Source organism: Diabrotica virgifera, chromosome 5, assembly GCF_917563875.1.
Source record: "Diabrotica virgifera virgifera chromosome 5, PGI_DIABVI_V3a".
Classification (NCBI taxonomy): domain Eukaryota; kingdom Metazoa; phylum Arthropoda; class Insecta; order Coleoptera; family Chrysomelidae; genus Diabrotica; species Diabrotica virgifera.
Window position 1 is genome coordinate 190673466 of NC_065447.1, and position 72089 is coordinate 190745554.

A 72089-nucleotide genomic window follows, 5' to 3' on the forward strand; every position below is an offset into this window, starting at 1 on the left:
CTGTTGCTCGATATCTTGTGCAAATAGATACCAATCAGCTAATTGTTCTAGATAGAACAAAGGAATCTTCCTCGGACACAGGAAAATTTTACTTCTCAACCGGTCAACAATTTTGTTTCAACTTTATTATGCTCGCAAAGGCTGATTTCACCACTTTACACTAACTTCTCACTTTTAAAAAACTGGACTGCTCTCTGCCGATATTCATCACACAGTCTCTATCTTTTCTCTCCGAAATTCCGACTCCACATTCTCATCCCTTCCATCGATCTTTCTCTACCAATCAAAAACAACCTCTCTACCCAAAACATCTACACTTTCATTTCCTAAGAAAACCAACTTAATTTGTATCCAACTTTCCATTTTGTCAAAATTCTAAGAGACATTAAATTACTATCGTTTTTTCAAAAAACTAAACAAAGGCCTTACATTCTAAACTCAATAAAATTTGTTTATCGTTTAAACCTTCTACGAATTATTTACAAAAATCCTATTGATGTTCACAAAACGAAATAGCTTGCACTTTCCAATATTTTCGAACCATTGTCTGTAAATCCTTTCAAAAAACCCATTAACGAAAACCACATTAACGATTTCACCTTCCCCGAAAAAGCACTGTTTATTAACTAAATTAGACTCAATTTTTGGTCATATACAGGGTGAAGAAAATCTACGATCTTGTGGTCCTGATATAAATTTATTTTCTGAATTTTTCCACAAAAAAAAACAATTCTACAACAATATATATAAATCCCCGGGAATTGACACAATACCAGGCAGGTGACAAATGGTTACATGCCATCCATTCTATCAGTATTAATGTTTAGAATTGGGGAAAATGGCCATCTGATTGGTGTACCTCAATATACACATAATATATTCCACTCCACACAAACGGATCCAATTTTTCCAGTCCCTTGTTTTTTCTCCCAAATCTTTCACGCCTATTTCTGAAAAGTTTTTCTTGTTTACTGCTTCCAGCTATTTCTTTTTGGGCGTCCTCTTCTTTTTCCCCATTTCGCCCTCCTTCAGTATTGTTTTAACATTTCGTTCCTCTGGCATTCATATCATATGGCCAAGCTATCTCTTTGGGCTCGTATTTTTGCTGTAATTATTGGTTTTTTATACGTCATGATTATTTCTTTATTTATTCGTCTTCTCCAAATACACTCTGCCGTCTGGATTTATCCGAAGATTTTTCTGATTATCTTTCTTTCCCAGATCTCTAATTTCTTCCTGCTGGTTCATAATCAAAGTTTCACTGGCATACCTACATCACTGTCGGTGTAGGTCTGTACTGTCTTGTACACTCCCAGTTTAGCTTTTTTCAGTATTGAATTTAGTTACACTACATATATAGTTCTACTCCCGTCATTAATCTTTTGTCTATCTCTTTTCCTTCCTTTTTCGTGTTCGTTATGGTTACTTGTAAGTATTTAATTTCTGACACTTCTTAAAACTTCGCACAGTCTTTGAACCTTTCATTTTGATATATTATTATATTTGCTTTCGTTAAAACTTCTTTTTCTGTAATACCTTGTATTATTCTTTTTAGTTTCTCCGGATTCCTTACCTCCTCGTTAGAATTTTTTTCCTCTTTGTAGTCTTTGTTCATGTAGATTTCTATATTTTTCAATTGCTTTTCTAGATGTTCTTTTTTCTGCAAATTCTTTTCATATCTCTTCTTAGCCACATAATTTTCGATCGTATTTTGGATATTTTCTCTGACTCTTTGTAGTTTTGCCCTCTGGCTTCTTGTCAAAGCATTTCTACGTTCTTCATCAAACCAGTCTTGACGTCCCTTTATATGCACCTTTCCTATATAATAAGCTTTTTCGCTGCCTCAGCCTCAGATGTGGCTGTCTGTAGAGTCTGCCATTTTCCTTCTATTTCCTGCTTGATTGAATTCTCTAGCATTTTATTAATTTTTTGGTCTTGGCTGTTTATTACCTCTTTTTCTTTTAGGCGCTCTAATTGTTGATTATTAATCTGTCTCTAATAGTTTTTGAAATTATTGTTAGTTTTTGTTTTAAATTTGCTGTAAGTAGTGTATGGTCACTGTTGGTATCTGCTCCTCTGCAACTCCTGCAATCGACTATTGCATTATGTTGTTTGCTTTCTTTTGAGATATGATCTATTTGATTGTTTACTTTTGCATCGGGGGAAGTCCATGTTACCTTATGAATTTCTTAAAGATCAAAATTTGTACTAGCTATTTTCATTTTGTTGTTTATAGCAAACGGATTAAATTTTTTCCATTTTCATTTATTTACTGTCTCGGACATCGTAAAGCCCGCTCCAAAATATCTTGTGATCCCCACTCTTGAAAATGCTGCTCTTTCCTATTTTTATTATTTCATTTCCCAGTTGTTTCGTTTTTTGCAAGTATACTGATATTGTTCAATAGTTTGGTCGAAGTTTGTTAAAGCTCCCTACTCATAAGTAACTCATACATTTCATTCCTCAATTTATTATTTCCCGATTTATTATAACAATTTATTATTTCCTTGGATTAATGCCTTTCTTTTGTACATATTTTTCGGTTTTTCATTGTCGTATTCCTTTTCTTTGCCGTTTTCTTCTACTAGTTTTTTAGCAATTTTACTCTTGTATTATCTTTGTTGTTGTTTTTCTTCATGTCATATCCCTCGATTCACATTTACGATCAACGTCTTATGGCTTATGCTTGTCTGTTTTCCTTTACTTTTTTCTTCTTTTGCTATTGAAACTATTTTTCTGTATGCACTTTCCTTTTGATGTTAGATCATTATTTACACTCAAAAATATTTAGTTCGTAATATTGATTAACAGTTATTATTGAATAGTATTTCGTTGTAACAACAATTTAATTTTTTGTTTTAACGAACTTTTAGACATTGATCAATGTATTTGGTTATTGTCACAATGATTGAATAATAATTGTGAAAATAACTAGAGTACATTAATCAATAACACTCAATTTATTCAGACAATAAGTTAGTTTCGTATATTTAATAAATAATGGTAATTCTGGCAGCAAAGCACTTTCTTGATTTCGTAGATAATAAGTAATTACCTTGGTTTATTGTGACAACGTACAGATTTCATTAAAATTTCATTCTACTTTAAAATGTATCAATAGTATCTGAATTGCCGATATAAATGAGTCAAATTAAATAAATTATTAGAAGAATTTTTTTTACTAAGCAAGAACATTTTTGTTTCTGTTAGTAGTATTTTGTATTTTGACAACGGCACCCGATTTGGGCGTCGAAACGTTAATAAAAATAATTTTTTAATAATATTGTGGCTTATTTCCCATTATAAATAGTTAAAATTGTACAAATGTTGTTAATATAGAGTAATATGTGATTATTCCATAGATGTAAACTGATTGTTATGACAACGAATGCATTAATCAATCTACTACTGCGTTTAATAACCACAATCAATGCGTTCATGGTAACAATAAACGAAGTTGTTGAAAAAATAAATGTTTTGCTTGACCATTTGAAATGTAACGGCTTTTCCTTATCGTTCTTTGTTAAACAATGCTGTTACCTCTGCCGAAGTGTCGAATAATTTCATTTCATTTCCAAGTGGAAGGAAGGAAGTCCTTCCGTACTGGAAGGAAGTTTTTGTGTGTCTATTATCGTATTCCTTTTTTTTCGAATCCTGAGAAAACTAATTAGTATTTTTGAAAAATTTAAACACAGAATAAAATATTACAGTATTATCGAGGGTCTGAAGTCCCCGAGAACTTCTATAATGATTATTTTAATCAGGCACAGGGGTGAAACGAGAAAATTTAGTATGATTTTTAATTTCAAATATAGCATTCAAAAGAAACTTTTTGTTTATTCTAAGGGACTTTCAGCCCTCAGTAATAATGTAATCTTTTATTCTGCGTTTAAATATTTCAAAAATACTTTTTAGTTTTCTCAGGATTCCAAAAAAAATTAATGTGTTCGAAAAAAGAATTCGATCGAAATTTTGCAGCTGCGCTATCCAAAAGGATTGAAGTGTAATAAATTTTTGTACATGATGTACATTCCCTTTAAAAAAAAAACAAAGTTGTGGCTGTCACTTGAAGAGGGATCGCGTAAAGTTCGAAATATTGATGTTATAATTCACTTTGATTATTAAAAATTCGACCTGTCCGAGCGTTTTGCTTATGTGCTAAAAATAAATAAGTTAATAACAGGACAACACTTTTTCCAGCGCACTGTATAAGTGAAATCATATGAGAAATCACACAGTGTAACGTTCATTAGGTTTAGGACAAAAAAGGGGGATTTGCAAAATTATTATTAATCAATTATCCAACCATTATAAAATCATTATCAATTATCAATATAAAATACGTTCATAGTAGGGATGAATAAAATTGCTTGTAAGAATAACCGTAATTTATTGTGGGAATAAACGGGAATAATTGTAGAAAGAAACGAAATACGTTAGGAGAAATAACACTGTTATTGACACAACGAATAGTCTTCGTCGGTCAATTAACGACGTTGTTGTTTCAATGAATAGTGTTCGTTGACTTACTGAACAGTGTTCGTAATATTAATAAATGGATGTTCATCCATTCAATAAACGTAATACATTGGATTAACTAACGAACATAATGAATTGATGAACATCGCTTTGTTGTTCCAATAAAACCAAGAATTGGACAAATTTTAAGTATTGCTTTTGTTGTATGAATTAACATTTTTATTAATATTACGTACCTTTTTCGTTGAGTGTATACAGAGGCGACCTTATGGTTCAACTTACTTGTCTTATTTAATATCTCAGTTTTTTGATCCGTGAAGGTTTTTGTTTCTAGGACTATTTCTCTTATTTTTCTTGGGTTCCCTATTCTTATTCTGAGATCCTATCAATACGGTACTTTTTTAGAGAATTTTTAGAGGTATTTTCCAGAATATTGTGTTTACAATGAATACCTTTTTAAACGCTTTTGTTTACTTCAATAGTTTGCATCAAATCTTTATACGTTAATTTGACTGACTTTTTTTCAATGCAAATGAATGAAAATTTGCAAACATATGCATTCGCTGGAACAATACACGAATAGTAAATAAAATTTTTTTTATGTTTAATATGTAATTGTTTAAATAAAGAAACGATTTTAATGGAAAACGCTTAAATTCTCTTGATTTTTCCAAAGTAGAAACTTAAAACTTTTACGGATTGTAGCTAATGATATGAACTATACATAATTTCACTTTTTACGTTAATTGTTTACGTTGTGCTTCATAAATAAACAATAAAGTTTCAAATTGTGAACGCTCATATACTTGTTTATAGGGTGTCCCAAAAGTAGCGGAACGGTCGAATATTTCGCGAAATAAACATTGGATCGAAAAACTGAAAAATACGTATTCAATAATTTTCAAAAATCTATCTAATGACACCAAACACCTACCCCCACTACACCCCCTGGAGGTGGGGTGGGGGGTAACTTTAAAATCTCAAATGGAAACCCCAGTTTTTCTTGCAGATTTGGATTTGTTACGTAAAAGTAAGCAACTTTTATTCAAGACATTTTTTCGAAATGTGGATAGATGGCGCTATAATTGGGAAAAACGATTTATCCTGATATCATAGATAAATTATAGAAACCGTCTAATAGCTAGAGAAATACACTTCCAAATGAGAAAACAAAAAACGGGTTTTTAATATTTTTCGAAAACCTATTGATAAACACCAAACATGACCGTCCAACGCACCACCTGGAAGTGGGGTGGGGGGTAACTTTAAAATCTTAAATAAAAACCCCCACTTTTATTGCAGATTCGAATTTGCCATGAAAAATTAAGCAACATTTCAGTGGCGGCCGGTCAGAGTCGGCAGTGCCGACCCACACATTTATTGATGTTATAGATTTTTTAATATTCAATTTAGTCAGAGTTTATGTAATTTTTTGTATCTGTGAAATAAAAAAAAATGTGTCAGATAATACAGACTAAATTTTATTCGTGGTTTTTAAAAGGATTCGACCAATCCGAGCGGTAAGTGATCCATACGCATAAGAGACTTTTTAAAAAATGAATGATCCGAGCCATCCATCTGACTGTGCCGGCTAGCCGACCCTAGTTCATCCCTAGCGTGACGATTTACACGTAAAACTCAACGAAATACAAGTCGATAAGCAACCAAAACATACATTTCTGTCCGTAGGCAGATACGGCAGGCAACGGCAGGTACGGCACATTTAGATTTGCCGAGGTTTCATTTCAAGGCATCGGCAGAAATTGTAAAAAATAATCACGCCGTTTTACGTCGTTGAATTGATATTGTAATTTTTTTAAGGTGTCAATAATTATCATTTATTTATAGATATATAATATATAATATCGTATAATCGTTATATATGATATAATTATAGATAACTAATAAAACTGTTTAAGAAATACGATTTGGAATTTTCTAGTATACTACTTTCTGATTCTAAGATATTTACGGCACGTCTAGAACAGTACAGAATTAACTAATAAATATATAATCAATTAGTTACATTTTGAATAACGTTATTGGATCTGAGATTCAGAAAACAATTTGTTTTCGCTAGAAGTAGATGAAACTTCTGATTATGATGTCATTCACAATAATTATCAATTGTTGTTCGATACGCGTTACTTGATAATGAGAGGTTTTTAGGTTTTACAGACGTTAGTAAAAGCAAAGGCAGAATATGTTTTTGGTGTTTTAAATAACAGATTAAAATTTTTTGATATCAAAAATAAATTGGTAGGGCAAACTGGGGCAAACTTGTGACGGCGCTGCCGTGATGTCTGGTGAATTGAACGGCCTCCAGCCAAAAGTTAAAACTATTGCACCACAAGCTCTATTTACTCACTGTCATGGGAATAGAAAAACCTTTTTTTGGTTTCTCATTTGGAAGTGTATTTCTCGAGATATTAGAGCGTTTCTATAGTTTGCCTATGGTATCAGGATAAATCGTTTTTCCCAATTATAGCGCCATCTATCCACAGTTCGAAAACATGTCTTGAATAAAAGTTGCTTACTTTTACGTAACGAATACAAATCTGCAGGAAAAACTGGTGGTTTCTAGTTGAGAGTTACCCCCCACACCACCTCTAGGGGGTGTAGTGGGGGTTGGTGTTTAGTGTCGTTGGATAGATTTTTGAAAATGATTGAACACGTATTTTTCAGTTTTTCGGTCCCATGTTTAGTTCGCGAAATATTCGACCGTTCCACTACTTTTGGGACACCTTGTATAAATCGGCGTTTATTCGTGTCAAATTTCAAAACGATATTAAACAAAATTTCAACCAAAACTGGAATCCAAAAAATTCGTGTTTTTATCGTAGTCTTAGAAAAACCACCGGTAGAGACGTTTTGTGCTACAATTAACATTAGAATTCGTTTTGTCGTATTAACTAATTAATTAAACGCTTTTCTTTAGTTCAATCATTTGCGTCAAATCTTTGGACGTTAATTTGACTGCCTTTTCTTCAATGCAAATGACTAAAAATTTACAGACATATGCATTCGCGGGAACAATACACGAATAGTCAATAAAATAATTTTTTGTCTATTAATTGTTTAAATAAAAAAACGATTTTAACGGAAAATGCTTAAATTCTCTTGTTTTTTACAATGAAGAAACTTGAAACTTTTACAGATTGTAGCTAATTATATGAACTATACATAATTTCACTTTTTACGTTAATTATTTACGGTATGCTTCATAAATAAATAATAAAATTTCAAATTTTTCAAAGCCAATTCCGACTACTTTTCATGTTTGTTCATCATATGTTTTATAAATATTTTAATAAACATGACGATATATTTTAATGTTTGAAAAGTGTAAGACTAAAAAGTAAAAAAATAAAAAATATTTTTAAGAAACGCTTTTCTTTAGTTACGAGTGACTAAAATTAAACATATAAAAAAATCAACTAAAAGTCAAAAAATAAAAAAAATTGAAAAAATATAACACATTCGTTAAAGAAAAGCGTGGTGCGAAAACCGTTTATTCGATGAAGATGCGCCACGCTTTTCTTTGACGAATGTGTTAGATTTTTTCATTTTTTTTTATTTTTTACTTTTTAGTTGATTTTTTTATATGTTTAATTTTAGTCACTCGTAACTAAAGAAAAGCGTTGCTTAAAAATATTTTTTTAATATTTTTTTATTAGATATATTTTCCAGAATATATTGTTTACAATGAATACCTTTTTTATTTTTTTCTCGGTAATGCGATACGTATACATTGTATTCACTATTTTCCTCGTACACTGCATAATGTGAAGATTAATACGCCGATTCCATAGCTTCAAGATATTGATTTTGTGTAAGCAGCTCGCCCCAATCTAAATTTGAAAATTTCTTATTAAAACGATATCGAAAGGATTTCTCATTACCTATAATTACAGTACAAAAGAATCATTTGCATATATTTAAACAGCATAACCACTATTTCGGGACCGACGTGTAAAATTTGAGAAGAATTTCTATCTTCAGGCGGAGACAATACGCAAATGAGAAAAACATCATAGTGATTTTGAGTTTGCATAAGCTAAAACCTCGTCAAAATATATGATTAACACAGAAGCTGCTGTATTCGATATGAATCTGGTGAGTAAATAATCAACAAATTGCGAGAGGAAATTGTCAGGTGAGATTTCAAGAAGAAATTCGCGTGCAGAGTGCGGTGTCTAATTTTTAGTTTACTTTCTGGTAATTGCATACATTGCAAATATTTTCACAAAAAAACGACTTCCCAATGACAATCTTTAGCCGTTTTGAATGGTCAAAGTATCCGTTACTCATTTTTTACCGTCGGTTCATTACCACTTATTTTCTGCTTTTTGTGCCGAATCTTTGAAAAACGTGCTAAGAATTTTATCGTTAATTTACGTTCTTAGGTTTTTATGTCAACTACTTTCTCCTAAGCAAAAGTCTTTTTTTCTAACTTTTTTGAGCATTTTTCTTTGTTTCATGTTTAACATATGTTACAGTTCAAGTTGATTCTCAGTTAGAGTTGACTTATCCTAGTTCGAGTCAACTCCAACTGAAACGAGGAGTAAAAGTTGATTTGAAAAATTTAAATCAACTTTTACTAGTTGAAGTTGACTCTTCCTAACTCTTGTTAGTAAAAGTAGATTATACAATTTATAGGAGTATAATCTCACGTGCATTTTTGATGAGTGTGCGTCTCTTTGTATTGACCGTTTCAACTACTTATTAGTCCAGGCTCTAACGTCGCCCCCGTTAGGTAAATTATTCTGATTCGATTTTTTTGCACAAACTTACTTAAACAAATACATCCTTATAACAAATACACAGTGTCAGGCGGTACCGCTATCGAAAAATTGTTTAACCAGTTTTTGTTAACCAAATTCACAAAAATAATTCTTATCTACTCTACCTCATATTATGTATAAGTTTTTATTGTGTGAAAATTGTAAATATAGATAGCAGTGCATGAAGGGTTTAAAGTGCGCCTGAAGTAATAATGTATTCTAAATGGGATTTACTTTTTCGCACTGTTTTTTAGCACACTTTCATATAATCAAATATCCTTAACTTTCGCCTTGTCATGGTGATGACATGTGAGCAATTAATTACAAAAAAAGTTTTGACAGTTTTGTGGTTTGACCGAAGTTTGAATCCAATTGTTGATTTTATGTCAAAAGTTTTCCAAAAAGAAATTGTTTTCTTCGGTTTTTCGGCGTTAGTAGATACACCTGGTCCAGCTAGTCCTAAACAGTGCTACAGTTTAACTCTTGAAGTTAAGTTGGAGATATTATGATTTTTTTAATTTTTAGAAATTGATACATTTATCTCTTTAACGGAAGCTTTTTTCTTACGAACCGTAACTCGCAGAGAAATTCTGCGAACAGCAGAAGAACGAGAGGAAAATTGTATGTAAGAAAAGTGCTACACATTAACTCTGGCACTCGAATTGACACCAATATGTCCAATTAGCTAATTTTGAAAAAAAATCCAAGGGTCCTTTGTTGATTTTATGTCAAAAGTTTTCAAAAAAGAAATAGTTTTCTTCGGTTTTTCGGCGTTAGTAGATACACCTGGTCCAGCTAGTTCCAAAAAGTGCTACACATTAACTCTGGCGCTTGAATTGACACCAATATGTCCAATTAGCTAATTTTACTCGTACTGTATTAAACTCTTAGTATGTGCCATAAATAAGCTGTTTTTCTATTAGTCCATTCTTTCACGGTTTTTGCCCTAAATTTTAAAAAACCGCTTGGATTGACATGAAATTTGGCATACGCATAGCTTACATGTCAAAGAAAAAAAGTGATATTGTGCCGATGTGTGCTTTTGCCCTGGGGGTGACTGTCACCCCCGCTTGGGGGTGAAAAAATATATGTCCAAAATAAGTCCGGAAATGGGCAAACTGACTAATTTTAAGTAACTTTTGTTCTATAGAGCTTTTTCGCAGTCAACACTTTTCGAGTTATTTGCGAGTGAATATGTTCATTTTTCAACAAAATAACCACATTTTTAGACGGTTTTTCGCAAATAACTCAAAAAGTAAGTATTTTGTAGAAAAAACGGTCTTAGCTAAAATATAGCCTATAAAAAAGTAAAAAAAATGGTGTACACGTTAGGTCTCTGGATCTCGTAGAACCAGAGTTATAGCCAATGAAAAATAGACTCATATTCAACAAATTTCAAATAGAATATTTCGACGTGAAATATCCAAAAAATTAAGCACTTTTTGGGAAAAACCCATTATAAATTTTTTAAAGTATTTAAAAAAAGCTTTATTTTTGTTTTTACAAAAAGTTTCTAGCATTAAATTTAAGCAAGTTACGCTCAAAATAAAGTTGGTCCATTTTGTTTTTGCAAAAAAAATCGGGAAGACCACCCCCTAATTAGCAACTATAATGAAATTAATCGTTACCGCTCCACAAATTATTTTACTTATGTTGTGTTTATATGATCTGTAAGTTTCATCGATTTAAAGTGCTTATTTTCTAAAGAATTTGGTTTCAAAGTAAAATTTTTAAAAATTTAAGTTTTGAAAAATATGCTTTTTTTCAAAATAACTTAAAAATTGTTAGAGATACCAAAAATCCCGAGAAACAAAAAAAGTCAGATTTGCTTTTCTGAATATCATGTATTTTTTTGTTTTTCTGTTAGACAAAACTTTATTGAGATTTGGTGTTTCTAAATTTGCTTACATTCGTGATCAGTGACTCGTTCAACCCCTTTTAACTACAGCCCTTTCAATAATAAGGACTTTGAACCCATGAAACTTACAGATCACATAAACAATATATACACGAGTCAAGAAACTTGGGAAGTCGTAACGATTAAGTTCATTTAAGATACTAATTAGGGGGTGATTTTCTCGATTTTTTTACCAAAACCAAAAGGGACTAACTTTATTTTGAGCGTAACTTGTTTAATTTTGATGCTAGAATTTTTTTCTTATAAAACAAAAATGAAGCTTTTTTAAACACTTTAAATAAGTTATAATGAGTTTTCCCCGAAATGTGCTTCATTTTTGGTTATTTCACGTTAAAGTATTCCATTTGGAATTTGACGAATATGAACCTATTTTTCATTAGCTATAACTCTGCTTCTATTAGGTGTAGAGACGTGATATATACACCATTTTTTTAAATTTTTTACAGGCTATATTTTTGCTAAGAATGTTTTTTCCACAAAATACTTACTATTTGAGTTATTTGCGAGAAATCGTCTAAAAGCGTGGTCGTTTTGTTGAAAAAATGAACATATTCACTGCCAAATAACTCGAAAAGTATTGACTTAGTGAAAAAACTCTATAGAACAAAAGTTACTTAAAATTAGCCAGTTTATCCATTTCCTGACTTTCTTTGTACGAATATTTTTTCACCCCCAAGAGGGGGTGAAAACCATCCCCAGGGCAAAAGCACATATCGGCACAATATCACTTTTTTTCTTTGACTTGTTAGCTATGTGTATGCCAAATTTCATGTCAATCCAAGCGGTTCTTTAAAATTTAGAGGTTTTGCAATATTTTACCGTTAAAGAACGGACTATATTTTTAATGGTGGACGAAAGTTCTCTGTCTCTTCCCAATGTGTGCAACACCATTTCATGCGTAATATAATCGGTCCATGGTATTTTCAAACTTGTCCTAAAAAGCCACATCTCAAAAACTTCCAGCTTTCTCATTAAGTGTCAACATTAATAGTCTAAGCTTCGGCACCATAAAGAAGAGTGGACCTTCTTATAGAGTGGATATACACTCGGGTGCAAAACCTTAGGCTTAGTGCACAGGCTTAGTGCACACTAAGCCTGTTGTCCGATTTAAGTGATTTTTTTACCATGTTATAGCCTTATTCATTAACAATATCGCTGTAATAATATTGTTGCTAGATAGGTAAACTGTCATTGTATACCGGGTGTACGAATAAAACTGTGTTTTTTTCTCTCAAAGTTCGCATCACCCTGTGGAATATTGTAGCATTTATAAAATACTGAAATTAAAAACCAACTATAGCCCAGGTTTTCTCAACATTCTGTGTTTAGCTTCATTCACTTATGTTGGATTAGTGTTGCCCAAATGCAAGACCAAGACGAGACTTAGAAAGTCTTGGTCTTGGTCTTGCAACAGTACACCTGGTCTTGGTCTTGGTCTTGGTATTGCGCTCCAGGTCTTGGTCTTGGTCTTGGTCTTGCAACAACAGTCTTGCAAGTCTCGCAGTTGCCCATTAGCCTATTACATATCTTAGAACAACATAACAGAGTAGGTAAATTTTAAGCTTGAATTATTTATTCGTTAACAATATCACTGTAATAATATTGTTGCTAGAATGTAAATTGTCGTTGTACCTATAGGTACCGGATACCGTACCGGTACCAATGAGTGTACCAATCAAACTGTGTTTTTTCTCAAAGTTCGCATCATCCTGTGGAATAGTTTAGCCTTTATAAAATACTGAAATTACAACCCTACTACAGTCTGATATTTTCTTAACATTCTGTTTTTTATTCATTCGCTTGGATAACAACAAAGTTAGGTATTTTAATAACTAGACATGTTTTTCATCAATACAGGCTGTTTTGAAATAAGTATGGCAAATTTTAAGGGCTAATCCTAAACAAACCGGTTACACGTAGGTATGCGCGCCATTGGTGAATATTAAAATCAATCTCATTCGCATGGCGAAATTTCATTCGCATATCTCAACCGGTTTTAGAGCAATAAATAAATCGTCAGTTTGTAAGAACAATTTTAACAGCCCCTATTGCGGAAACGAAGCATTTGCGAACATACGTTTAAAAGCAAACTGTCATTACTTTTTCGTGCAGAGTAATTACCCCTTAAAGTTTGCCATACTAAGTTAAAAACACCCTGTATTGATGAAAAACATGCCTAGCTAAAAAAGTACGTAACTTTTTATTCTCCAACATAAGCGAATGGATCAAAAAACAAACTGTTAAGAAAATATGAGGCTATAGTTGGGTTTTAATTTTAATATTTTATAAGCTAGAATGTTAGAATATTCCATAGGGTGATGCGAACTTTGACAAAAAAAACACAGTTTGATTGGTACACCCGGTATACAATGACAATTTACCTGCCTAGCAATAGTATTATTACAGCGATATTGTTAAAGAATAGGGCTATAACATATTAAAAAATTCACTTCAATCGGACAACAGGTTTAGGAAATTCAAGACATAAAAAATCACCCGTTTTTAAGGTGGTGCGTTAATTTCTTGGAGTAGTGTATATCACCAAACACAAAGAGTAACAAAAGAACAGTCGATTGATAAAACAAATGACCAATTTAATTTAACTACAGAAAAAACTGCTATAAATGTGCTTTTGTCTTGCATACATTTCACTGTAATATTTCTTTGTTCAGTATAATATCCTCTCTCGTTATTATTACTTTTAAATATGAGCCGCATTCTTTCAGCAAATTTTGTCTAACTGAAAGAGGTCATTGCACAATCAACAGAAAAAATATACATAATAGAGTCTTACTATTCTATATACCGATAAGATGTAATAGGTATATTTTTTATCAACTACACATTTTTAACGACATTATTGTCGGCATCGCAAGGTCGTAACCCAAGAATATTAATTTATGAATAAAGGCCGGCTAATCTCAAAACCTGGACAATTAATTTCAGAGCGAAGATGTCGTCTGCTGGAAAAGATGGTAAAAATATTTTATTTTTGCATTGTAATAATGATCTCTGAGTACGTGTCAAATGTGTCAAGTGTTATTTTAATAGATATTTTGATTCGCTATGCACCTATGTTTGTGGTACCTATTGTTCGAAATGCGCATAAGTCAAATTTTTCAATTTTTGTTAAAAATGTTTTTGCCTCTCATAGAGTATCTAAGAATATACCCGAACTAATATACTCTCTAAAACGACCCTCAGTTCTAACTGCAAGACGCAAGAGTCTTGCAGGCTTAGTCTTGTTCTTGCTCAAATCTTGCACGGTAAGTCTTGGTCTTGGTCTTGTTCAAATTACGCGGTCTTGGTCTTGGTCTTGGTCTTGCAAAAACGCAAGAACAAGACCAAGACTGCAAGACCAAGACCGATTTTGGGCAACACTATGTTGGATAATAAAAAAGTTAGGTACTTTAACAACTGGCTATGTTTGTCATCAGTACAGGGTGTTTCTAAATAAGTGCGACAAACTTTAGGGGGTCATTTTACACGAGAAAATAATGACAGTTTGCTTTTTAATCATATGTCCACAAACGCTTCGTTTTCGAGATACGGGATGTTAAATTTTTTTACAACCTGATGATTTTATTTCTTGCTTTAAAACCAGTTGAGATATTCAAATAAAATTTGGTGCGTTTTACGACGTAGTTGTTGCACATTTTTTGACATACAATTAAGAATTTAATATTCACCATTGGCGCTCAAACGGGTATTATGACCGATCGTATTACCCGTATGCACGCCAATGGTGAATACAGAATACAAAATTCTTAATTGTATGTCAAAAAATGTGCAATATCTACGTCTTGCACAGGCACAATATCACTTTGTTTCTTTGACTTAATAGCTATTTGTATGCCAAATTTCATGTAAATCCAAGCGGTTCTTTAAAATTTAGAGGTTTTGCAATATTGCGCCGTTAAAGAACGTACTATAATATTCTGAATTTAATGGCGGTCCGCAGAAAATTAGTCTACAGTCCAGATGCGGACCACGGTCCGCCAATTGGTGACCCTGTTCCATAGCATATTCTAATGCTTTAACTTAAAGAAAAATAGTACTGCATTTTATGCATAGGTAGTATTTATTAACAAAGTTGAGATTTTATGCATTTTTACGTTAATCTCATATTTTGCGTCAAATCAAGCTATAGTGCATATATTTCGTTTTTATACATAAAACGAATATTTTTTACTTTTTAACATAAAATTTCATTAATCATCCTTTATACTGAGAGGTAATATTGTAAATTTCCATGTATCTAAAATATTATACAGAGGGTTATTGTTTATTGCTTCTTGTCTCTTATCGTAGTAGTATAAAGTAAACCTTATTGTTTTTACAGTATAAGTTACCTTATTGTTCCCACCTGTGACAGTCGCGTCGCGTCGGTAGGTACTGATTACTGGGTAAAAAGTTAAACAGACCCTTCCTCTCATTATTTTTCATTTATTGTTCAACAAAAATCTTTTCAAACTAATACACGTTTGTTATCCAAATTCCTTAATCTAAAATCCTTAACCCGCCAGTGGTCGCTTTATGGTATTTTCTCTCACAACTTTTTTTCTGGGAAAATATACGCGCTGTAGTTCCTTCTAGTCTCCTAACTATCAACTATCCTCCCTCGACAATCTAATAGACTCGTCCGCTCATATAGAGACTTACCAATTAACAATTATTGCGTACTGCCGGTATTACTTCTTGAGATCAAAGTGCCGACATGGAAGAGGTTTTAATGTTCCTCTTTATACTGTGGTATCATCATATTTTTGAGTCAGTGCGCTTCATGTGAGAGTTTCTCTCATCGAGCGACCACCGGCGTCACCAACTGTGCATAAAAATTAATTTAATTTTTTCTCTTAAAACCTGAAATAATGTCCTTTTATGATGTAATAAAAGGCGCCGTGGATGTGGTCGATGATATGAAAATCCTATATTCTGTTTCACGGGTTAGTTGTAGATGGTCACTTACCATATATTTTTCAATGTTAAATATTGGCGGCGCGGCGTCAATAGTCACATTTTATATAAAGATAATAATAATATAACAGAAAAACGTGTTTTTAAAGCAAATGGCTTTATATTTGATGAAACTTCATCTTTTTTATAAAATTTTGTAAAGAAAGGCAAAAGTTGGATATGTGAGAGAAAATCACACGCGCGACCACTCGCGTAACAATTTACCTAGCGACCAATGCCGGGTTAAAGTGAGTACATATTATGTCTATGTGGATAAAACAACATCCAGATCTAATTTTAGAAAAAGGAAATGTATACTTTAGTCTTCAGGGTCCGTGGAAAAGCGCTAAGTTTTTCAATACATTTCTTCAAAAGGGGAGACAAATTGGACCCGGAGAATTACAGAGGAATGAATGTATTAAAATCAACACTAAAATTAACAACCAAACTCAATGACCAGTGATAACAAACAAACTGAATAAAACTATTATAACATTAGCAGAAGAACAACAAGGTTTTAGGTCGAGAAGATCTTGCACCGACGACGCATGGTTAGCATGTTAGATTCACGTATACACTGATGATGATCGGTCATCCGATCGAAAACTAGTTCTGTTCTGTGATGTAGCCCTTTTTAGGGATTTTAACAAATACACGTTTAATAAATAAAGGATTGTATTTTTTTTTTAATAAAAAAATAGGAAGTAAAAAGGGAGAATAACAACTTAAAATAATCTGCTGTGCAGACTATGCTTCAACAATCTGCCACAATGTGAAGACACGTCAACAATAATCAGTGGTGGATCTGGTCATTTGCCTTGGGAGGGTAAATTTGCTTTAAGGGGGAAACTTCCAATGAAACACCAACCAAAAGACATAAAAAAGATTAACCCCAAACTACATAAAAGACATAAATAATAACTTATATGTATTAAGTTCCCTTAATTTTCCTAACAGGGTGTTAATTGGGTTAAATTTGTGTGTCTGTGGTTTCAGTTTCTTGTCAGCTAATATATTTTTATGTTTCAACATTTTCCCCCTTACTTTAAACCTTCTTAGGGGGGGAACTTCTCTATTTCTTTTTCCGCCACTGACAATAATTATTATTCATCGAATGCGAAAAAGCGAAAAAGCAATAGTCTCTGTTGGCCGAGAAAATATTATAATGGAGAAAAGTAAAACAGAATTGAATAATTAAATTTTGGAATTGAATAAAAGAGGCGCAAATATAAACAAAATGTATTAAGTACAATATAGAGAACCAAAATGTAGATATTAAAAGGAAAATTAAAGATTTTGAAAAGGATTGGATTCGCAGACGGTGCGAATAAGTTGAAGAGTTTAAATAGTATAAAAAGAGATACGACAGCTTTATATTCTACAGAAAAAATCAAATAAATGACCGGAATAAAACTCATAAGCTATGTACAGTGATCCAAATAAGAACGGTATATTCTAATATAGGACATTGAACAGCAGCTACATAGTATTCTGGTTATAGAACATCAAACAACTTTTCCGGTTCTGCGATAAATATTTAAAAATAAATGTACATTTTACTGAAGGGACAGCAAACTAAGGGAAGCAAAGTAAATGGTTTTAAATGAGTTTTTAACAGAGCTTGTTCTTCAAAAAGTTCAAATTATATGAAAATTTGTAGTCCCAACACATAGTAGTATTTCAATTTACCTGCAAACTCTCACTGTATATTTCTATTGTCATCTTATTTTATAACGATTTAGAAGTTCAACTCCCTAGGATTTTATAGACATTTGTTCGTTTTATGACTAGGACGCCGAAAAAAAAATGTATAGAGACAAGCTACGCACCCCCAATTAATTACAGGGTCGTTTATTTTTCGGCGACAAAAGAGGTACTTAAAATACTTTGGATTTTTTATGCGGCCATCGTATTTTTGTTCATTTTAACTAATTAATTAAACCTAAGCACTGTGGTTGTTTGTATGCTTATAATGTGGGTACATGGTTGCCATCGTATGGTAAAAAAATAGTAAATAGCGGTTAATAATCAAATAATGTCAGACAAATAATAGACCAGCGCGGATCTGTGAAAAAAGGTCTATTTTTGGATGAGCGAGGTGGCATTCAGATTTTTGCAGATAAAGTTAGGTAACAACTTCAACAATAATAATGGACTTAACGAAGTACAAAAACTCGAAGAAGTACCACAAATTTTTTTTTATTAAAAGGTCATACAGGGACGCGTTTCGGTTCATCACGAACAATCATCAGCTAAAAATACAGGAACAAAACAAGCTGATGACGGCTCGGCATGAGCCGAAACGCGCCCTTGTGTGACCTTTTATTATAAAAATTTTTTGTGGTACTTCTTCGAGTTTTTGTACTTCGTTACCTCGAGAACACATTTGAGAAATCTGGATACTTCTCTTCATGTTAAATAATTGACTTATTATGCTCCTTCTCAAATATGCCCGGAACATTAATAAAAAAATTAAAGTATTTAAAAATTTCGAAAATAATCGATTTTTTTGTATTTTCTTTGCTTATAACTTTAAAACGATTCATTTTTGGCACAAAGTCGTAGGAAAATAAAATAAAGATAATTGAATTTTGTATGATAAACGACTGGTTAAAAATGTCCTAAATTATTACCCTTCCTGCAAAATAGCAATAAATACAAAATAAGGGGGCAAAATAAGCCTGTTTTTATTCAATGTTTTTCAACCACTTTGGTTGCACTTAGAACTTTCGTAATTCGCTTAGAAAATTCTTTCAACATACTTAAATCGTTCACCAAATTTCATTAAATCGACCTGATTAATTTTGCAGAATAATTTTGCAATCTAATTTTTTTTTTTAAAGTTTAAAATTTTTAAAAACTTTCTGAAGAAAAACTAGACCATTTAGAAGTGCTAATTTTTTTACATATAGGATGAGTAATGAGGAACTGTACATACTCCTACCTCGTATCCAGGCCCCTATGGGGAATAACAAATGACCATTAAAAAGTGTCTGCTCCCATTGTTTAATAATATACAGGGCGAGTTTCGCATTTTGACAGAAATTTGTATTCGTCATAATTTTTGAACGGTCAGATCGATGTGTCTCTTATTTCGGTCAATCGTTACACTATTGCCACCTAATCAACTGATTTATTCAAACTAGAAAAAAATCAGGTCCGGCTTTAAAAAAATTAGTTCGTTTGGGTCTTAGAAAAAATTTCACCCTGTATAAGCTTTTTGAAAACTCTAATATGAATTTTACAAATTAGACAAATAGGCAATTAAAATAACATATTTATTTTTTTCCGCACACGATTGCTTAATTTTTTATAAAAAAATTAAATTTGATTATGAATTAAAAGTTTGGTAAAGTGAACCATAGATTTAAAAAAACTAACTTTTATTAACAAAATTAATTTTTTTTTTTGAACAAATATTTAATTTATGTTACCACCAATCAACTGATTTATTCAAACAAGAAAAAAATCAGGCCCGGATTTAAAAAATAAGTTCGTTTTGGTCTTAGAAAAAATTTCACCCTGTATACGCTTTTTGAAAACTCTAATATGATTTTTACAAATTAGACAAATAGGCAATTAAAATGGCATATTTATTTTTTCCCCACACGATAACTTAATTTTTTATAAAAAAAATCACATTTGACTATGAATAATTAAAAGTTTGGTAAAGTGAACCATAGATTAAAAAAATAACTTTTATTACAAAAATGAATTTTTTTGAACAAATATTTAATTTATGTTACCACCAATCAACTGATTTATTCAAACAAGAAAAAATTCAGGCCCGGATTTAAAAAATAAGTTCGTTTGGGTCTTAGAAAAAATTTCACCCTGTATACGCTTTTTGAAAACTCTAATATGATTTTTACAAATTAGACAAATAGGCAATTAAAATGGCATATTTATTTTTTTCCCCACACGATTACTTAATTTTTTATAAAAAAAATCAAATTTGACTATGAATAATTAAAAGTTTGGTAAAGTGAACCATAGATTTTAAAAAAATAACTTTTATTACAAAAATAAATTTTTTTTTGAACAAATATTTAATTTATGTTATCACCCAATCGACTGATTTATTCAAACTAGAAAAAAATCAGCCCCGGATTTAAAAAATTAGTTTGTTTGGGTCTTAGAAAAAATTTCACCTTGTATACGTTTTTTGAAAACTCTAATATGAATTTTACAAATAAGACAAATAGGCAATTAAAATGGCATATTTATTTTTTCCCCACACGATTACTTATTTTTTTATTAAAAAATCAAATTTGACTATGCATAAAAAGTTTGGCAAAGTTTTTGCATAGATTTAAAAAAATTAACTTTTTTTACAAAAATTAATTTACAAAAACAACGTTTTTCTTAAATTTAAAAGTTTTACCATTTTTTTTGTCTATAACACGTCTAGATCTAAAACTTCCCATAACACTTCTTTTGGACTCTATAGTTTAACATAGACGTGATCAAATTGATAAATTTTAAATTTTTCCACCTAATTTTTGCGATTTACAAGTTTGCAACTTTTACAAGAAGAAGACTGAAAGTCTACAACAATTTTCATAGTCTTCATAATGGTAAGAGGTATGTGCTGTAAAAATTTCAGAAAAAAAATATTAAAATGGAACAGAATTGTAGCGAGTTAAACCGTGAGTTAATTTTTTTTTTCATTTTTAGAAAATTCCGATTTTGACAAATTTGATTTTTTAATAAAAAATTAAGTAATCGTGTGGGGAAAAAATAAATATGCCATTTTAATTGCCTATTTGTCTTATTTGTAAAATTCATATTAGAGTTTTCAAAAAGCGTATACAGGGTGAAATTTTTTCTAAGACCCAAACGAACTAATTTTTTTAAAGCCGGACCTGATTTTTTCTAGTTTGAATAAATTAGTTGATTAGGTGGTAATAGTGTAACGATTGGCCAAAATAAAAGACACATCGATCTGACCGTTCAAACATTATGACGAATACAAATTTCTGTCAAAATGCGAAACTCGCCCTGTATATTATTAAACAATGGGAGCAGACACTTTTTAATGGTCATTTGTTATTACCATAGGAGCCTCTGTACGAGGTAGGAGTATGTACAGTTCCTCATGACTCACCCTGTATAAAGAAGTTTTCTAGCTATCTAATACACTTTACAGAACTAAAATCGGATAATTTAAGTGAGAACGTTTGAGTTGGCATAAATTCATTTTCTCGATAATAAGCGTCTCTGCAGATAAATCCCGAAACAGGTCGATTTTTATTTTTAAATTCTAATTTTTTGGTATATATATCATACTAGTGACGTCATCCATCTGGGCGTGATGACGTAATCGATGATTTTTTTAAATGAGAATAGGTGCCGTGTGATAGCTCAATCGAACGGGTATTCAATTTTGTATTCACTAATATAAACACTAACATAACTATTTATACAGGGTTTGAATTAAAAAAAATTGAATTCAATTAGTTCCAATACTTAGATTACGTCATCACACCCAGATGGATGACGTCACTAGTATGATATTTATGCCAAAAAATTATAATTTAAAAATAAAAATCGGACTGTTTCGGGATTTATCTCCAGAGTCTCCTATTCTCAAGAAAATGTATTTATTCCAACTCAAACTTCCTCACTATATTTGTTTATAAGCCAAAATATTGTTTATAATTTTAAAACAGTGCTGAGGCCGCTTAAATAATCTGATTTTATTTCTGTAAAGTGTGTTAGATTAGATAGGTAGAGAACATCTTTATATGTAAAAAAAATTAGCAAACTTTTTAGTGGTCTACGTTTTGTTCAGAAAGTCTTTAAAAAATTTGAACTCTTTAAAAAAAATTAGATTGCAAAGTTATTATGCAAAATCTATTACGTCGATTTTAATGAAATTTGGTATACGGTTCAAGTATGCTCTGAGAATGTTCTAAGTCAATTATGAAGCTTCTAAGTGCAACCAAAGTGGTTGAAAAACATTGAATAAAACAGTCTTTTATGCCCCCTTATTTTCTATTTATTGCTATTTTGCAGAAAGGGTAATAATTTAGGACATTTTAAACCAGTCGTGTGTTATACAAAATTTAATTATCTTTATTTTTATTTTCTACGACTTTGTTCCAAAATGAATCGTTTTAAAGTTATATGCAATGAAAGTAGAAAAAAATCAATATTTTTTAAAATTTTTAAATATTTAAATTTTTTTATTAATGTTCCGGGCATATTTGAGAAGGAGGATAAGTCAATTATAATTATTGAAGTTGTCACCTAACTTCGTCTGCAAAAATCCGAATGCCACCTCTCACATCCACCTCAAAACAAATCCATCCTGGTCTATAAGTAAATCGTTATTATGGCAGTACTGATCTGTTCTGCACCTATACTACATAATATGTTCATTAAAAATAATAAACAATTACATATTATTATTTCAAAATACGTATTAAGTTTTAATATTTGCACTTATTCTAGAAAACTGTATCTTCTTCTTCTTCTTCTTTTTGTATAGACATGACTCTGTTTTTTCAATGTGCCTCTAGTAATTTGTCGTTCCATCGTTTTCGTGGTCTTCCCACTGATCGTCTTCCTATTGGGGAACCATCTCTCGCCCTCTCTACTACTCTATTTGTTGTCATTCGGCCTATGTGGTCATTCCAGTCTACTCTTCTGTTTCTTAACCAGTTACTAATTTTGTCCACCTTGCATCTCCGTCGTATATCTGTACTTCTAGTCTAGCTCTGTTTCATAAAGTCTTACCATCGATTTTTCGAAGGATTTTCATCTCCGCTGTTTCGAGCAATATTTTTGTTCTCTCTGGGTCGGGTCGTGTTTCTGCCGCTTATGTCATTACGGATCAGATTACTCTTTTGTAAATTCTGCCTTTCATTTCTTTTCCGAATTTTTATATCTTCATATATAGTGTCATTCAGACAACCTGCAGTTCTGTTTGCTCTATTCACTTGATTTTCCACTTCTGTTTCGAGCCATCCGTTGTTAGATAGTGTGATGCGTAGGTATTTAAACTCCATCACTTGTTCTATTATCTGACTCTGCAGCTCCAATAAGATATACCTACATCTTATTGGATTTGCTGTTATAACCGTGCATTTTGTCTTTTTTGAGGAAATTAACATGTTAAATTAGCAGTTATATTAAATTCATGCAGCATACGTTGTAAAACATCTTCTCTTTGAGAGATAAGTATTGCATCGTCTGCATAGCAGATTACTTTAAGTTGTTTTTCTTCCATTTGGTATCCTTTTTTAGTGCTTACTTTTTTTATTATTTCATCCGTAATCAGATTGAATAATAAAGGACTCAAGGAATTTTCCTTTCTTATCCCTTTGCCAGCTTCAATTGGGTCAGTTAGTTCATCTTTTACTTTTACTGTGTTGTAATACAACTGCCCACATTACCCCACACTGCTTGGGGTAATTGCGGGGTGTATCGACTAGCTCTGTGGTTAGCACAGCCGTTTGCAAGCCCGGATAAAATGTGGAGGGTGATTGGTAAGGTTAGCAACCTACCAATCGGAAAAACGAATACCGCTTAAAGAAACAATGTGAAGAAAACTATATCTAACGTATATATTATTTGCAACATGCCAACAGAGCTACATCACCGCCACATATGTGAGGACAAATATCAACAACGCAGAGCTCTTATCTGATTTCAATAGTCAAAACATTTAAAATAACACAATCAAAGTGGGCGAAAAGCCCAAACATTCTTTGGTTAGCAAATTGGGCCTGGTTAGCAAGAAATTAGGCGTTAGCCATCCAACCTCAACTGTATGCAATCTTAATTCAACCCAACTCAACTCAACTCAACTAATTCAATTCAATTCTGAATTGGCTCAAAATTCTGAAATCAATGGGTAGAGGTAGAAAACATACATCTAATCTAAGGCCACAAAGAAATTTTCATTTTCAAATCAGGCAGGTATCGCTCAGAAACAAACCTTGCTTTGTCAGCACCGACCAGAAGGCCAAACCCATGCCTTAACATTATTATTATTAAACACTTGCCACACAGCTAACTCATACAGATAAAAGTAGAATGCAGATTCTATCTAGATATGCAGATTCCTGAGATCCACACACCCCAATCCCAACTGTCTCGCTGAAACTTGGAGGAACAGAGATTTAGATTCTAACATATGATTTATACTACCTCAACCTGAGAACTATGAAAAATTCGTTAACACAATCATTAAAGTCGCCAAAAAACATATTCCTAGAGGAGTTAGAAACGAGTACATACGAGGCTGATAGCCAGCGAGCGACTCTACGAGGACTGTTAGTCTGGGCTGATTACACTAGTCAACAATTAAACAAAAAAAGTTGCGACTGATGTTAAAATAGCTGTATAGAGAGTTCAAAGCATCCTGAATGCGAATTCAAACACCAAAATGATCCACCACGTATATATTTTTAGTTATCTTCTTCTTAAAGTGCCGCGCATTTCTGCGTAGGCGTTCACCGTACACTGTCTGGTCAGGTGAAATTTTAGATTTGGAGTTATAGAATGCATCAAATATGGCTGTTTATTATAAAAATTCTTATATACTATATACATGTAAGTTCAGAACTAGAAACAAAAACTATATTAAGTCTTTTGTACACAATTTTGTGCATATCCCAATTTTCCCATAACACTATTTGGATTAACACAAACATACATTTTATCCTGCATAGTAAAAAACAACGAAGATAGCTCCTGGTTACGGTTCCTAAATATTATAAGTTGTCCCGGCTAGTAAATTCCATTTAAAAAAAATCCGATATTGTAATCTAGAACCTAAGGGTTAAGCATGTCCTTTGAACAAGTGAAGGTCTCGAACTAAATCATTCTTTTCTGATATATCATCAGGTTCACTTTTGTCACCATACATTTCCAAATCTTTCTCCCAATTTGCCGAGGTACTGGAACTGGTAAATCTTCTCCATGAAAAACCGGTTTTATTGCTGAGGCACATATTAACCCAACATTATTACCCTGAGGTAATATCTGGATAAATTAAATTTTATGCTTGCTCTTCCTTGAAAACCCAGACACTTATGTCATGCAGGAGTAACAGTCGTTAAAATGGTTTAGAACTACAGTGGAACTTGGATATTACGACCTCGGTAGTTACGTCACCTCGGTTGTAACGTCAATTTTTAATAGGTCCGGCCAAAAGCTATTCGATAATATTATTAAAAACCCGGTTTTAGAGGTAAAAATAAAGTAAATCTCGTCTATAGCGTCATAAAATTTTACAGTAGGTTGTTGTTTTTTCATTTTATGAAGAATAAAGTGCAATGCATTTCCAGCTTTGCGACATTGCTCCTTCCAAGAATGTGAGAAAGGCCCATTATTCCTTTGTGTACAGTTATGTGAGCTTGGCAGTTTATGATTTCTTATTATTTATCAGTGCCATCATAAAGAGTCAAATTTTCTGCTGTAATAAAATAGTACAAATAATGCTGTAATAAAATTTTGCCTGGTTAAAGTTTCATTTTTTTCTACCTCTTTTATAACGTCACTCTGATATAGCGTCATTTTTTTACTGGACCCTTTAATGACGCTATAACCAAGTTCCACTGTATATAAGTTTAAATGGTTAGGTTTACTGATTAAGGACTACCTTTGGTTTATTCTTTATTTAAATGTTAATGAGTTATTCGTAGACATTAGATATCCCAGTGTTGCCAAATTATGCATAATTTTTAGGAAAAACGTTAATTTGATAAGATCACGCCCCGATATATTACAAATGACTGTTTAAAAAAAATTAGTAAAATACTCATAACTTAAAAATCATAACTCATTTTTTTGAACAAATCATAACTCAAGAATCTTACGTGTTACGAACTTTTTACCATCCTAATTATATTCAGAGAGCAAAAATTAACAAAAAACAGCATTTTGCATTCGAGTCGCAAATTGGTTGTAAACTAGTGTTATCGGAGAAATGGCCATTTTTGGGAAAAGTTATTTACCAGCAATTTTATTGCTAGAATCGAATCTTATGATTGTATATATTAATAATACAAATATGCAAAGTCCGCAGATAGTGTGCTACTTTTTTTATAAACAAAATGGCGCCCAAAAATCGTGTTTTTTTCAATTTTTGCTCTATAACTCCAAAGATTTTAACTTTAGACAAAAAACACGCAAATAAAAATTTACCGCAATTAAATTCTGCATAGAGAGGTGTTTTTCTCGATTTACTTCGACGAAAACTTTCCCTGGAAAAAGCGGGTTTTTCCAACAAAATCTTTAATTTTCAACTAAACTTTCAGATAAGTAGTTGTTAATCAATAATTCAATATCTTGGTAGTGTAAAAGCCCTTTCCGTATATATTATAATTCCAGAAGCCAATGGAAATTTAATAAACAGTTTAGCAAGAATTGAAATGTTAATTAAAAATTTACGGTCGCTATAATATCGACAATAATTATGATGCATAAGAATAACTATGATTTTTTCATAAAATGACACTATACCTATCTAATGTACTTTACATAATTGAAATTGGACTATTTAAGCGGCCTCAGGAATATTTTAAAATTACAAACAATTTTTTGGCTTATAAACAAATAGAATATCTCGGGAAATATTAAACTAAATTAAATTGTGAAAACGGTATTCGAAAGACAGCGGCTGGACGCTTCTTTAAAAGAAAATATATTTAATTATGACGAGTGGTTCCTGAGATACAACCTGTCAAATTTGACCGAAATTTACGGCAAAGATATAAACAATAAGATCATAACTTTCAAACCATCACCTTTTTATTCTTGTCCTCTTTCTCCACACCAATTTTCATATCTTTAAAATCCTCATAACATATATTATTATAATAAAAACTATCGATAATACGTGTGAAAATTGCCAAAAATAGCAAAATTCCAATCAAAAATTAGGTTGGAGAAAATGTAACCCTCAAAGTTCAAAATCGGTATACGTTAAAAAAATGCATTTTCTCGGCTTCCCATGGAGCAACTTCCTTCATTATTTTTTTGTTCTTAAGAACTCGAACTGGTATTCGAGTAGAGCCATCGAACTAACGCATTATTAAATGTCAAACTTGCTTTTGTTTTGTTATAATAAATTAATTTATTTATTATAACACAATATTTTAATTTGTTTAAATAAAAATTGTTTAAATAATTATACAGCTTTCAAATGGGAATATTTATGTTTTTAACTTTAACACTTGTAGTAAGTTTATCTAAAAAAACCCTACAACTGGAAAAAATATGTAATTTTCTGTTCTTATAAATAGATTATTCTATTATAACAAAACAAAAGCAAGTTTGACATTTATTAACCCTTAAACGCCCAAGGGTGGGTAAAAAGTGTCCACCTAATGCGTATTCCCTTGTAACATATTTATTACGTGTTTAAAAATGTTCCAAAAATTATTTATTGTTAAAAAGACAGCCTTTTATCGAATGTTAAATTGGTTCTACCGATATTTTTGAAAATAAAAGTAATATCTTGAGTTAAATATGGGTGGGCATAAAAAGTACACACTTTGCAAAACTTGTAACTAAGGGTTTCTATTTAATTTCTCGTTGGTAGGAACATGATTCATATAATTATCGACGTAATTACATAATCCACATAATTATCCACCAATGAAGAGGCTGAAAGGAAGTATGTGGAGAAAATCGACAAATCTGAATTACTGGCTTTTACTGGTATGTTAATTTTGATGTACATTGTAATTTTGTTGTAAGGTTTGTAAATTGTTTATATTAATATTTTAGAAGATGCTGTGTTTATTAAGCATAAGATTCTTAAGTTTAATCCATTTCCAACAACTCTCAATAAATATATCAGCTATTTTCGAGGTGGACATTTTTTACCCACCCTTGGGCGTACATGGAACCTAAAAAAGGTTGGGCGTTTAAGGGTTAATGCGTTAGTTCGATGGCTCTAGTCGAGTTATTAGGGAACAAAAAAAGAATGAAGGAAATTGCTCCATGGGAAGCCGAGAAAATGCTTTTGTTAACGTATACCGATTTTGAACTTTGAGGGTTACATTTTCTCCAACCTAATTTTTGATTGGAATTTTGCTATTTTTGACAATTTTCACACGTATTATCGATAGTTTTTATTATAATAATATATGTTATGAGGATTTAAAAGATATGAAAATTAGTGTGGAGAAACAGGACAAAAATAAAAAGGTGATGGTTTGAAAATTATGATCCTATTGTTTATATCTTTGCCGTAAATTCCGGTCAACTTTGATCGGTTGTATCTCTGGAACCACTCATCATAATTAAACGTTTTTTATTGTAGAAGAAGCATCCTGCCGCTTTATTTCGAATACCGTTCTCACGATTTAATTTAGTTTAATATTTCCCGAGATATTCTATTTGTTTATAAACCAAAAAATTGTTTATAAATTTAAAATATTCCTGAGGCCGCTTAAATAGTCAAATTTCAATTCTGTAAAGTACATTAGATAGGTATAGTGTCTCTTTATGAAAAAATCATAGATATTCTTATGCATCATAATTATTGTCGTTATTATAGCGACCGTAAATTTTTAATTAACATTTTAATTGTTGCTAAACTGTTTATTCAATTTTCATAGACTTCTGGAATTATAATATATACGGAAAGGGCTTTTACATTAGCAAGTTATTTAATTATTCATTAACAACTACTTATCTAAAAGTTTAGTTGCAAATTAAAGATTTTGTTGGAAAAACCCGCTTTTTTCGCGGAAAGTTTTCGTCGAAGTAAATCGGAAAAAACACGTATCTATGCAGAATTTAATTTCGGTGAATTTTTATATGGGTGTTTTTGGTCTAAAGTTAAAATCTTTGGAGTTATAGAGCAAAAATTGAAAAAAACACGATTTTCGGGCGCCATTTTGTTTATAAAAAAAGTAGCACACTATCTGCGGACTTTGCATATCTATATTATTAATACATACTTTTCCTTGTATTTTGCTAATTAGCCCAGAGTATATATAGAAAACGAAAGATTAGAAATCGCAGCTCTTGAATAGTCCGGACGAATCAAGAAATTTTAAACGAGCAACCAACTCCTACCTTCCACAAACTAATCCAAATTTTAGTCCTGATTAAATTGTTAATATAGTGAAGTGAAAGCGCCCAAAGCAACAGCCGACAAAGAGCACTCACACACGATAAAGAAGGAACTAAGTGCATTAAAAAAGTACAGAAGGAAAAAAGAGTTGTGATAAATACATGCAATTTTAGGGCACATCTCTATTCACCTTTTTAGGAATAAAGATAATTATACCTTTATAATGTTTATTTTAATAAGTTACAGAGTTGAAAAAAAAAAGATAAAATTTAAAATGAATTTTAATTTTAAATATCTAATTAGAAAGAAAATTTTTGGTTATTCTAAGGGACTTTCGGTCATAATGTAATCTTTCATTCTGCGATTAAAATTTTCAAAAATACTTATTCTAGTAGGGGAGGAAAGTATGCTAAATTTGCAGTTACTCTAGCGCAATGGGGATCTATTGGTTTGTGAAGATTGGTTAAAACCAAAAAAAGTTAAGTAAAATTTTCCGTATAAGTGGCGACTTTCCAATTTTTAATTTAATTTTCCATTTCCAATGGGGTCGTTTTTTGATCTGACGTTTATTTCTCGAATTATTCTGTTTTTTATTGTGAAACTTTGTGACTCGCCCATTTCCTTACGCCTCGCTCAAATCGTCAGATTTTGAAATATACATTGTTCTGCATGTACTTATCTTATCTTCATCTGACGATTTCGAGTTTTTCTAAGAATAGATTTTTTTCGGACCCCCCTTAACGGGCTCCCCTGTATTAAGATCCAATATAATTATGGTAGGAGTACATTTACAGGTTAGACGGTTCATCCCAATGAACCTCGAGTAACAGCAAAAATCCCCGCTTGGGCTCCTTACCATTAATTTTCTCAGGATTCGTAAAAAAATTAATGACACATTGGCGCAAAATTTTGCGCCTATACGCCCTTAAGATGAGATATATAAATACATGCAGAAAAATATCGAAATTAGAAAATTTTAGACACTTAATCTTTATTAAGAATACTTTCTTATGTAAAAAATATAGATTTTAAATAATAAATTACAAATTTAAATCAACACAATAATAGACCTGGATCCCGCGTAAGAAAGAAAAGTTGATTAATAGCAAGCTGAAAATTTGTTAATAGCTTAACGGTGTCTAGTCGGACAAACTTTGATGCACGGGAACACTGGAACAAGGGAAGTTTTAACTGTGGAGCATGATAAACGTGTCGTCCTGACAAGTTTATGATTGTGAAAAATAGCAAGTTGTTTTTAAGTTTATTCGATAGCCAACGTTATGTAATATATGCGAAAATGTTTGTCCGACAAAAATGTTGGGCATTTTAACGAGTCCGACACGTAGAACATGTCACATCACAGAAATTATGTTGGTGATGAATAGCAGTCTGATTTTTGCATGAGAGTTTAGTGAAAGGTTAAAAAAGCAATTGGAAGTTCTATCCGACAAAATTAATGGGAAGTTTTCGTAGTCGGACATTCTAAACAGGTAAGATATAGACAAAAATGCTGGTGATAAATAGCTTTCCGACAAAGACGAAATTTAATTAAATAAATTATTCCTTACCAAGAATGACTGTTGTCGGAAAAAAATAAGGGGTAGATTTTGTAGTCGGACAATTTAAAAAAATAATTTTTGAAATTTCAATAAGGGGTGATTATTCTATGTCAAAAGTACCTGCAATCAATTACAATCGATATCTTTCGATTTATGTCAACATCATTTAGATACCTCACTGTAATACATTTATAGTAGATTAGGCAAATTATATTATGGATTGAGTGGTCTAGCTATCTTTGTCTGCCACATGCGCGGGATCGCTTGGTTAAAAGAGATAGATATACCACCATCGACTTTTTGAACTATATTCCCTGTCTACCCTTATGTCTATGAATACATTTCCATTTAAGAAAAACTGTCACTTTTGACAATAATTCATAATAAATTGCAATCGTAACTTCAAATTTAAACTAATCGATTTATTTTGGCAGCAAATTATTTCTTGCCATGTGACATATTAATTACATTATTTCATTTGTAGAAAGTTGAGAAAAATTACGTTATACAATTTTAGTAATAATTTATTTAGGTACCCTTTTTCAATCAAGCATAGCACGAAGAATGATATTCAATAGAACTTTCACAATTGTCTGGCAACTGAACCTCATTGAATTGATGACCAAGTATTTTACTAACTTTGTAAAATGTTCGAAAATTACTCAAAAATTTTCCGTTGAATGGTTTCACTTTTGATTTGGCGCCTTAAAATTTAATTGACACTCAAAAATAGACACAAAAACACTCCATAGTTAATATAAATTTTAATTTCCAACACACGTAGCAAACAGAAACTCAGAGACCATGTACTTTCAAATACTACTTTGTATAGCACAAAGTGTCACACTGACAAATGCAGCCTTCTAAACATACTTCTAAGCATAATGTGTCATATTTACGTCTATTCTTAAAAGCACCGAAGTTTTAGACTCTTCACATTTTTCAATGTCGTTTACAGGGTTAAGATTTGAGTATGGAAAAAAATGTATACAACGTTTTTTGTAGGAAATTTTCCGTACTTTCTGATGCGCCTAATTAGAAAATCCTAAGAGATTGCTTTCGTATGTTCTTTGACATTTTTTATTGTCATCTTGAGAATATCTAGAACAAAATCAACCCAAAAAATAATTGTTTTGCAATATATACATGCACTGATACTTACTGTCTATCCAAAGTCAATTGAAAATTGAAATTGTATGATGAGGTTCAAATATATATTGTTTGCACATCAATCCGAGAATACGAGGATATCGTGCATAGGTTGGTTTCGTTGCGTACAGTGCTTTGTGCAGTAAAACAGATCTGTTAAATAATATATTTGAATCTCCTCGTAAAATTTCAATTTTCAATTGACTTTGGATTGACAGTACCTCACTATTTTTGGAGTGTGCATGTATATGTATGCACATGCAAATATGTGAATATAAATAATAATATACAACTAAAATAGCTTTATCAATATGTGACTAAGTCATTCTGAAAAAATGTATTTTATTTATTTCCTTCGATTTGCCCAAACTTTTTGTCCGATATATAACTTTTTGCGTTACAAAATATAATTTGTACATAAACAAATCAAAATTAGCTTGCTATTTATCACCAACATTTTTGTCTATATCTTACATGTTTAGAATGTCCGACTAGGAAAATTTCCCATTCATTTTGTCCGACAGAACTTCCAATTGCTTTTTTAACCTTTCATTAAACTCTCATGCAAAAATCAGACTGCTATTCATCACCAACATAGTTCCTGTGATGTGACATGTTCTACGTGTCGGACTCGTTAAAATGCCCAACCATTTTGTCGGACAAACATTTTTTCATATATTATATAACGTTGGCTATTGAATAAGCTTAAAAACAACTTGCTATTTTTCACCAACATAAACTTGTCAGGACGACACGTTTATCATGCTCCACCGTTAAAACTTCCCCTGTTTCAGTGTTCCCGTGCATCAATGTTTGTCCGACTAGACACTCTTAAGCTATTAACAAATTTTCAGCTTGCTATTAATCAACTTTTTTTTCTTACGCGGGATCCAGGTCTATAATGTACAATTCGTTCAGGATTATTGGAATCGACCGATTTTTATCCTATTGAATAAGTCAATAACAAATCAGACCACCCCGCATAAAGCTAGAGATGTTCTTCTTAGACCCGAATACTGAACCGGAAAACTGAATTAAAGAAAAAAGAAAACTGTCGTCTCCGCAGATTTATCAGCGGCTACGACACTGTCTGGAGGCCATATCAACAAGATTCTGCGCGAAGTCCCACGTTTAAATTTCAAACTTGGAAATAAAGAAATTGAGTAATGGACTTTTCTAAAGCTCAATCTTGTCACCAATTTTGTTTAATTTGTAAATTGCGGATATACCCAAAACCAGATACAAAAAGTTAAATTTCCGGGGTAACTGGGTGTCACAATCTGGGTGTTCTTTGTTACAGACTTTACTTTCTAAAGAACATATAACAAAACTTTCTGCTTGCATTGCAACTGAAAACAATATCCTTTATAACCTATGTAGCATTACTTGGGGAGCTTCAAACCAGGCTATGCGAATATCTGCATTGGGTCTGGTCTTTTCAGCAACTGAATATGCCGCCCGTGTTTGATCAAACAGCGCTGAAATCAAAAAAATTTAAGTACATTATAATTAAACAAGGCAATGCAAGCTATCATCGAAATCACTAGGTCTGTCCTACTTAATGGATACCTATCCTAAGCCAGATCCCTCCACCAAATATTCGAAGAAGATTTTGCTTTTAGGAGGGAATTACATAGAGACATTACAAACCTTGAGCCGGAAAGTCCAGACATCCGCCCTTAGTATCAGCCAAACAACAACTATCCGAGACAAAGTTTGATGTTGTCATTTCCTGGCAGAAAAAATGGTCTCAGATATTACTCCACAAGCTCAGAACATCCCATGTAATACAAAAAAACACCTGGCTTTGAGTTATCAAAGAAAACATGGACACGCCTTAATAGGTTTCGTACACACCACGGCAAATGTGGGGATTTCATAAACGTCTGTGCTACTATCTCCCATGTGTGATTGTGGTGCTCCAAGACAGCCTGCCAGTTCTGAATCTACCTTATTGTTCTGAAGATTCTTCTGTAGAATCCCGATTGGGGTACTTCTTCGTATTCTTCAGCCTGTTTGCATCCACTCCTGGACAAAGGCCTCCCCATGACTTTTCCATTGTTCTGTGTTTTGTGATATTTGGTGCCAATTTCTCCCCATTTTTGCTTTGATGTCGTCTAGCCATCGTTTTTGTGGTATTCCTCTACTACGACTGTACTCCGTGGTCTCCAATGTACAATATTTTTCGTCCACCTTTCGATGTTATGTCGTGCCACGTGTCATAGCCAGTTCCATTTCATTTGCGCAATTCTTTCAATTACATCTTTCACCTTCGTCCTCAGAGACAGAGGTGTAACCAGGATGATCCTAAGGGGGGGGGGTTACAACAACTAGATGGTCTCTGGGAGTATGGAATAGTCATGGTGTTAAGTGTAATAGAGCTCAAAGTACAACCAAATGGGGGAGGTTACAACCCCCAAAACCCCTCCTGGTTACGCCTATGCTCAGAGTTACTCCTAACATAGCTCGTTGGATCGCCCTCTGTGTCATGGTCTCCATTCCATAGGTCATAACTAGTAGAATACAACTGTTGAATACTCTGTTCTTTAGATTTATTGGTATGTAATATTTTTATTTTTCAACATATTATCATTGCGTCTTTCTACTGCTGCTCAAGTCATTCGGATTCTTCTAGTTATTTCTGCTGTTTGATGCTATTTGCCTAGTTTGATCGTGTGACCTAGGTATATAATAATATTCTCTTCGACACTTTCGATCTCACTTCCATCGATTGTGATATATTGATTTGTCATCACTTTTGTTTTATTTAAGTTCATTTATAAACCGACTCAGATTCTTGTTTAAGCTCTTTTAGCATGCAGATTAGTTCCTCTGTATTGTTGTTTACGAGTACTATGTCATCGGCAAACCTACAGTCGGAAAAATGAAAGAATACCCATGAACGAACATATAAAACACGCTGTATTTTCCTGTCACCGTGTCACAAAGAAAATTGTCCAGTTCAAGTACATATAACAATAATTATTACATGTACTTGCGCTAGCCAATTTTTTGTGTGACACGGTGACAGGAAAATACAGCGTGTTTTATATGTTCGTTCATGGGTATTCTTTCATTTTTCCTACTGTAGATGACTTAAAAATCTGCCATCGATCCTAATTCCACATTCCACGTTGTTCCCAATTTAACTTTTTGAATACATCTTCTAATGCAAGAGTAAATAATTTTGGTGTCTCCTTGTCTAACTCCTCTTCTGTGAGAACTCCTCTCTCCGTTCTTATTTTGCTTGTTGTCAGACCTTCTGATACATTTATTTACATAGTTGCATTGTCGTATATGTATTTTACGAGTATTCTATATCTAGAATCAATCCGTGCGTTATTCATTCCTTCTAGTATGGCCCAGAGTTCTATGGAATCGAATGCCTTATTGTAATCCACAAATGCCAAATGAAGAGGTTCATTTTATTCGTTACGCTTTTCGACAAGTGTCCTTATTGTCAGTAGGTGTTCTATAGTACTATAACCGTACTATAACCTAATGATGCCGTTCCTCAAATAATGTGTCCACGTTTGCATGCAACTCTTAATGACATCTCTTTCACACCGGAGGTAATTAAACAACATTTACGGAAACTACGCAACAATTCATCGCCTGGTTTGGACGGACTAACCTCCTTTTTCCTAAAACAATGCGCAAATTCTGTAGCAATCCCTCTATCCCTTATGATGAATACTTCCTTTAATCAGGGTTATCTCCCTTCATCGTGGAAATTGGCTTCGGTTACTCCTATTTTTAAGAAAGGCAATAAACTTGATTGCAATAATTATCGCCCAATCAGCCTAGTACCTATTGTCAGCAAGATCATGGAAGCCATTATTTCCGAAGCTATGTCTGAGTTTCTCCTTCACGAAAATGTGATTCCTCGCCAACAACATGGTTTTATTAAAGGTCGTTCAGCAATCACGAATTTACTCCATTGTGTTAACGATTGGTCGTCATCTTTAAACGATCGGCATCCTGTTGACGTAGTCTACTTAGACTTCTCCAAAGCTTTCGACCGTGTTCCCAAGCGTCGACTACTAGCTAAATTGGATCACTTTGGTATCCGCGGAAAGTTAAACCTTTGAATTCAGAATTTCCTATCTGATAGGTATTTCCGAGTTCGTGTTGGGGAAGCATATTCATCAGATAAACCTGTCAAGAGCGGAGTTCCACAAGGATTGGTACTTGGACCACTTCTCTTCTGTGTCTATACAAGCGATCTTCCACTCATTATATCTAGTAAGGTTTCCATTTACGCTGATGATACCAAGTTGTACGTTAATCCTATTGTTAACCAACATGTTCTTCAACATGATCTCGATACAATATTGAAGTGGTCCTTGGAATGGTTACTTCCTCTTAACATTGAGAAATGCGTTGTACTACACATTGGCAAGAACAACCCGTCACTACCGTACTTTATAAATGGACATCCCTTAAGCTCGGTAACCTCCCACAACGACCTCGGAGTGATAATTAACAGTGACTTAAATTGGTCGGAGCATATTGTGTCGGTGTGTAAACGTGCAAACTCGAAACTATTTCTGATACGTAAGTGTTTTACACGTATTTCTTTAAATTCCATGTGCAGACTTTATTCAATATACGTCAGACCTACTCTTGAGTTTGCAGGACCGGTTTGGAATCCAGATCTCGCTCGTGACAAGGTATTAATCGAAAATGTGCAGCGTAAAGCTACAAGACTCGCATTCGGCCGCGTAAGACCTTGTTATGAAGATAGACTCACCATGGCTCATCTAACGACATTCGAGCGTCGACGTCTTCGAGGTGATCTAATTTTGTGCTTCCGAATTCTGAAATACAACTTTGGAAACCTAAATACCATGTTTACCATAAACCGAGATGATAGATTAAGAGGCCACCAATACAAATTAAAGAAGGAGCAGGCAATAGCACGGTCCAGAGTAAACTTCTTGCCTAACAGGATATTTAATATTTGGAATAATTTAGATCGAGACACCATATCAGCAACTACAGTGAATACGTTTAAAAACAGACTGGATACGACAATATCTCATACATAAAAATTGCACGATGTTAAATTTTCTATGGATATTTTACTAATATCTCTTATTTTATGTAACTGTCAGTAGTTATTTTACATTGTTATTTTTCTTTGTTTTTGGGCATAATAGGAGCTTGCTCCTCTGCCCTTACTTGTTATGTAATAATAATAATAATAATAATAACCTTTGCGGAATTACGCTTGTTCAACAGGCTTGTAATCAGGCGCAGATACAGGGGTGGGGTCAACGGGTCCTTGACCCCCTATTGTATTTAGTCTATAAGTATTTTTTTATTATTTATTATTTTTTTCTGTTAACTCTTAACTTTAAGCCATCAGTACAACACTAAAATACACGACAACCGCTTCCAAAGAATTGAAAGAAGCCATAAAATCTAATAAAATACCCTTCTCTGAAAAATAATCTGCAGGCGCATTTGTTTGGGGATCGGTGGAACCATAAATAACGGAAATATTTTTCTTAATTCAAAGAATAACAAAAATAATATTTTAAAATGCAAATATATTACACTGGGTATAAACCTTATCTCATGAAAAGTCACGTTTCAAATTTGCGATAAAATAAAGATATAAAAATTTGTATTTTACTAGATAATCCATGCGTACCTACCCATTGATGGTGGAAAGGTTAATCTTTATGGTAAAGAACGACAAGTGAGATTAATAGTCGTGAATTGTCTATCAATTCTTTTGATACCGTAGGTATCTGGAATTATATTATAGTGTATTTTATCCTTAGAGTAAGTGTGAGTCGTATAACTAAATCTGGAAAATATAATATTTAGTCACAAGCTAGTAAAAGCAATTCAAGAATTCTTAAAAATTGGCTAAACCCTGTTGCCAAATCTATTCGCTAAAAAAAATTTTCTAATAATTTTAATTTTTCGGTAGAAAAAAAATCGGCAGATTAATTTGAAAATTAAGAATTTTGATTTTTCTGTAAAAAAAAAAGGAGAATTAGGTAGATCGGTAGAATAATTATTTTGGTAAACAGTTTGTACGGATGTGGCAGCAGGATTATTGATCTGTAATTTTCGAGTTTGTGCTTGTCTCTTTCTTGTGTAGTATTAGTACCTACGCATTTTGCCAAGAGGTTGGAATAGCACCCCCAAAGAGACACGTGTTCATTAGGATTTTAACTGCCTCCAAAATTGTTTGACCTCTAGCTGTAACCATCTTCTTTGTTATTCCGTCGTCTTCAGGAGTTTTTCTATTTTTCGTCTCATTTAAGGCACTTATAATTTCCTCGTTAGTAATTTTTGGTAGTGTTTCAGATCCTATATTTAGTATTATTCGTTCCATTTCGTAGGTTTCAGGTATTGCTGCACTGGACGAGTATAATTTCGATTGGGGTTATTGAGACCAATTTGGGCAGACACAGAGTTTGCAGCCGTGTTCGTTCCCTACCCTTTACATTTTAATTTATGGGTACAGAAAAGTCAGTGATTTCTATATGGTCTTCTGGACCGTTTTTTCCCGTGTCATTTCATTTCCACAAGATTACACGAAAGGAACGATATCAGAATGATGTCTTGTTAGGAGCAACAGTATGTCAGCATTATTTAGGCAATATGTTTTACTCTACCCTTTTTAAGATTATATGAATATTCTAGAAAACATCAAAAAACGTAAAAATAAATTAGAAATATATAATTTAAAATTTACCAATTAAAATCGTTAGGACGATTCGGTTATTTTTAAACGAAAGACCTCTACATTTAATCGATACAATTCAGGAACTTGTTCCTCCTAAACCTGTTGATGCCTTCAAAGTTTAAAGTCGTTAATATTAATTTTATTTGGCACACGATAACGATGACAGTTCGAATGGTTTTCTCAACGTTTGTCGTGGCAACGATTAATTAATCACACTCTGGTACTAATTTAATTATATCACACGTAGGCAGTAGTAGAGTCTGTGCATATTATTGACATACTTATACAATCTGACAAGCTTGTAATTTGGCAATTACAAGAATTTTTGAAAAAACGTCGCGTGTGATTTTGCCAGTCATAAATATACAGAATGTCCAGAAATATTACATATATAGGCATATAGTTTATACATCGAAACTGGTCTAATTAATATTAAACATTTCCTAGCAAAGATTAATGGAATCGTTATTATCGAAATAAGAAGAACGTGAAATCCAAATTTTTTTATTAGGGAAATAACACATGATATGATAAATCACAAAAAACCGCGCGACTAGGTATAAATAATTAACAAAAATTAGTATGTGTTTAGTGAAAGTGTTCAAAAATTGAAATACTTATCCAACCTTATCAAGAAATACAAAACTGAAAATTCAGAGTCGCAACCAGACCAGCAGTTACATACGTAGGGATGGCAACGATGTATCGATGTATTAAATATATCGATATATTTTTAAATTTTATCGATATTGAACTTTTGATATATCGAAACATATATCGATATTTGAGATTAAATGTATCGTCCGCACAGGATTAATATTGGTAGGGGAGCAAAGTATGCTAAATGTGCAGTCACTCGAGCGCTTTGGGGACCTATTGGGTTGTGAAGAGTAGGTCCTAAAACCAAAAAAAGTTAACAAAAGTTTTACATTTTAGTGGGCGCTTGCCATTTTTTAGTTTAATTTTCCATTTCCAACAATCGTTTCTTTCGATTATAACGCCACCTATCCATAATTCAAAAAAATGTTTCGAATAAAAGTTACTTATTTTTACGTAAGGAATCCAAATCTGCAATAAAAAAATGAAAGCTCCTATTTAAGATTTTTAAGTAACCCCCCACCTCACGTCCATGGGGGATCGTGTTTGGTGCCATTCGATAGATTTTTAAAAAATATTGAATAAGTGTATTTTACAGTTTTTCGATCTGATGTTCATTTCGCGAAATATCGCGGGATTCGTATTTAAAATATTAAATTTACCCCCCACCCCTCTCCGTGGGAAGTCGTGTTTGGTATCATTCGATAGATTTTTAAAAAATATTGAGCACGTATTTTTTAGTTTTTCGATCTGTCAATCATTTCGCTAAATATTCGCTTTTTTTCTGTGAAACTTTTTGACTCACTCATTTCCTTAGGCCCCGCTCAAATCGTCAGATTTTTTAACCCGCCATTACACGCGCTATGAGGAAATCCCTCACCATATTTGTTTATAACCAATGAAATTGTGTAAACTAATACGATAACCTTAAGCACCCAGGAATGCCTTAAGCATGGTTTATGAGAGGGTATGAAAAAGTTATAGAATATTTTAGGCGGCCAGTGTGCTGTGTGATAGTTGAAAGAAGAGACATCCCTCTTCAAGTGAGGGAATTCCTCACTGCGCGTGCAATCACAGTGAAATCACGTTTCTATTATCTCAAAGAAACTTTTAGGTTTTTATTTAATATTTAGGTAGGTTTAATTAAAATATTATTGTTTGGATTAGGTTAGGAACAGTAGCACACCGAGAGGGGGGTTTGGGGGTTAAAATCCCACCCAGAGCATATAGAAATATATATGAAAGAAAGTAGGAAAATGTAACTTGTCTTTCAAAAATAATACAAAAAACTTTCGGTGCCCAAGCAAACCCCCTCCCCCCCAGAGGAAAATTCTAGGTGCGCCACTGTTTAAGAACCCATTTTTAAATTTACCTATTCTAATTGGGAAATAAGCCACAATTTAACTTGAAAAATTGATTTTATTGACGTTTCGAATTCCACCTCGGACGTCGTTATCAAAATACAAAATATTAATAGTTAATTATATAAATGCCACAAAGAAATAGCTTCAGAACAGTTTTTAATTTTAATTTGTATTTCTAGTAAAATGAATTCGCGTAAAGAACGTTAATTTCTTCAGTGGCTTGCTGAAATTAAAAATTAAGAAAACTTGCTTTTGATCTATATTATTTTTACTTTTGTTTTGTTAAATTTATAAAAAAAATTGGTTTACGAGTTTCTATAATATGTGAGTACAACCCATTTTATATTTGTACATGTTGACATTCATTCTTCCTCGAAATAAGTCGAATTTATGTAGGTGAGGGCGACGCTCATACGCGTGCAACCACGTCACAATAGAAGACGCGTGCAACGGCGGGTTAAATATACACTCTTTCGCATGTACTTAACTTACCGTATCTTAATCTGACAATTTCGAGTTTTTTTAAGGATAGATTTCTTTTTTCGGGCCCCCCTTAACGAACTCCCCTGTGTTAAGAGCCAATATATGGTAGAGGTACATCTGCAGAGTACCAGGTGTCTCCCCATATGCTAATCTGACGCGCTCGAGTAACTGCAAAAATCCTCGCTTGGGCTCCCCTACCATATAGCATATTGGCAAAGTATAAAATTAAATCGGCAAATTTCGGGTAGTGCAATATAATCTTTTAAAAGTTTAGTACAATAGGGCAAGCTGTCTCAACCATCATAACATTATTTCAATTTTAATATTTTTCACGTAGTAACAACCTTCATTCTTCTTCAATTTTTCACCATCTGTGAAATTTTATAATAGTTGTATTGTATTTATGTACTAAAACTCACGATTACTGGTGTTGGATGTTTTTATTTAAAAAAAAACAAAATTTGTTTAATTTTAATTAAATCTACATCTGCAATAACGATTGCAGAAGTGGAAATCGAAACGTTAAATAAATTTAGTTTCAAACTTAAATTGTGTCTTATTCCCAACAAAAATAGTAAGTTGCATAAGATGCCACAAGAAAATAGCTTTACAACAATTATTTCTTGTTTACAACGTACAATAATTTACTTTTTATGTTATTTAATTGCACAAGAATATATCGATAGATTGAATATATCGATATATTTTTTCCGGTATATATCGTTTATCGATATCTTCATTCGATGTATCATATGATACGATATATCGATTTATAATTTATTTTTGCCATCCCTATACATACGCAGCTGAGACAATGTGCCTCACAGATAAAAATGAAAAAGAATAAGAATATTCGAACGAAAATATCTCATAATGATTTTGGGCTTTGGGACCTATAAGAACGGAAAACGGAGAAAAGTGAAAAAGAATGAATTATTAAATAACAGACATAATAAAAGAAGAAGATAAGAAGAAAGACAAGGTAACGACCTAGAGAGGGATGACCAGGTCGTCAGACATATCAAAACCGTGAAAGTACATAACTAGACTTCTGCACAGATTGAAAGCCAAGTCTCAAGAAAAATGCGGAGTGAAAGCCAATCAGAGGGCTCTAAGTAAGAACGTGCATTTGTAACATGTTTCTAAAACATTATCCATCATTCTATGGAGTCCCTGCGCACTATCTGCCAGCAATACAATATCATCTGCGTATCTAATATTGTTTATAAGTTGGCCATTTACTGTAACTCCATCTTGTAATTCGTCCAGGGCTTCTCTAAAGATAATTTTAGAGACGGTATATTTTAGTATGCAATAATTGAACTGTTGCTTTTTATTGGATATATAAAATTAGTCTTATATCCTATCCATCAAGTCCTGATATTTTTAGTCCCAATTACATATATGCTACTTTGCCAAATGTCTCCTTGAAATCAATGAAACATACATACACATAGCAGTTGACATCCCTAGTTCTCTGTATTCTTCTTCATCTTAAAGTGCCGTCTCCTCAATGGAGATTGGCTACTACAATTGCAAACTCTTCTCTGTCTTCAGCTGTTCAAAATTTAGCCCTGTCCATTGTCGGATGTTTTTGAGTCACGATACTCTTTTTCTTCCTAGTCCTCTCCTTCCTTCGATCTTTCCTTTTACTATAAGTTGAGCATATTGGTACTTATTATTTCTCAGTATGTGGTCTAGGTATGATGTTTTTCTAACTTTCACTGTGTTGAGAAGTTCTCTTGCCTTGCCTATTCTATGCAGCACTTCTTCGTTTAAGGTATGCAATGTACACGAAATTTTGAGAATTCTCCGGTAGATCGACATTTTAAAGGCCTCCAACTTATTTACGGTTGATGTTTTAAGGGTCCATGGTCCATGTCTCAACTGCATAGAGAAGAGTCGACCAGACGTAGCATTTGGATAAACGTAGTCGAATTTCGAGTTTTTTTTCGAGAAACACAAAGCATTTTTTGATTTTTTTGAAAGATTTTCTGGCCTGTTCTATTCTCGATTTGATTTCTAGATCAGGATTTAGGCTGCTATCGATCCAACATCCCAAGTACTTAAATCTATTGACTTGTTCTAAAATGTGCCCATTTATTGTGCAAGGTTGAGGTACGTTTTGGTTTTTTCGGATTGACATCACTTTGGTTTTTTTAATATTTATTTTCATACCAAATTGCTCACAGGTCGAGTTGGTCTTGTCGATGAGTCGTTGTAGACCCAAGTCGGAATCCGCAATTAACACCGTATCATCGGCGTATCTGATGCTGCTGATATTTACGCCATTCACCTTGACTTCATCCTTGGAGTCCCCCAGCGCCTCTTTAAATAGAAACTCGGAGTAAAGATTAAACAGCAGAGGTGTCTTTTAGTTCTTTAGTAAATTGATGTCTTTTCCATCTAAACCGACTTCTTGCAAACGTTCTAATAGTAGGTCGTGTCTTACTCTATCAAATACTTTTTCGAAGTCTATAAAGCATATAAATATATCTTTCTGTTTCTGTTGGTCGTAGCATTTTTGCGCGAGAACTAGTAAATTAAAGAGGGTTTCCCCCGTTCTCTTGCCGGGAAGTGTATTAGAATCTCTCTGTATTAGAACGTGCAAACTGAAAAGTGCTTACCTCGTTCCGAGTCGTCATCTAAATCCAAAATTGAACTTGACTAAGGTGTTCTGCTAATTTGGTGTATATGTGCGAGTTAATGAGAGTAAGGAGTACTTTAAGTAGATGCTTCACCAAACTAATTAATCAATGTTCTTCACATTTTATAGCGTTGGCTTGTTTGAAAGTGGAATGAATATTGATAGTAACCAGTCTTTTGTTAAATGACTAGTCTCATACATATATTTATATTAAATTACAATAAGAGATTTGCAGAAGAACCGAAAATTCGTGTAAAGGCTAATGTAAGATGTATAATAAATTGGCTGCAGTATGAGTGGTATAAAGCAGATGGGTTCCAGAGAAGAGAAATGATTAATATTTACAATTATATTTTGTTAATATTTCTTTTATTTGTAATCAAACATGGGAACAAATTATGTGTCGCTCGAATAGCGTGATAAGTTATTTCTCTGATATAATAAATTTTTGCCTTACAATTTCAATGCTGATTTCTCTACCTTGGTCATTGTTTACATTTGCCCAGATTCCCCGATATTTGTAGTTATTCACACTTTCTACTTGTTTTTCCTCGATATCTAGCCTTCCTACTTAGTCCAGAAAGCCACTGCGCATCCGCTAGGAAAAATATTCTAATTCGGATTTTTTGCACAATCTTACTCAAAAAGGACCCCTTTTAACAAATTTGCACGTTGACAGGACCAAATCAAACATTTTTTAAACGTTTTTTTTGTTTTTTTCCTAAAATTATTTTTTTTGCATGGAACAAAATTTTTATAAGTTTTCTGGATCATTTCAAACAGAAAAGGTCTTTAGTGACTTTTCTCTAAAGTTGATAGTTTTTGACATATAAGCGATTAAAAATTGAAAAATTGCGAAATCGGCCATTTTTAACCCTCAAAAACTATGTGAAAAACTGAAAATTTGAATGTTGCCAAGATAAGTAGATATTCTTTGAACATCGATTGATGAAATCCCGAAGAGTTTTTTGCAATACAATGTTCAAAACTCCTTTGTTTTTTAATTGCTAATCAAGCGTGCGCGACACTATTTTCCACCGACAGTATGGTGCAAATGAAAGGAATAAATTCGTTATTTCGTAAATCGGCAACTTTAAGGAAAAATTCCAAAACAGGTCGGTTTTTATTTTTAAGTTATGATATTGTGGCATATATAGTATACTAGTGACGTCATCCATCTGGGCGTGATGACGTAATCGATGATTTTTTTAAATGTGAATACGGGTCGTGTGCTGGCTCATTTGAAAGGTTCTTCAATTCTCTATTTAGTAATATAAACATGTACATAATTGTTTATACAGGGTGTCCAAAACATTTTTATTAAATTAAATCATTTGGAAAATTGACAAAAAAATTAAATTATTGGACACCCTGTAATTATGTAAATGTTTATATTACTGAATAGAGAATTGAAGAACCTTTCAAATGAGCTAGCACACGACCCCTTTTCTCATTTAAAAAAAACATAGATTACGTCATCACGCCCAAATTGATGACGTCACTAGTATACCATATATGTCACAATATCATACTTAAAAATAAAAATCGACCTGTTTCGGGATTTTTCCTTAAAGTCGCCGGTTTACGAAATAACGAATTTATTCCTTTCATTTGCACCATACTGCATACACATGCAACGGTGGAAAATAGTGTCGCGCACGCTTGATTAGCAATTAAACATCAAAGGAGTTTTGAATACTGTATTGCAAAAAACTCTTCGGGATTTCATCAATCGATGTTTAAAGAATATCTACCTACCTTGGCAACATCCAAATTTTCAGTTTTTCACATAGTTTTTGAGGGTTAAAAATGGCCGATTTCGCAATTTTTCAATTTTTAATCGCTTATATGTCAAAAACTATCAACTTTAGAGAAAAGTCACCAAAGACCTTTTCTGTTTGGAATGGTCCAATAAACCTAAAAAAATTTTGTTCCATGCAAAAAAATTAGTTTTAGGAAAAAAACAAAAAAAAAAACGTTTAAAAAATTTTTGACCAACTTTTGGTCCTGGCAACATGCAAATTTGTTAAAAGGGGTCCTTTTTGAGTAAGATTGTGCAAAAAATCCGAATTAGAATATTTTTCCTAGCGGATGCGCAGTGGCTTTCTGGACTAACTGTATGTTGTTTAGAAGTAATCATGAACTTGATTTTCTTAACGTTCATTCGTAGTCCATATTTTATACTGACTTAATTTAACATATTTACTAATTATTGTTGAGTGCTTCTAGACGGTCGTGCAAAGCTAGACTGCCAAAATAGCCGTATCGTCAGCTAATCTTATGTTGATCAAGATTTTTCCGTTTATTGATATACCCTGTTCTTTCTCTGATATTCCTGACTTAAAAATAGCTTCGCTGAACAGATTGAATAACAATGGAGACAACACGCAACCCCGTCTAACACCTCTTTTGATTTCTATAGTTTCTGTTCCAAAATTTTCGATTCTAACCAATGCTTTTTCATTCCAATACATTATTTTCTTTTAACAGTTCTCCAAGTTTCTCATGTCGCATTCATGTCATTTCTTTGCTCGAGAACGTTACAAGCGACTCTCTCGTTTCTAGTGCTCCTCTGAATCCAAAATGGGTCTCATCTATATCTTGTGTAAAAGAAAATGAATTGTCTTCCTTAGTTTTTCTTTAGTATTGCTAATCAAGAGTCAGAATAATGACAATTATTTAGATAGGCCGAATATAAACAACCGACATGAGTTATAGAATTTAGTTTTAACGTTACACTGAATTAATTAAAGACAATAATTGTCTTAAAATTAAACGACCAACCCAGTGTTTCAACAGTAGCATTTTACTTGATGTGTAGCTTATTGAATAATATAATTGATATCGTTGCCAACAGGTCATTTATTCGGTTAAACAGTTCATATGTATACAACAAAGGTGTGCCTTATAGTTGTTTATGACAACGTTAAATAATTATTTACAAAGTATATTTATTTTACTTCATTAAACTACAGTAAATAGATAAAGATCTACGTAATAGGCCAGTCAATGAACGTAAAGTGTAATTTTCAGTGTCACCACAGAATAGGGAACTTGCACTAAAAAATTTTTTTGCATAAAATTGTTAATTTATGTTTAAAAATGTTATATTCAAAATATTACGTCTTAACAATGAATAGTGTACGTACAACATCTTATCAAAGTTCTGCGCCTAAAATTTCCGTTTCAAATACATAACTTCAAAAGCGCGAGCTTGGGTCTGACGTCACAGGCCACTCTTATCGTTTTTGCCCGTTCGGTGGGCTATTGATTTGAATGCAGTTTGCCATTGCCAGTTGTGCGTGTCGAATACTGTGACGTTTGCTCGGTATTTATGTTATTGTATTTAGTGTAGTTTAGTGTATTTATTGTGTAATATACTTTATCAAAATGGAAAACAAATCTGCGTAATATAAGTACTGTATAGTGCCGGGATGCAAAAGCACAACTGTCAGAACATCCAACAAACATTTTTTTACTCTACCAAAAGAACCAAAACGTCGATTAAAATGGCTAAAGGCATGTAGGCGAGATAAAAAGGATATTTCACAAAAAAGCATAGGTCTTTATGTCTGTGAGGATCATTTTGATGTAAGTATTTATCTAATTAGGTACCTATTTTCTACTTAAAAAAAATATTAGTTATCGTTTCATGAAAAGTGCCTACTTATACTTGTTTATTTGTTGCAGTTGGAACAAGATATGGATAACTATATAAAATTCAAGATTATGGGTGGTCCCAAAATTATTAAGTCAGGTGTTGTCCCGCACATATTTGATTATCAACCAGACAGAAAACGAGCTTTTTCTCAGCATGTGAGGGAAGCAGCCCTTAAAAGGGTTAAACGACAGCTTCTTGAAGATGCCGCTTCTACATCTAAGTCTGTTTTAGAGGACAATGATGATAAGAGACAATGTGATCCTAGTTTCACAAACTTAGTACAATCAGGACCTGAATTAAACCAATCAGCTTTACCTCAAAAACTCACATCAACACAGACTCACATCAAAATAAGAAGTAAAGGTATTCAGTGCAAATTTCAAAGGAGTGTTACAGTCGGGTTGTCGCCATTGAAAATACATAATAAGGATGCAGGAACTTCACCTATAAAAGACTTGCAAATATTTGAAGATACAAAAAGTGAATCAGGAAGTTCTGTATTTGAAGAGTATAGTGAATATAGTGGTAGTGACGACTGTTGGTACAATGAAAGTGATTCTTTATCTTGTGATGAAGATACGAAAGAAGAGGAAGCAAAACAATTTAAAAGTTTGTCTGTGAAGTGTACAGTGATGAAGTTACAATACAGACCTAGACTGTATATGGGGCTACCAGAATATGCATTTTACACGTTTCAATTAATGGAAAAATATTGTAAGACTCAAACAATGCATCTATTTTTAACTCTTAAAAAGATAAGAACAGGACAAACATTTATGTCTCTTGGAGATGATTTCGGCATAAGCGAAAGCAATGCATCGAGAATATTTGCAAAATCAATCTGTTCCATTACTTAGTAAATATTTAAGATCTTGTATTTTTAATCCCCAAGTGAGTTCAGTTAAATTAAACTTACCCTTAGCATTTCGAGCTCGTTATAGTAAAGTATTTTGTATTATCGATTGCTTAGAAATTGAAATCGAAAAACCATCAGATTCTGTTAAACAGTCCTTAACATGGTCTGAATACAAAAAGTGCAATACTCTAAAATATTTAATTGCTTGCACTCCTGATGGGATTATTAATTTTATTTCTACTGCTTTCGGTGGAAGAACGTCGGATGCAGTTATTCTTGAACATATAGACCGGACTCTCAAAGGAGTTTCGTTTGAAAAAATTGCAGACCAGATTCTGACTTCTGAAATGTGTTGTTGTAACCCTGGACTTTAATTTCACAGATGTTGCCAGTCTGTACTGTGGTTCCCCCTCCCCCCACCCCACCCGCTCCAATACTTCTTAATATTTTTTTTTCAAAAAATTCTACAGACTGTACAATAGCACCAGTAAAGTTAATTTTAAATTTGAATCGATCTCTTAAATATGACCTACATAACAAAAAATGAAACATAAAAATCGGTTCATAATTGATGGAGTAATCGCGTAACAAACATAAAAAAATCATACAGATAAAGGCTTGTATTTGCGATGAAAAAAATAAAGATGCGATGAGATAAAAGCTTCTTTTATTGTTCAATCTCAAATTAATCCCTTAATTTGTAATCTCACATTTTTTCTTAACTTCCTAAACTTTTATAGTTTCACCGTGTATGATTGAAACATTGGGAAACATCGAGTAATATTTTAATAATTAGAGTCCATTCAACCTGCAAACTTAATAAAATGCCAAATAATATATTTTCCAATTGAACTTTACAAGTTTTGCAATAGCTTACTTTAAACTGTAGTTGCAATCTTTCAACATGCAAAGTCCGTAGTTCGGTTGTCATGCAACTTATCGATGAATTGTATATTTTGACGAGATTATAAATTAACCAAAGGGACTATTTTGGGTTGCAGTCTAATTGAAATAGTTACCTCGTTAACAAGTGCGTAAGTCGTTGTTAGAAGTTACGCCGAGTGTAATTATTATCAGTAGCTGTCATTAAAGGCAGTCTATCATAGAAAGTTACCTGAACATCATATATAGTGTAATTATACGTAGCTGTCAATAAAACCATATTTTTTACTCCAAACTCAAACATTTATTTACCATCGTCGATCGAGAAGAAGCGGACAAAGGGGCATTACAAAACAATTCGATCCTTAGATCTACGTCGAATTGTCCATTTATTGAAGTCTATTAAAAAGACTATTGCCGGACTTACAGCCATTTTTTCATAAGAAGGTTCCTACTCACCCCCACCTCTTATTTGCCAAGGTAAAATTAAACTTGTGAAATCAAATATGCGCAGAATTTTATGAAGAATACGATGATTGGATTTCCAGTGCCCTTTCATTAGGTAAATTTTGTAAAATTTTGATTTTTTAAGTTTTGATATTCAATAACGCCATCTAGCGGTGAGCCTACAATTATGAAAATAATTTCCAGGCTTTTCCCGAGGCAACTTTTGTTATAAATATTTTTTTCTCAAAGCTGTACTATAAACGGTTCCTGAGATATGGCCGAGAGCCGTTCTTATTGGGACACCCGGTACATAAAAGACATAAATAATAACTTATATGCATTAAGTTCACTTAATTTTATTAACTAGCGGGTTTTATTGGTTGAATTTGTCTGTCGATAATTAAGTTTCATGTCAGCTAACATATTTTAATATTTCAACAATTTTTTTAAATTTTGGACCCCGTTGGGGGGAATTTTCCCATTTCCCCCCCCTCTTAGAGCCGCCACTGGTTCTGTCAAAAAATTGTAGTAAATCGTAATTGCAACAATTTCAGTCTTTATACTTTTTGTCGAAAAGTTGAAAATGGGGAAGATATTGAACAAAAACAATTGCTTTAAAATCAATCGGGTCTTACGCTCGCGCCTTTACCGCATACGTACTACCTTAAATCTTGATTTTATCAAAAAAATTAAGAAGATCGAAATTGTGCAAAATTTAATTCTCCTCATTTTTGTATAGGTTAAAATTTGTTGTAAAAGTAATAATAAACGAGATAATCCAATAAATCAATAATTATGCTTTAACTGTCACTGTTTTTCCCCAAACTCGGAAAATATGGACCGCACGAAAAAAATTATAATAAACGAAATTATATAAAATCACATTTTAAACAATTCCAGTTTATATATTTTTTGTCGAAAAGTTGAAAATGGCGGAGATATTGAGCAAAAACGGTTCTCGTTTAAAATCAAGATGGCGGCTAACGCAACGGTCAAATTCAGTCGAGATTTTAAATTTTTACTTCTATTGACCCCCCTAAAGATTAAAAAAATAAAATTTGGGGCAGCTCCTAATGCAAGGTCAAATGGTATCCCGACTGGGCTACTAGGGAAGTGGACGAGGCGCGCAAGGTCGGAACGTCAACGCACCGCGCATGCTCGTGGCAACAAGTATTTTCATACGGCTAAAGGTACCAATAACCCGTATCAAAACTCAAATCACGGTCGGCAATTTTTGCAAACGATTATCCGTTTCGAGCCTGCACTAATAGTGGTTTTTCAAATGTTCTTCCACTGAAAGTGGCGGTAATGGCTGACAGGGGTTTTAAACACATAGAGCATTTGTTAGTTAACATGTATTGCCAATTAATTAGACCACCAAGTGTATCTTCAAGTACAAAGCTTACAAAAAGTGAAGGATTTGAAACAAAAAGAGTAGCTAGTTTAAGGATTCACATTGAACGAGTTATACGTAGATTAAGAGAATTTTCTTGCTTATCCCCCCATGCCTGTATTGATAGCAAATTGATATCACATACAGATAATATAACAAAAATTGTTTGTGCACTCATAAATTTACAGTCAGGAGTAATATCGGGAAAGTAATTTTAAATTGATTTTTTTGTATATCTACTCAATGATTTTGTGATCGAAATACAAGGAAAATACGATCAAAATACTAGGAATTTTCAATTAAAGACGATTAAAATGTACTATTGTACTTAATAGCTTTTTTTTGAAAACCCCTCGTGAGTAATAGTACTTATACGTTATAAACACATTAGTCATTTCTAAAGATTTATAAATTTCACTTTAAAGTAAATAAACTGATTGTAGAACGATGCAAGAATACAAATAATAGCTGCTAATTTTCATTTAAATACGACTAAAATGTAATATACCCGTAATACCTAATCGCGTTGTTTCCGACTGCTAGCTAGCCCGGTTGACCGTGGCCTCTGACGTCAGACGAATAGAAGGACGTTCAAGAGCCTCCTAAGATATTTGAATTTTATAGCATTTTCAAAACGTCGTAATTACGTACGGGTTAAAAATATTTGTTTTTTTCGCATGCAAGCGTTTTAAGATCATGTTATCTTATGTTTTTTAATATTATTTTAATATTTAAAAATTTATGCAAGTTCCCTATTGCAATAAAATTTGGATTTAGGTTCCTCTTACCCACTACATTAACGAATTTGAGTCAAGGACTGCTTTTACTAGGGGATGAAAGCCACCCCTTTTCGGAGGTAAAAAACACATTGCGAGTGAAAATGTTTATATTTCAACAAGAAAACCACGTTTTACCATATAACTCCAAAAGTAAGTATTTTATCGAAAAACTATTTCCAGCAAAAAACGGAGCTTAGGTATAACAACACAACAAAATGGTGTTTTTGTGAAGTCTCTAGAGCCAATAGAACTAGAGTTGTATATCATGTAAAGTAGGTTCTATAGCATATTATATATATCTTCCAATGCTCCTGTATACCCTATTCCACGAATATACGACTGTTTTGGAATAAGTATCTCGACAACGAATAATAATGTGCAAAATATGAAGAACGAAAGTAAATTGCATATTACATAGTTGGTAATTGGTACTTTGGAATAATTATTAGAGTCATTTACGTTCGTACTTTTTATGTTGCACACTAACATATAGGTTGCCGCGATAAACCAAAACAGTCGTATATTCATGGAATGGCCTATATTTATTTTTATTCATAACTCAGTTAGTTTTTAAGTTTTGAAATGCTTAAAACCATTTGGTAGGCTTTTTAAGACTACCTCCCCTACTTCGATCATTTAGTGGGAGGATATCAGTGCAGTTTCCGCCCAATAAATCAACAACGGATCAGATCTTTACAGTGTGGCAGATCCTTGAAAAAACCTTAGAATTCGGCATCGAAACACACCACATATTCGTGGACTTCAAAGCCGCATATGACTTAGTTAATAGAGGTAAACTTCTACTTGCTATGGTAGAATTTGAAATACGGCTTTATCTTGTCCATTTAACTGAACTTACTAACCGGAGCAGAGAACATTTTAAAAATCCAAAACAATTTCTCAAGACCCTTCTACTGCAAAAATGGACTAAGACTATCGTGTCTCTTATTTCACCTGGCATTCAAAAAAAAAATAAATTAATTACCCACATACGAATGGTATTACATATGTTTAACAAATGATTACAAATTGTCGGATACGCAGATGACATACACATCATAGGCAGATCTACAAAATCTCTGACTGAAGCATTTCAGTCGTTAGGAGCATCTGCACAGAGAATGGGACTAAATATAAATGTTCAAGACCAAATATATGTGTTGCACTGGATCAAACAAACCGACACCTACAAAAATAATAATTGACGACCTAGAATTGGAAGGTGTCGACACCTTTATATACCTAGGCTCGCTACTAACTAAGATAACAATGTCAGTGAAGAAACTAAAAGAAGGATAGTGCTCACCAATAAGTGTTATTATGGCTTAGATGGCAGATGGCCTCAAAGCTACCTTGAAAAATTAAATGTACTGTCTATAAAACACTAATAAGATCAGGAATAACATATATTTCAGAACAGGGGCGGCCCGTCAGGGTAGGCAAGGTAGGCGCCGCCTAACCTCTTCAAATGTACAATGATAAATTATTTATTAATATAAATTACTTATTTCAAAACTGTAATTTATAAATTTTGAGACAATACCGAAGTATCTAAAAATCTAAAATAAAGCAAAGCTACTTTTTAATTCATCTCTGAAGTTGTAATAATTATTGTACGCTCCCCGTAGCGTAGCATTACTACGACGGCTTTACCCTAGGGCAGGCTATCTAAAAAGTAGCCGAACAGAATTCGCATTTGTCTCACTCTTTACGCTAAGCACAGCGGCTGTATTGTCGCTTGCCTGGCCGCCGTGTATTTTCGGGCTATAGGTAGACTAGATTTTTTTTAGCCTTTGACATTGGTTGTGTCGAGCTGCATCTCGGAACTGCCAATTGCATGTTTTAGGATCTTGACTACCAATTCTGAAAAAAAAACGAAAAGTTCGAATTTTGTCATGAAATTTGGTATGTGGGGTCAGAATAATATTTCTAACAATTTTTCCAAATAACTTTTTGCGATATCTCTAACGCGAAACAAAATATTGAAAATTCGTCCTGTTTGTGAATTCGCAGTAGGCCGCGTTTAAAATTTAAATTTCAGTTGACTATCTTAAAAAGTGTAAATTATCAAAATCAATGACGGCAAAATTTCAAATCTGTATTTATTTTAATAGCCCAAAAATATAAGGGTGCCTTCATCTTAAATGCGACACACTGTATACAGGGTGTTTGGTAAAGAATGGGCTATAACTTAACACTAGATTCCTGAGGTTAAAATATGTCGATTTGAGCTGACTTACCTTAGTACGAAAGTTGATAATAACCGAAATACAGGGTGTCAAAGTTAAAACTTTTATTTTATTTATTCTTGAATATTTCCTAACAGACATGGGATAATAACACAAAATTTGGTAAGCGGGGATTTTTTGAGACGAGAAATCTAAATTCGTCACCAAAAATGATGTATTATCCAGGGGGCGCCACATACGCCTTTCAGCGCTAATTTAATAGGTTCAATTTTTTTATTACCCACTCTACATACTTTCTAAATAAAAAAATTTTATTCTATTAATATTTTTACTTACAAAAGATATACTACATTCATCTCGCTAAACTCAACCGTTTTCGAGATAAACGCATTTTAAATCTGCGAGGCAACATAATTTTTTGCAACATATCATTGTAGTTACAGTTACACCCCAAAAATAACTTAAAATCATAAAAATTTACAAAAATGTATCTCAAATTTCTTCAAATGGAATTTGCGACATAAATATGAGAACTGGCACAATTATTATGGTTTCAAGTTTATTTTTCGGGTCTAACTACAATGATATGCAAAAATTATGTTGTATCGCAGACTTAAAATGCGTTTATCTCGAAAACAGTTAAACTTAGCGAGATGAATGCAGTATACCTTTTTAAAGTAAAAATATTAAGATAATAAAAATGTTGATTCAAAAACTACGTGGCGTGGGAGATAAAAAAAATTGAACGTATTAAATGAGCGCTGAAAGACGTATGTAGCGCCCTCTGGGTAATAGATCATTTTTGGTGGCAAATTTAGATTTATAATCCCAAAAAACCCCGCTTACCTACCAAATTTCGTGTTGTTATCCCATGTCTGTCAGAAAATATTCAAGAATAAATAAAATAAAAGTTTAAGTTTGACACCCTGTATTTCGGTTATTATCAACTTTGCTACTAAGGTAAGTTAGCTTAAATCGACCAATTTTAAGCTCAGGAATGTAAGGTTGAGCTATGACCTATTCTTTACCAAACACCCTGTACCTGTACATATTATTATACACCATATGTGTTGCCTACCCGGATACTGAGGTCACGAGCCACCACTGTATTCAGAAACCTGGTCACTTACACAGAATGACCAAGAACTACTCAAAAGTTTCGAGCCAAAAATCCCTGGAAGAATATATGAGGAGCAGATTTTCTAAATGCATTTTGTCCATTTTTTGTAATTTGGCAAATAGAAAAAAACTGCTACGCGTTTGGCAATAAATTAAATGAAAAACTGATATACCTAAAACATGAATAAAAAATCATGCAGATATTATACCCATATTCCAAAAATCTAGTATTGATAATATCCCAAAAAACTTGAAAAAACTGTTGGACAAACTGCATTTAGATTGTCATCCTGGGAGAAAACGCATTTTGATTGTCTACACAAAGCGGTATGAACGACTTTTGGTAGTAACAATGTAAAAAAACTCAAGTAGCTTCATAAAAATAGTCTTTTATTTTTAAATACAAAATACTGTATAAAAATTAAATGAACAATAATGGCATTTTACATGTCCCCATGGTCATCATTATTGCAATCGCAGCACTCAGTGCCTTCGATAACGTCATCATCCTTAGTTTCACCGAGGTTAGCTCGGTGAAACAGCTCTAAAATTATTGAATTTTTCCCGAGTGACACTTTAACAGTTTTAATTTCACGAGCCAAAGGCGAGTGAAATTATGTCAAAGTGCCACGAGGGCAAACATTCTATATTAATTTTAGAGTTCGAGTGCAATTTGTTGCGATTATTTCATGAATAAAACTGTCCAAAACCAAAATTTTGTTGTAATTTATTTATGTAAGTACAAATTAGTACAATTAAACATAAAGTTTTTATAAATATTTGACGATTGAAAGTCATCACTTTTATAATTTTTAAAACATTAATTGTCATTAATGTCACTGAATGTATTTTTCGTAGCAACGAAGGGCATCCGACGTAATAATATACTTAACGACGGGCAATTATCAAAAATTATCGATTCAATTTAGATTTCTGTAGCTTTCTATTGGTCAGAATCTCCTATGAATGAAATAATCATTTTAGTAACCAGTGTCATAAAGAATTGGTTGTAACCTTGTTATTTCAGGATCGTTGATCCAGTTCGCCCCTGACAGTTTCACTAAGATTTTTTTGGTTTAATTTAATTTTGAAATTCTACAGCAGGTAATTCTACAGTAAAGTAAAAAGCTCCTTTCCACGTTTCAATAACGTTTAGGATTGTTTGGATGGATTATTATTTCTGTAAAACAGCTCGGTCTTAAGCAAAATATCCTTGTCGTCTTGTGATCTCTTAATAATAATTCGTTTGGCAACACTGATACCTACCTTCAATTTTTTAAAGAGGTTAATGCAGATTTTATATCATAAACAATCCACCAGTCTCTTCTTCTTTAAGTGCCATCTCCGCGGCCGAGGTCCGCAATCATCATAGCTATTCGTATTTTAGAGACGGCTGCTCTGAAAAGTTCATTTGATGTACATCCGTACCACTCTCTCAGGTTGCGCAGCCACGTTATTCTGCGTCTCCCTATGCTTCTCTTTCCTTGAATCTTTCCCTGCATAATCAACTGGAGCAAGCTGTATCTGTCTCCACGTGTAATATGTCCGAGATATTCCAATTTTCTTGTTTTGATGGTGTTTAGAATTTCCATTTCTTTGTTCACCTTTCTCAGGGCCTCTTTTTTTGTGACGTGTTGTGTCCACGATATTTTCAGAATTCTTCTGTATACCCGCAGCTCGAATGATTCTAATTTTTTCATTGATGCAGCATTCAAGGTCCAAGTTTCCATTTCATAAAACAAAGTCGAGAAAACGTAGCACCTAGCCAACCTAACTCTTAGCTCCAACTTCAAATCTCTTGTGCAGAGCACTTTTCTCATTTTGTTAAAATTTGCTCTAGCCTTTTCTATTCTGATTTTGATTTCCTGTAAGTAATCTTCAGTATAGTTGACCATTGTTCCAAGGTATGCATATTGGTCGACTCGTTCGATATTGGATCCGTTTATTGGTTTATGAAGAGATTTTCGTTATTTCTTTGAGTTTTCGATATTCTCATAAATTTTGTCTTCTTGACATTCATTGTTAACCCGTATTCTTGTCCAGACTCTGCTATTTTGGTCACCAGCCTCTGAAGATCCCCAATATTTTCAGCTAAGATGACAGTGTCATCCGCATGTATAATGTTGTTAATAGGAACTCCATTTACCTTTATTCCAGCTGTTTCACCCTCAAGAGCTTTTTTTCAAGATCGCTTCCCAGTAGGCATTAAAAAGAATTGGCGACAACACGCATCCCTGTCTCACCTGTTTCTACCAAGTTGTTTACCTTATTATTTAACAGTACAGACGAAAAATATATTAATACGTGGAAATTACTCTGTAATTAAATACAATATTAAAAAAACGAGCCTGTACTGCCATTAAGAAAAACAAAAAATACACTTTTTTATCCGATGCCTAGATTTAGTGTCATTTTGGATCTACTAATTAAATAAAATTTTAGTAGTTCCAAAATGACACAAAATCTAGGCATCGGATAAAAAAGTTTATTTGAAGAAAGTGTATTTTTTTGTTCTTCTTAATGGCGGTACAGGCTAGTTTTTTTAATATTGTATTTAATTAAAGAGTAATTTCCACATATTAATATATTTTTCAAATTGGGCTCTGTACCGCCATTCTTTATTATATTACGAATACGTGTGGCAACTATCTCGAAAAATTATTCAAAATTACAGCCGCAATCTTGGAACGCGTTTTTGCTACCTGTTGATCGCTACTGTTTCCTCTTAAACCTGTATTTTTGAAAGGCTTTAAACGAGTCACTATTGACGACTGTACGCAAACTTTGAACAGCCATATCTTAACCAATTTTTGTCTTACAGGAAAACAAAAACATCCAAAATATTCAAAGAAACAAAAAATACATTTTCCTACTTTTCGAGAATTTTCGTATCACTAATACCTTGTATGTTATTTTGGAAAAAGAATTTTTTTTCAAAATTAAAAAAAATGACTACAAAACCATTTTGTTTGAATAAGCACTTCGAACCATTGCAACTTACAGATCATGTGAACATTACATCTATTAAAGGAAATAATAAATCAATAACGATTGATTTCATTTGGGGTGTTAATTAGGTGAAGATTTTTATGATATTCTTTGCCAAAAAAGGGTCCGAGCGTAACTCGCTCAGTTTTGATATGAGAAACTTTTATCTAACAATAAAAAACTGAAAACGTTTGTTTTCTATACTTCCACAAAATTTATTATATCTAAGTGACTACAGCTGTTTCGGCGGAGTGCCTTTCTCAAGTGGAGGCACTCCGCCGAAACAGCTGTAGTCACTTAGATATAATAAATTTTGTGGAAGTATAGAAAACAAACGTTTTCAGTTTTTTATTGTTAGATAAAATGAACTTCCATCAAGTAACGGTCGAATCCATCAATTAGAAACTTTTATGTTATATAAAAACAAAACGAAAATTTAGCTTTTTTACCAACTTAAAAAAGGTTTTACTGAGTTGTCACCGAGAAGTGCTTCGTTTTTACTATCTCACTTTGAAATATTCGATTTGGAATTAGACGAATAAAAACTTATTTTTCATGAGCTACAACTTTGGATCTGCTGGATCTATAGACTTCAATAGATACACCATTTTTTCGTTTTTTTATGGGCTACATTTTTTCTAAGAATGTTTTTTTTAGAATTTCTGAGTGATTTGCCAAAAACTGTCTGAAAACCTTGTTTTTGTTTTTGTTGAAAAATGAACATTTTCACTCGCAAATAACTCGAAAAGTATTAACTTAGTGAAAACTCTCTTTAGAACAAAAATTGTTCCTCTTGAATATTTTTATTTTATAATGTAGTTTTTAATGTGTTTAAAATATACTTGTATATTTTTCACCCAGAGAAGGGTTTTGTTTTCACTCCTCACGTTAAAGCAGCCCTGAGCTCAAGTTCAATAATGAAGTAGAGTGTAATAGGAACCTAAATCCAAATGTTCAAGCAATTCGGTGGTTACACGGAAAATTACACGGTATCGCCGTATTTACATTCCTTTAACTGGGCTATAATCAATTATCAACTTTTTAATTGTAACTTCTCATAATTTTTAATTTTTATGGCAATAAATTTCGCATTCATTCGGTAAGAAGAAGCTGAATATAATCAATAAATTGGTTTTGTATACGTCCTGCGTTTTCATCGAGGTGATATTAAATCTTGTCATCCATCTTCGATTGTTTATTTCGTTGTGAAAATAGATAACAATCTTAAGTTTCGCATAACTCTATAACTGTATCAATTTATATTACGGTCATAAATAAAATGGTATGCAAACAATTGCAAATAAAAGCGTATATTGCGAGCATCGTTACATCGTTAATACTGGGTGTTGTATCAATAATTTATTTGTCAGATTTGGAACGAATCTCACTTTTACAAATGAAGGAAACACTTTTATAATAATTATAAAGCAGAATAAAAAACAGAGTTAAAAAAAATTTTCACTAGTAATACCACTAGAGGTCAAATTATTTCCGGAAATTTTTTTGAGATCATGAATATCTTGAAAATTTCCCGACTCGCAGACGAGGGAAATTTTCTAAAAATATTCATGATCAAAAAAAAATTTCCGGATATTAATTTGACTTCGCGTGGTATTCGGTAAGAAAATTCCACACCAAATTTGCATTTGAAAATCCAAAGCTGCATTAACAGATTAATAGCGCGCCATAGCTTTGTCAGCAATTATTTAGGCTTTCAAATTCGTAATTTCTACTCATTGTAGTTGCATGGGAATACCATTTCAAGATAGAAAATAGTATATTCTTCAATTTTACATAAGTTTTGAGTAACTACAAGTGATAGAAAATGAATCAAAACTAAATTATGTAAACAAATAAAAACCAGTCTGTCAAAAATGTTCTGTTATTGTAAACGTCAAAAAATTTCCACTATAATTCGCTGTTGGGTACCCCACGAGCAAAAATTTCCGATAAAATACCTCCGTTGCCATGGTGATCTGTCAAAATAACGTATTTTGATTGGTTCAAAATTACAGGTGTGGAATTTTCACTAGTAATACCACTAGAGGTCAAATTATTTCCGGAAATTTTTTTGAGATCATGAATATTTTGAAAATTTCCCGAGTCGCAGACGAGGGAAATTTTCTAAAAATATTCATGATCAAAAAAAAATTTCCGGATATTAATTTGACTTCGCGTGGTATTCGGTAAGAAAATTCCACACCAAATTTGCATTTGAAAATCCAAAGCTGCATTAACAGATTAATAGCGCGCCATAGCTTTGTCAGCAATTATTTAGGCTTTCAAATTCGTAATTTCTACTCATTGTAGTTGCATGGGAATACCATTTCAAGATAGAAAATAGTATATTCTTCAATTTTACATAAGTTTTGAGTAACTACAAGTGATAGAAAATGAATCAAAACTAAATTATGTAAACAAATAAAAACCAGTCTGTCAAAAATGTTCTGTTATTGTAAACGTCAAAAAATTTCCACTATAATTCGCTGTTGGGTACCCCACGAGCAAAAATTTCCGATAAAATACCTCCGTTGCCATGGTGATCTGTCAAAATAACGTATTTTGATTGGTTCAAAATTACAGGTGTGGAATTTTCACTAGTAATACCACTAGAGGTCAAATTATTTCCGGAAATTTTTTTGAGATCATGAATATTTTGAAAATTTCCCGAGTCGCAGACGAGGGAAATTTTCTAAAAATATTCATGATCAAAAAAAAATTTCCGGATATTAATTTGACTTCGCGTGGTATTCGGTAAGAAAATTCCACACCAAATTTGCATTTGAAAATCCAAAGCTGCATGAACAGATTAATAGCGCGCCATAGCTTTGTCAGCAATTATTTAGGCTTTCAAATTCGTAATTTCTACTCATTGTAGTTGCATGGGAATACCATTTCAAGATAGAAAATAGTATATTCTTCAATTTTACATAAGTTTTGAGTAACTACAAGTGATAGAAACTGAATCAAAACTAAATTATGTAAACAAATAAAAACCAGTCTGTCAAAAATGTTCTGTTGTCAAAAAATTTCCACTATAATTCGCTGTTGGGTACCCCACGAGCAAAAAATTTCCGATAAAATACCTCCGTTGCCATGGTGATCTGTCAAAATAACGTATTTTGATTGGTTCAAAATTACAGGTGTGGAATTTTCAACAAAATTTGCTTTATTATTTGAATTGGATTAAAAAGAACTATATAGCGTAGAACTATAAATATACATATTATAGTTAGGACGTTTGCCCTTTTTTTAACTTTGGGGGGATTTTTGGGGAAAATAACCGCTACCCTATAGCCAGACCGGCATTTTTGTATTGGACTATCATGGAAGAGTCACCTGAAAAATTTTCAGGTTGTCTAAAATACCTACTCAAAAATGTCTCACAGCTCTCGGACCAAAAAGGCATTCTTCTGATTGTCTACTTTTTGCTTTCATAAATTTCAGTACAAACTACTAAATTCATTAATTAATGCAAATATAGATATAAATTAACTACTCATTTGACGTCGGTACAGCGTTTCACTCACACTTAAAATTTTCTAAAACTCGAAGATACCATCAGCGCCTTCCTTAACTCCAACAATTTCATTAATTCTATCTTACTCGCCATTTCGATGCCAAAGAAGAACTTTAATTAACAAATCTTTGATCTGGTTCTGAGTGTAGCGTTCATTACATTTACGTGAGCTTCATGCGAACTACCAACTTTATGGCTTATTTTTAGTGTCGTTTAAATGCTGCCACAATTAAATGATGCCACAATTAAAACGTTGCACGCTGTAACTGTGGGGATCTTGTTGATTAAATGAAAATGTCGAAAGTTGCGGAGGGTTTAATTCATTATAAGCACCATTTACCTCATCAATTCTTGTTGTTGGAAGGACTGACGCTTAGAACAACGGTTAATAACCGGTTGAGAAAGTGTAAAATTATAAAAAATCCTCAATAATTAAAATGGATACTACTAAATATTTGAATTGTATGTGCCAATAGTTGAAGAAATTCTAATATCTAGAACCCAGAAGTAAGTCATTTACTGTGAGGTATAAGTTAGGGCTATAGAAAATTATGCTAATTTTCATAGTTGACTTTTTCGTGAACAGATTAACAGATTCAGCTAATTCTTTTTTATTATTTTAAATATTTTTTTAGTATTTACACAGTTGTGCAAAAGTTTACTCAAACTTCTCTTTTATACTTATACCAGGTGGAAGAAAAGAAATGTTTTTATTATGTTAAGTTTGAGACACCCTGTAGGGAGGACGAGATACTAACGTCACTATACATCGGAGCTGTATTGTAGCTGAACATTTTGTTTTTTGAATATCACTGATACATTTAGAAACAAAGAAAATAGACGGTTTTGTAGTTTAACATGTGTTTTAACCGAAACAAAAGTATGAAACACCCTGTAGGGAGAAAAAGGTACAAAGGTACATAGGTATACATCGATAGTATGTTGTAGTCTTATATTATGTGAACATTATTTCTTTTTAATTTCTCTAATTTCTTTAAAAACAAAGAAACTGACGACTTGCGATACGTGAGGAGGCCATGTTTTATCATACTACTAAGATGAAATTATTACCAGAGAACGGTAGTTCTCGCAAGTGGCACACACCAACACCCCCTACATGCGACACTATTACACGAAATTTTCGATTTTCTAAATCTGACTGATTTGAAAGATGGGCCAAGTCCCTTCTTAAAGTTCAGGAAAAGACTCACCCATTCATATGTCAACTATACATTTTGGTCCAAGGGTGTGGATTTTACGGCCCTTTCTATTTAGGGTCTGTTTTTCGTTCTCGTCCCCAAAACTCCCAAAAACTTCAAAAACTTAAGTCTGACCTTTACGGCTCCTAATAGTACTGATCATTACCTTTCCAACGCATGTCTAATTTTGAAAATCGGTTATACCATTCAAAAGTTACCGAGCTCAGAAGTATGACTCAATTTTTAATTCCCTGCTAAGCCGTCTGTATGTCTGCTCCTGTCTAAGCCGTCAGGAGCAGACATACACACGGCTCAGTATAGCCGAAAAACTGAAAAACTATACTTTGAAAATATTGGTGTTTCGACAATTACTCAAAATTTCAACCTACGAATTGCGCCAATAACTGAGCGTTGGTAGAAGGACTCTAGACGAATCTAACGGTATATACGTCATATCCGGGAAAATTCGAATGTTTAAGTTATAGGCTTCATAAATATGATCAAATCTATTTCCTACGGGAAAAACGGTTTCTCAAGCTCAATAATTCCTGTAATAGCTTCAGTTATCATACTTGACCTTAGATCCATCAGATACTACTGGTAAATACGTTTAAAACTCATGTATACTGATCAAAATCGGTTAAGCCTTTTAGAAGTTATTAAGCTATAAAAGTATAATCCAATTAACGATTATTCCCGAAATGGTTTATGTAGTTGTAGTGATTACGACGCTAAATTTGATCTGGCAATGGGCAATTCGACTTCATTTACCATTCATCTCAATATCTTTTTCAATATATTTCGAATAGAAAAAAATCTAGTGTACATTCGATGGACACTAGATCATTTGGGAAATAATGCAACAAAGCTGACCATTTATAAAGCTTAACGAGTAATAGAGGAACATTGCAATCAACTTCATACATTTAATTTCTAAATAACTTTGAAAAACTTTTGATACAAGAATAAAAAACCGCTAAACGCCTTAAAAATGAGTGGCGCATACAATATTCCAGCTACAAAAGATCTGATATGAATATTACGTGGCGCGAAAATGTATTTTCATTTTGATGTAAAACAAAATTCTAGTTTTGTTTTAAAATATTTTTCTATAATATTTGCTAAATTTGAAGTAAACTCGCCACAAAACAGTTTCAAAATTCAAACTGTATCAAAGTTACTCTTTTGTGGCGCGTTTACTTCAAATTTAGCAAATATTATGGAAAAATCTTTTAAAATAAAACTAGAATTTTGTTTTACATCAAAATGAAAATACATTGCTGTAATAGCAATAGCAAAATACATTGTAGCTGGAATATTGTATGCGCCACTCATTTTTAAGTCGTTTAGCGGTTTTTTATTCTTGTTTCCTATACGTAGTGTGAAAGGAACAGAGTGTCAGACCTGTACTCACATAAGGATGCGAAACGTGGACAATGACCAAATCAAACGAAGAAAGCTCAGACGTTTTGAACGAAAAATACTTTGAAAAATTTGCGGACCTCACCACGACAATAACACAAACCAGTATAGGATCAGAACCAACATCTAATTAAAAGCACTCTACAATTTCTGAGGGTCGAAAGTCCCTTAGAACAAACAAAAAGTTTGTTTTGAATGATATATTTGAAATTAAAAGTTACACCACATTTTGTTTTTGTTTTCATCCCTGTAACGTATTAAAATAAACAATGTAGAAGTTTTCGGGGACTTTCGGCCCTCGGATATAATATAGTCTCTCATTCTGCGTTTAAGTTTTTTAAAAATACTTATTTATTAGTATCATATAAAAAGCATTGACCGGAAATTTTGCGCCTACGCTCTTAAGGCTATGGGTACATAATTCGCAAATATTTTACGTGTATCCCTACGTTTTCTGTCTTTACACGGCAAATTACGCGTAGTAAAATTCACACTGGTATGGATATGTAAACATTAATAGAATGTCATTCTACTTGAAAATGTCATTATTAATTTCAAGAGATGGGTTTTGAATGTTCTTGGATAACTGTTATTTTTATAATTGGAAATTATTAATTCAGTTAATAAATGTGATAATTTTTTCACTAACTATGTATTCAGTGATTGTAATAATTTATTTGTACAACAAAGACTAATACTCAATCGAGAAAAGAGGAAAAGTGTTAAAGTGATTTTTTAATAATATATTGTTATGGAAAGCTTATAATTTTGAACATCTTTAACCACAAAATACTTGTATCACAGAATATATTATCCTGATGTATTCTCTGCTTGGATCTCCCACAAATAGTACACAATAAATAACTTTTTATTAAGTTCACGTCTTAAATCAATTATTTATCAAATACACTATATTTCAATAATATTTAATCAATAACTCAACATATTCCCGATGCAATGTCAAATATTTAAAATTGTCACTGATTGTCAGTGTCTGACTGACAATATTATATTCGGCTGAGTGCGTTGTAAGACAAAGATAGATTTGGAAAATTTTACCACGGCATTGTGTTTATTTTTTTCAAATCCTGAAAAAACCAATAGATATTTTTGAAAATTTTAAACGCAGAATGAAAGACTAAATTATTACCGAGGGCCGAAAGTCCCTTAAAATAAATATAAATTTTATTTTGAATGATATATTTGAAATTAAAAATCACACTAAATTTTCTCTTAGATTTTCACCCCTGTAACTTATTAAAATAAACATTATAGAAGTTCTCAGGGACTTTCGGCCCTCGCTAATAACGTGATCTTTCATTCTGCGTTTAAATTTTTCAAAAATACTTATTAGTTTTCTCAGGATTCGAAAAAAATGAATCCCCATTTGAATTGCATTGCAGCCGAAAATACGTTCCGATCCTCTTAATTTTATCGTTTAGTATTTCAGGCATCATGTTTTAACACGTTCAGTGCTATTCATATATTAGTAACATTGCTGCCGGCCTGATTATAACATACCTATTTATCATACATATTTTTGAAATTTTTGGCTCTTCATTATTGTTAATGTGTGTTATTATAAGAGTTAAAAACAAGACAAAATAAGTACACAACTTAAAACAAGTGCTATCACACTATACCGCCTACGATACGTGCACTACAAGTGCTATCATACAACTAAACATTATATTCGATATGGTATGTGACGCACCGGTGCGTCGTCCGCCCCTCTACAAGAAACAGCTTGACGCACCGGTGCCTCATCAGCACCGAACGTGTTAACTTAAAAAGAATTTTAGTATCAATTTTGTATGAAAATATCGTCATAGGTATACATATTTACAGGTCATATAGATGATACTATAAAAGTAGTAATTAACTCTTGATACTTATATAATTACAATTCTACTTCTTAATGACCTGACGAGATGATAATCTATTATTTGCACACATTTTAACTGCTCTAAATTGTGCTTCATATAGATATATACGCAAGTGGAATCAACAGTAATGATAATAAATTGTTTTTTTGTTTGATACCTTTCGACGTTTCTCAGACGTTAGGGTTTTATTTCTTTCTTCTTCACAGATCGTAAAAACGTTCAGACTGTAATAGTTACGCAGCAACCATTTAATTTACTCCTGTGAAACTTTTAAAGAAATCATTAAAGAATTTTTGTTTAAAGATTTGCTATATATTTATAGAAAACTTAACACTATATTTTTATTTTATCTTTTATTTGACGACATCATTTGCCGTGTGTTTATAAAAATTTTTCTGCTAATAACTCCAAAAGTTTTCGTTTTATCAAAACAACTTTACTTAATAAAAATGTACCTTTTGAAGAAATAAACAAAAGCGTTTTTTTTAATTTTCTTTAAGACCAACAGTAATCAAGCTATATTTTAATATATGTTGGCTCCTCTTCCTCAAATGCTAAATATTGTAGTTTCAAAAGCCAAAAGACGGGAAAACTATGCATTTTTCGAGGACAGCTTGTTCAAACTAATTGAAAGTACTTTTTCTACAACCGTGTTAAAAATGCAATTTTAAGCACTCCATACGAGCGTTAAAAATGCTACTTTAAGGCACTAGTGCTTTAAAATTTTTAAGGAACTGCAGTTCGTATTGACCGTATAGGCAAGTTTCATGTAATGTCAAAAAAATATAAAAATGGAATGTCAGTCAAGTTCAAGTAAAAGTTTTTGTGGATATTGTCCTGTAATTACGTTTGCAGAAAAAATAGTGTAGGTATGATATGCGTGTTAAAAGGTACATTTTTAAGGCACTCATGTGAATTGCAGAACTCGCTATCCCTCATTCTGCAAACTTTCATATGCGTGCCTTAAAAGTGTACTTTTAACACTTATATCAAAAATAACTATAAAAATATCTATCTCCAAAAATAAAAAAAAGTTACTAGCTCAAAAATTAAGTGACTTATAATGAAAATAATGTCAGTCCCCATTTTTTTCAGCGAAAAAGTGATCGCAAGCAACCCCCTAATTACCAGCCTAATTAAAATTATTCATTAACCTTATTTAGTCTTTTTTATTTAGGTATTACTACTTAATAGGTTTTAGAAGTTTGACCGGCTTAGAATGATTAGTTTTTTAAAAAATGGAGTTAAAAGCGAATAACGAATTTATGTTGTTTGGAAAAAATGCCATTTTCTTCAGAATAGCAAGATTAGCATCAGCGATGCGGAAAAATATTTAAATATGAAATTGTATCTTATTTAATTATAAACTAGTCTTTGAACTAGTTCTTGAAGGCTATCTTCATTTTGGCCTATAAATATTGCATCACCTGCGTAACATAAAATTTTGATTTCACTCTTCCTAATTCTGTATTCTGTATCCTCTTCCTTTATTCACGCTCTTTATTACTTCGTTCACGATTAGATTGAATACCATAGGGCTTAATGAATCCCCCTGTTTTATTCCATTGCCTATAGCTATAAGCAAATGACTTCCACTTATTGTTTTGATAGACGTTTTCAATTGTTTTTGTAATATCCAGCAGCATCTATCCCAGAGAAAGGCAGTTCTTGCCAGTGGCGCACAACCCCCGTATAAGCGACACTATATAAGTATACACGAAATTTTTCATTTTCTAAATTTGACTGATTTGAAAATTGGGCCTAACCCCATCTTAACGTGTAGGACAAGACTCGCCAATCTATATGTCAACTATCCATTTTGGTCCAAGGGTATGGATTTTACAGCCCTTCCCATTTAGTGTCTGTTTTTCGTTCTCGTCCCCAAAACTCCTAAAAATTTCGAAAATTTAAGTCCGACCTTTCCAGCTTCTGATAGTACTGATCATTACATTTCTAACGCATGTTTAATTTTGAAAATCGGTTATACCATTCAAAAGTTACCGAGCTCAGAAATATGACTCAATTTCTACTTATTTAAAAAGGGGAATATGTTTGTATTTATGTATGTATGTGTGTGGAGAAGTTACACCGATCTGAGTTTGGTTTCTTTGTGTCAAGAGGGGGTCAGGGCCGATTCAGAACTGGTGTAGTTTGTGACTTTCGACCACCCATAAGCCAGTACTGGCTAGGTGCAAAGCGGGATATTTTTTGGGGTATAGATCTTAGGTTCAAGGAGAAACAGAAAAACGGCGAATACACCAAATAAATAGTGTTGAGATAAGCTTTCATATGGTGACTAAGCGGTACGGATCAGACCTACAGACGGCTCAGTACAGCCCAAAAACTAAAAAACTAAAATTTGCAAATTTTTGTTTTTTGACAATTACTCAAAATTTCAAGCTATGAATTTCGCCAATAACTGAGCGTTTGTAGTAGGACTCTAGACGCGTCTAACGGTGTATAACTAATATCTGGGAAAATTCAAATTTTTAAGTTATATTCTTCATAAGTGTGATCAAATCTATTTCCTATGGAAAAAACGGTTTTTCAAGCTCAACAATTCCTGTAATACCTTCAGTTATTATACTTGAACTTGGACGCTTCAGATACTACTTGTCAATATCCTTCAAACTCATGTTTAGTGATCAAAGTCGGTTAAGCCGTCTCGAAGTTATCGAGCTCCAAAAGTATAATCCATTTAACCATTATCACCGAACTGGTTTATGTAGTTGTAGTAGTTACGACTCTAAATTGATCGGGAAATCGAGTTCATTTACCGGCCATCCCAATATTATTTTTCAAATTATTATAAATCAAAAAAAATTTCGTGTACATTCGATAGACACTTGATAGACATTTGGGAGATAATGCGAGAAAGGCGACCATTTATGACGCTCAATGTGTAACCGAGAAACATTACATTCAACTTCATACATTTAATTATAAATTATTTATATCTTTTAAAAACTCCTGATACAAGAATGAAAACCGCTAAACGCCGTAAAAATGAAAGGCGCATACAATATTCCAGCTACAAAAGAGCTGATATGAATATTACGTGGCGCGAAAATGTATTTTAATTTTGATGGAAAATAAAATTCTAGTTTTATTATAAAATATTTTTCCATAATATTTGCTAAATTTGAAGTAAAACGCGCCACAAATAGCTTTAAAATGCAAACTATCAAAGTTACTCTTTTGTAGCGCGTTTTACTTGAAATTTAGCAAATATTATGGAAAAATCTTTCAAAATAAAACTGTAATTTTATTTTCCATCAAAATGAAAGTACATTTTAGCACCACGTAATATTCATATCAGCTCTTTTGTAGCTGGAATATTGTATGCGTCACTTATTTTTACGGCGTTTAGCGGTTTTTATTCTCGTTTATTATAGAAGAAATGAATTATATCTTTAACTCCTACTCAATCAAAAACTTTCGCCAAGTCAATTAAACATAAACATGTGTATGTGGAATGTGGGTCAATTATTTTATTCTAATGTTTTCAATAGTAATACCACTAGTGATTCAATTTTCGCGATGTCTGTCGATTTACTTCTAAACGAAACTGAGTTGCTTGAAAACACCACTCGTCCTACGGACTCGTGGTGTTTTCAAGCAGCTCAGTTGAGTTTAGAAATAAAAGACAGACTTGTAAGATAAATTAAATCACGAGTGGTATTTTATTAGACTATTTTACGAACAAAGTGATAGGTCAAAAATTCAGTAGAATGAGAGAAAGGAATTTAATAATAATACATTTGATCTAGGTAACCTAAATCTACCCATTTTTTGAATAATTCACAATTAGTCATAATCATGAAATATTTATTACTACCATCAATTTTTCGCATGTTGAAGGCCCAGTCTTTTAGAATGAATGCTAGTCTTTCGTTGTTATTTTCTGCATCTAATTTGTAGTTGCGATCCACACATAAATTGTCTTCATATATAAGATTTTCTTGTGTTACTCGGTATATTTTCTTCAATGTTTTGGTTTATAACTTCGTTTGAAGTACCACCGAAACGACTCATTTTGACGTATACAGCTACAATAATTTTTTTGGCAAACGTCAAACTTTGCTTTGCGATCGGTATCCATGGTTACGTCGTTGAAACACGAAGCTGATAGACAAGGGTTGGGCAAACTTTTTGTAGTAAGGGCCACAAAATGTTTTTGGTCCATTACCGAGGGCCGCAATATTTGTTACTTTAACATGTTTTCAAATTTTTAACACTTTTTACTAATTTTGTTTAACGGGGGGGTCATCATTATCCAACCAATTTACGTCCACTGCTGGAAATAGGTCTCCCCCAAACTTCACGATTTTGTGAAGGGTTTGAAATCACCATTTCAAGCATCTTTTTTTAATTTTGTTTGAAACTATGGTAGAATTGGTATTTTTAAAAGAACATTCAAAAAAATTATTGAAAATCAGCCAACGGTGGCAAATGTTTACCAACACCTAAAAAAAAAGGATTTTGCACTAGATATTAGAACTCGTCATTTAATCACATGAAACAAAAAAATGCAAATATTTTATTAGCTCAGAGTCTCTTGAGGGAACGCTGTCGAGTTTTTTTAGTTTTGACGATCTTTGAGTTTTTGATATCATTCAGAAATCAAAATACCGATATCTTTGTAAAAAAAATAAGCATAAAACAAAAAATATCTCGACGAAGTTACCTCACGAAATGTCTAAAGAAAACACGTTTATTTTTGACAACTTTTATTTTCAATTTCTTCTGTCTGTTAAATTGTAAAGTGATGCACACCGCAATATGTTTTTCAATCGCAGAGTAATTTACAAAAGAAAAGGGAACAGCTGTTGAACGTTTCTCAGTACGCTCCAGCTGCTGCAAAGCGAGTCGTAGGTTGGGATATTAAACATGTTGTATTTCTGGTAATTTTCATACGGTCAAACCGAAAAGATTTCAAAGAGTATTCTTGATGTTAGATACTTTCATATAAAATAGTAAAAAAGATCAAAAATTTCAAAATTTTAAAACCATGCCCCTTCTCTCTATACCATATTCGCACTTATTTAAGCATGGTATTTGCAAAATGCAAAAATATTGCACAAATATTCTTCATAAATTTTAAACTTATTTTCTGCTACATTATTTAATGAGTTTAATGAGGCAAATAATTGGACTAATTCTTTCTTTTTTATATGATCAATGAATAGTTTGAGTTTCATTGTAAAAGTTTCATTTTGCGTTCAAAACTTATAAATTTAGCAAATTTGTAGGAGTGTTTAATTTCTAAAAATAAAGTAATTTCCTCCCCTAATTCACAGTATCTTTTATGCCTGGTTGCACCAACATATATTAAGCTTAAGACGTACCTTAAGCTTAAATATAAATCCTTATGCTGGAGCCTCACTAGCGTCTAATTCTCTTAATTGTCGCATTATTTGACATATTTCTAATGCAAATAATGCGATAATTAAAAAATAAACTGGAGCTTAAGATCTGTTAGTGCAACCAGGCATTAAGTATCTTTTCTAAACTTAACCATCGAATATGATTGTCGATTGTGCTGTAAGATGTATGTATGTTCTGTTTATAACTCTTCCAAAAATGCTGTGAATGCACGATAATTTAATCCTACTGGACGAATGAAATTAACAATATGTATTAGTAGTTATAATTAAAATGACGTTGTCTATTTGGAAAATATTTTTTTATAATACCTGCTGATGGATTATGCAGTGAAGAATAATACATCAAGATCTGGAAACTGTTGAACGTAATCTTTAAGTTTCCTCAACATTACAGTCTTTGCTCCTCTTAAATTTGGTGCCCCGTCAGTTGTTACAATTGTGGTTACGGGTGAATTTAAAATTGTCCACACTGTTCATGACTACATCGAAAATATCACTTCCATTTATTGAAAATTCATGGATTTCATTGAGGGAGCCGATAAATCTCTGTGCCAAAACCCAAATAATTGCCCGCGTTATGTAGAAAATTTGCGGAAAAATCACCCGCTGCGAAAGTGTTGCCGCTGTGAAAAATCACCCGCTGCGATGAAATACTTATTAGCTGCATTATCGAT

General features: G+C 32.6%; 1 pseudogene; it reads left to right on the forward strand.

The window, feature by feature from the left end:
* Positions 1 to 8556: 8556 nt before the first annotated feature.
* On the forward strand, positions 8557 to 51196 carry LOC126885550 (uncharacterized; annotated as a pseudogene).
* Positions 51197 to 72089: the final 20893 nt, after the last annotated feature.